Source organism: Somniosus microcephalus, chromosome 4, assembly GCF_052327205.1.
Source record: "Somniosus microcephalus isolate GS21.2 chromosome 4, FLI_Smic_1.0, whole genome shotgun sequence".
NCBI classification, from domain to species: Eukaryota; Metazoa; Chordata; class Chondrichthyes; order Squaliformes; family Somniosidae; genus Somniosus; species Somniosus microcephalus.
Genome location: NC_140990.1, coordinates 89,640,425 through 89,712,513, shown reverse-complemented (window position 1 = coordinate 89,712,513; position 72,089 = coordinate 89,640,425). Strand labels below are relative to the sequence as shown.

The 72,089-nt window shown below is 47.8% G+C and overlaps 2 protein-coding genes and 1 pseudogene across 2 annotated transcripts; all 3 read left to right on the top strand.

Moving 5' to 3' along the window:
• Positions 1 to 1,862: 1,862 nt before the first annotated feature.
• On the top strand, positions 1,863 to 2,988 carry LOC147119492 (uncharacterized; the record flags this gene model as incomplete). The annotated part of the gene is made up of 1 exon (XM_085984103.1): positions 1,863 to 2,988. A coding segment is annotated over one exon (939 nt), but the record flags the coding sequence as incomplete, so codon positions are not given.
• Positions 2,989 to 37,179: 34,191 nt separating this feature from the next.
• LOC147119491 (uncharacterized) lies at positions 37,180 to 53,538 on the top strand. Its single transcript, XM_085985079.1, has 2 exons — positions 37,180 to 38,400; positions 47,686 to 53,538. Exons 1-2 carry the CDS (start codon positions 37,258 to 37,260, stop codon positions 48,250 to 48,252), a joined length of 1,710 nt encoding a protein of 569 aa, XP_085841205.1. The 5' UTR covers positions 37,180 to 37,257; the 3' UTR covers positions 48,253 to 53,538.
• Positions 53,539 to 56,028: 2,490 nt separating this feature from the next.
• Positions 56,029 to 66,420, top strand: LOC147119490 (uncharacterized; annotated as a pseudogene).
• Positions 66,421 to 72,089: the final 5,669 nt, after the last annotated feature.

Below are 72,089 nucleotides of genomic sequence, written 5' to 3'. Positions count from 1 at the left end.
CCCCACCATCACACAGCATCTTCAGTATAGGCTCACAGCTCAGAATTACCACTTGGTGAGGTACTGGAATGGCAGACAGTGACTGGATCCGAACCCCACCATCACACAGCACCTTCAGTACAGGCTCACAGCTCAGAATTACCACTCGGTGTGGTACTGGAGGGCAGACAGTGACTGGGGCCGAACCCCACCATGACACAGCACCTTCAGTATAGGCTCACAGCTCAGAATTACCACTTGGTGAGGTACTGGAGGGCAGACAGTGACTGGGCCCGAACCCCACCATCACACAGCACCTTCAGTATAGGCTCACAGCTCAGAATTACCACTCGGCAAGGTACTACTGGAGGGCAGACAGTGACTGGAGCCGAACCCCACCATCACACAGCACCTTCAGTATATGCTCACAGCTCAGAATTACCACTCGGTGAGGTACTGGAGGGCAGACAGTGACTGGGGCCGAACCCCACCATCACACAGCACCTTCAGTATAGGCTCACAGCTCAGAATTACCACTTGGTGAGGTACTGGAGGGCAGACAGTGACTGGGGCCGAACCCCACCATCACACAGCACCTTCAGTATAGGCTCACAGCTCAGAATTACCACTCGGTGAGGTACTGGAGGGCAGACAGTGACTGGGGCTGAACCCCACCATCACACAGCACCTTCAGTATATGCTCACAGCTCAGAATTACCACTTGGTGAGGTACTGGAGGACAGACAGTGACTGGGGCCGAACCCCACCATCACACAGCACCTTCAGTATATGCTCACAGCTCAGAATTACCACTTGGTGAGGTACTGGAGGACAGACAGTGACTGGGGCCGAACCCCACCATCACACAGCACCTTCAGGAGTGAAATGGAGAAAAATCCGAGCCTGTGATAAATGGGGATTTCAAACAGCGAGGATGAAGTGATGAGAGAGTGTGTGTGTCGAGGGTTTTATAACTTAGGAGGGACAAGAGAGGAAAGAATGTTCCAGGGAAACGAGTACTGTCTGTTCAGAATTTCTACCCTGTCCGTAATTCGATGTAAAGTTATGAGGACAGGCTGCACAGACTGGGCTTGTATTCCCTTGAATATAGAAGATTACGGGGTGATCTAATTGAGGTGTTTAAGATGATTAAAGGAGTTGACAGGGTAGAGAGAGAGAAACGGTTTCCTCTGATGGGAGAGTCCACAACAAGGGGACACAACCTTCCAACTAGAGCTCGGCCATTCAGGGGTGATTTTCAGGAAGCACATCTTCACACAAAGGGTATTGGAAATCTGGAACTCTCACCCCCAAAAAACTGTCCAGGCTGAGGGTCAATTGAAAATGTCAAAACTGAGTGTGCTAGATCTTTGTTAGGCAAGAGTACTAAAGGTTACAGAACCGCGGCGGGTAAATGGAGTTAAGATACAGACCAGCCATGATCTAATTGGATTCTGGAACTGGCTTGAGGGGCTGAATGGCCTACTCCTGTTCCTAGGTTCCGACTTACAGCGATGACTTTTGTAAACAGCTTTTACAGGCTGTGAGAAGGGGAGGATTTACAGAAGGGAAACTCAAAACAAACATCACGTCATGATCTGACAGAGTCACTCGATTCATGAGGACCTGAATATCATCGGCGTTTGAATGTGGAAGGAGAAATGTTTGTTTGTTCTGTCTGTGGGAAAAGATTTCAAACATCAGTGTGACTGGAAAAGCACCGAGACACACACACCCGAGTGAGAGTGATCCAGTGCACTGACTGTGGAAAGAGCTTTAACCAGTTACACAGCCTGAAAAAAAACATCGCACCGTTCGCAGTGGGGAGAAACCGTACACGTGTTCTGTGTGTGGACGAGGCTTCAACCGATCGTCCAACCTGAAGAGACACAAGGACAGCCGCACCATGGAAAAACCGTGGAAATGTGAGGACTGTGGGACAGGGATCAATTACCCGTCCCAGCTGCAAACTCATCGGTGCAGTCACACTGTTCACCTGCTCCGTGTGTGGGGAGGGGCTCACTCAGTCACCCCACCTACTGGCACACCAGCGAGTTCACACTGTGGAGAGGCTGTTCACCTGCTCCGTGTGTGGGGGGGGACTCACTCAGTCACCCGACCTACTGGCACACCAGCGAGTTCACACTGTGGAGAGGCTGTTCACCTGCTCCGTGTGTGGGAAGGGATTCACTCAGTCATCCAACCTGCTGAGACACCAACTTGTACACTTTGATAAGAGACCTTTTAAATTTTCGAAGTGTGGGCCGGGCTTTAAAAGTGCAAGTGGTCTGCTGAGACACCAACGTACTCACAATGGGGAGAGGCCGGTCACCTGCTCAGTGTGTGGGAAGGGATTCACTCAGTCACCCAACCTCACTGATCATCCACTGGTTCACACTGATGAGAGACCTTTTGAATGTTCTGACTGTGAGAAGAGATTTAAAAGCAGAAGGAAATTGATGCAACATCAACGCACTCACACCGGGGAGAGGACGTTCACCTGCTCCGTGTGTGGGAAGGGATTCACTCTGTCATCCAACCTGCTGAGACACCAGCGAGTTCACACCGGGGAGAGGTCGTTCACCTGCTCCGTGTGTGGGAAGGGATTCACTCAGTCACCCAACCTGCTGAGACACCAGCGAGTTCACACTGGGGAGAGGTCGTTCACCTGCTCCGTGTGTGGGAAGGGATTCACTCAGTCACCCAACCTGCTGAGACACCCGTGTGTTCACACTGGGGAGAGGCATTTCACCTGCTCCGTGTGTGGGAAGGGATTCACTCAATTATCCAACCTGCTGAAGCACCAGCGACTTCACATGTAACTGCAGGGGTTGGATTCCGCTGTTAATCACATCCAGGACTGAACCATGTTCATTCCGACAGTTGGGGTTTGTTTCTGCTAATGTTAATAACCCCTAAAACTGGACTGAAGTTTAATATTCTGGATAAATGTCAAATAAATCAGCTTTGTTTTAACCGCATTGTTGTAGACTTTTTTATTACCCATCTGAGTGTTTAGCATCACCTGGCTGGAGCTCAGAAAGGACAATCTGGGGGAGGATCGTACGGCGGCAACAGAACTCCAGCCTGGACACAGTCCTTCAGGGCCACACTGAGAGGGGCAAACGACACTTTGGTCTTTCTCATCTCTCTTCACCGACAGCAAAGTTGTGCGGGTTAATCTTGAGGCCTGTAAGAAATGTGTCCCAGCCGCTCTCTTCCATGGTTCAGAGCTCCTAGGCACGGAACAGAAGGCTCCTTTGCAACTGTGTTTAGAGTCAGGAAGAACAACGGTGAATGCTGGAAATGTGCTGTCAAATCAGAGATTGGTGTCAAACTGCGATCTGTTCCTGACTGAAAGTGAAACAGCAGGTTTAAGTTTCTAGTCTAAAAACGACTGGTAATTATTCTATGAAGATTTAACATGTTTGTCTGACAGTCCCGAGTTTACCATTTTAACATAGAAACATAGAAGATAGGAGCAGGAGTAGGCCATTCAGCCCCTCGAGCCTGCTCCGCCATTCAATGCGATCATGGCTGATCATCCAAATTCAGTACCCTGTCCCTGCTTTCTCCCCATATCCCTTGATCCCTTTAGCCTTAAGAAATATATCCAACTCCTTCTTGAATATATTTAATGAATTGGCCTCTACTGCCTTCTGTGGTAGAGAATTCCACAGGTAAACCACTGTTGTTCACTGTTGTTCACTCCACTGTTGTTCACTGTTGTTCACTTCACTGTTGTTCACTCTTGCCCATTGTTGTACCTGTCTGTGCATGCCTCAGCTGGCTCCGCCCCTGGCTCCACCCATATGCCCTGGTATAAAGGCGGCTGCTCTGCAGTTCCCCAGGCATTCAGGACCGGTTGGCCACTAGAGGAATGCCTTCGTTCTTTAGCTAATAAAAGCCTGTTTGTTACTCTCTTAACTTCCAGTCTTTCTCAGTAATTGATAGCGCATCAATTTTATTAGCTAAACTTTTTTTTCGATGGAGCAAATCCTCAAACCAGCACGCCTGGAACTAGACCCTCAAGAGGTGGATTCATCTACCAAGTTCGCACACTGGCTGTGATGCTTCGAATTTTACATAGAAGCCTCCGTTGAAACTGTTCAAAACGATGGCGACAAACTAAAAATTCTGACCTCCAAGGTGAACCACCAAGCTTATTCGCTCATCCAAGATGCGACTACCTACAAGGGTGCTCTCGACCTCCTTAAAGAACAGTATGCACGCCCGGTAAATGAGGTTTATGCCAGACACCTCCTGGGGTCCCGCAAACAGCAACCCGGGGAATCGATGGAGGTATACCTATGGGCGCTGAAGGTGCTCGGCCGGGCCTGCAAATGTAAAGAGGTGTCGGCCGCGGTGTACACGGAGGAACTTGTCCGGGACGCCTTCGTCGCGGGCCTCAGGTCCAACTACACCCGGCAGAGACTGTTGGAGCAGGGCGAACTCGACCTGAAGAAGGCCACGGCCCTCGCACTCTCGCTAGACGTGGCCCACCGGAATATGGACGCCTACTCCCCTGACCGCGCGGCCGCATCGTGGATGGCGCGGGCGCTGCCATCCTGGGACACGGTAGGACCGCCACCCTGCGCCGCGCCACCCCCGTCACATCCTGCCAACGGCCCAACTTCTGCAGCGATGTCCCGGGGCCCGAAGTGTTACTTCTGTGGCCAAGCCAAACACCCCAGAGCGCGCTGCCCGGTGAAAAACGCTACTTGCTCTGGTTGTGGGAAGAAAGGGCACTACGCCAGCGTCTGCAAGGCTAAACCTACCCCAAACTCCAGCAGTGCCGCATGTGGGCCGAGCGGGCCGCCATCTTGGATGCCGCCATCTTGGACGGCATCTTGTATGCCTCCAGCCACGTGTGGATCATGGGCGCCGCCATCTTGGACGCCATCTTGGACGCCTTCGACCGTGGGTGATCCGTTCCGGCCGCCATTTTTGCAACGGGCCCCCAACTCACCCACCGCCTCACCTGATGACTGCAGCGACACGCCTGACCCTACGCTGGCCTCCGTTACACTGGACCAATCTAGACCTCACCAACTAGCCAGGTCCATGATGGACATTAAGGTAAACGGCCGCGCCATGACCTGCCTTTTCGACTGCGGGAGCACGGAGAGCTTTAGCCACCCCGACACGGTGCGGCGTTACTCTCTCCCGGTCCTGCCAGCGCGCCACCGGGTCTTTATGGCCTCCAAGTCCCATTCAGCGGACGTCGGCGGCTACTGCGTGGTGACCCTTTCGGTGAGGGGCACAGAGTACAGAAACTTTAAACTGCTTGTCCTGCCCCATCTCTGCGCTGCCGTTCTACTGGGGTTGGATTTTCAGTGCCACCTTAAGAGTGTCACGATGGCGTACGGTGGACCCCTTCCCCCACTCACAGTCTGCAACCAGCAGTTTTCAAATTGCCCGCCGCGCACCTTTTGCAGCCTCTCCACGCTTAAAGTCACCCCCCCCCCCGTTGTTCGCTAACCTCGCCCACGACTGTAAGCCCATCGCCACCAAAAGCAGGCGATACAGCGCTGGTGACAGAGTTTTTATTAAATCTGAGGTGGAGCGGCTCCTGAAGGAGGGGATTATTGAAGCTAGCACCAGCCCCTGGCGAGCCCAGGTTGTGGTCGCCAAGACCGGCGAGAAGCAGCGCCTGGTCATTGACTACAGCCAAACAATTAATCGATATACCCAACTGGACGCATACCCCCTCCCCCACATATCTGATATGGTCAATCAGATCGCACAATACCGCATATTCTCCACCATTGACCTTAAGTCAGCATATCACCAACTCCCTATCCGCTATGAGGACCGCCAGTATACTGCCTTCGAGGCAAACGGCCACCTCTACCACTTCCTTCGGGTTCCCTTCGGCGTCACCAACGGGATCTCCGTTTTCCAAAGGGAGATGGACCGGATGGTCGACCAGAATGCGTTGCAGGCCACTTTTCCCTACCTGGACAATGTGACCATCTGCGGCCATGACCTGCAGGACCATGACGCCAACCTCGACAAATTCCTCCGCACTGCCCAACTCCTAAACCTTACGAATAACAAGGAGAAGTGCATATTCCGCACAACCCGCCTCGCTATCCTTGGCTGTGTTGTGGAACACGGAGTCATCGGCCCCGACCCCGACCGGATGCGTCCCCTTATGGACCTTCCCCTGCCCCACTGCCTCAAGGCCCTGAAGAGATGCCTGGGGTTTTTCTCCTACTACGCCCAGTGGGTCCCTAATTATGCGGACAAAGCCCGTCCACTTATCAAGTCCACCTCTTTTCCCCTGGCGGCAGAGGCCTGCTTAGCCTTCCACCGTATCAAAGAGGACATTGCTAAAGCCACCATGCACGCGGTGGACGAGTCCATCCCCTTCCAGGTGGAGAGCGATGTGTCCGACTTTGCCCTGGCCGCTACCCTTAACCAGGCGGGAAGGCCCGTGGCCTTCTTTTCACGAACCCCCAAGGCTCCGAAATCAGACACTCCTCTGTCGAAAAGGAGGCCCAGGCCATTGTGGAAGCTGTGCGACATTGGAGGCATTACCTGGCCGGAAAACGATTCACCCTACTCACTGACCAGCATTCAGTTGCTTTCATGTTTAATAACAAGCAGAGGGGCAAAATCAAAAACGACAAGATTTTGAGGTGGAGAATTGAACTTTCCACTTACAATTACGATATCTTGTACCGGCCCGGGAAACTCAATGAGCCCCCGGACGCTCTATCGCGAGGTACATGTGCCAACGCACAGGTTGATAGACTGCGGGCCCTCCACAATGACCTCTGCCACCCGGGGGTCACCAGGTTCTTCCATTTCATCAAGGCCCGCAACCTGCCTTACTCCATCGAGGAGGTCAGGACCATGACCTGCCAAGTCTGTGCCGAGTGCAAACCGCACTTTTATAGGCCAGACAGAGCACACCTGATAAAAGCCACTCGCCCCTTTGAGCGCCTGAGCGTCGATTTTAAAGGGCCCCTCCCCTCCTCTGACCGCAACGCGTACTTCCTCACTATCATCGACGAGTACTCCCGTTTTCCGTTTGCCATCCCCTGCCCAGTGCTACGGTCATTAAATGCCTGAACGACCTCTTCGCCTTGTTCGGTTTCCCCAGCTATATCCATAGCGACCGGGGCTCATCGTTTATGAGCGACGAACTCCGCCAGTACCTGCTCGTGAGAGGTATTGCCACGAGCAGGACCACCAGCTACAACCCCCGGGGGAATGGACAGGTAGAAAGAGAGAACACGGCAGTTTGGAAGGCCGCCCTGCTAGCCTTAAAATCTAAGGGCCTTCCAACCTCCCGCTGGCAGGATGTCCTCCCCGATGCGCTCCACTCCATTCGGTCACTGCTCTGTACTACCACTAACGCCACCCCTCACGAAAAAATGTTCGTCTTCCCTAGGAAGTCCACATCGGGGACCTCGCTACCACCATGGCTGATGTCTCCAGGGCCCATCCTACTTCGGAAGCACGTGAGGACCCATAAAACGGCCCCCCTGGTTGAGAGGGTCAACCTCCTCCACGCCAACCCTCAGTATGCCCATGTTGCGTACCCGGACGGGCGGGAGGACACAGTCTCCATACGAGACCTCGCACCCTCGGGGGCCCCTGAAACCAACATCACCCACTACCCACTACCATTGCCCTTCACCGCTACCCACAATGCACCGGCAGCAATGGACCCATACCTAACCCCCGTAGACGGCACGCCGTGGCCCCGTGACCCGTCATTGATCACCAACCAACTCAACACCCATGAGGACGACACGCCAGTGCTCCGGCCCACGCGGGACTCGGCGTCGGAAGCTGCACCACCTCAGCCGTCGCCACGACGATCACGACGGCATACAAGACCCCCAGAAAGACTTAATTATACGAACTTTTAATACACTTCACCCCGTCGGACTCATTTTTTAAGCAAGGGGTGAATGTGGTAAACCACTGTTGTTCACTCCACTGTTGTTCACTCCACTGTTGTTCACTTCACTGTTGTTCACTCTTGCCCATTGTTGTACCTGTCTGTGCATGCCTCAGCTGGCTCCGCCCCTGGCTCCACCCATATGCCCTGGTATAAAGGCGGCTGCTCTGCAGTTCCCCAGGCATTCAGGACTGGTCGACCACTAGAGGCATGCCTTCGTTCTTTAGCTAATAAAAGCCTGTTTGTTACTCTCTTAACTTCCAGTCTTTCTCAGTAATTGATAGCGCATGACCCTGTCCCTGCTTTCTCCCCATATCCCTTGATCCCTTTAGCCTTAAGAAATATATCCAACTCCTTCTTGAATATATTTAATGAATTGGCCTCTACTGCCTTCTGTGGTCGAGAATTCCACAGGTTCACCACTCTCTGGGTGAAGAAATTCCTCCTCATTTCTGTCCTAAATGGCTTACCCCTTATCCTTAGACTGTAGCCCCTGGTTCTGGACTCCCCGACCATCGGGAACATCCTTCCTGCATCTAGTCTGTCCAGTCCTGTCAGAATTTTATAAGTTTCAATGAGATCCCCTCTCATTCTTCTAAACTCCAGCGAGTATAAGCCCAATCAACTGAATCTCTCCTCATACATCATTCCTGCCATCCCAGGTATCAGCCTGGTGAATCTTCGCTGAACTCCTTCCATGGCAAGAACATCCTTCCTCAGATAAGGCGACCAAAACTGCACACAATAAGAATACTGCAGCGGTTCAAGAAGGCGGCTCACCACCATCTTCTCAAGGGCAATTAGGGATGGGCACTAAATGCAGGCCTAGCCAGCGACGCCCACATCCCATCAATTAATTTTTAAAAAATTAAAAAAATACTCAAGATGTGGTCTCACCAAGGCCCTGTACAACTGCAGCAAGACATCCTTGTTCCTGTACTCAAACCCTCTCGCTACGAAGGCCAACATACCATTTGCCCTCTTAACGGCCTGCTGCACCTGCATGCTTACCTTCAGCAACTGGTGCACAAGGACACCCAGGTCTCGTTGCACTTCCCCTTCTCCCAATCTATTGCCATTCAGATAATAATCTGCCTTCCTGTTTTTGACACCAAAGTGGATGACCTCGCATTTATCCACGTTATATTGCATCTGCCATGCTTCTGCCCAATCACCCAACCTGTCCAAATCATCCTGGAGTTTCTCGGCATCCTCCTCACAGTACACACACACACACCCAGCTTTGTGTCGTCTGCAAACTTGGACATATAACATCTAGTTCCCTTGTCTAGATCATTAATATATATTGTGAATAGCTGGGGTCCAAGGACCGATCCCTGTGGTACCCCAATAGTCACTGCCTGCCACTCGGAAAAAGAGCCATTTATTCCAACTCTTTGCTTTCTGTCTATCCAAGTCAATACCTTGCCCCCAATCCCATGTGCCTTAACTTTACACGATAATCTCTTATGCGGGACCTTATTGAAAGCCTTTTGAAAGTCCAAATACACCACATCCACTGGTTCTCCCTTATCTATTTTACCAGTTACATCCTCAAAAAATTCCAGTAGATTAGTCAAGCACAATTTACCTTTTGTAAATCCATGTTGACTTTGTCCGATCCTGTCACTGTTTTCCAAGTGCTCTGCTATTACATCTTTTATAATAGACTCTAGCATTTTCCCCACTAGCGATGTCAGGCTTACCGGTCTGTAATTCCCCGTTTTCTCTCTACCACCTTTTTTGAATAGTGGGGTAACATTAGCTACCCTCTAATCCATGGGTACTGTTCCAGATTCCACTTCCTTAAGTACCCTAGGATGTAGATTATCAGGCCCTGGGGATTTATCGGCCTTCAATCCTGTCAATTTCCCTAACACCATTTCCCTACAAATACTGATTTCTTTCAGTTCCTCCCTTTCATCAGACCCTATGTTCCCTGACATCTCTGGGAGGTTATTTGTGTCCTCCTTTGTGAAGACAGAACCAAAATATGTATTTAATTGGTCTGCCATTTCTTTGTTCCCCATTATAAATTCCCCTGATTCTGACTGTGTTGTGTCCGTGTGTTAATAGAGACACTGAAGGCAGGAGTTGGTTTCACAGGTGTTTACTGAACAAAGTCTGGAGGGGAACTAACTGATACAACACAATATACAGGCTTATATAGCCCGAGTGGCCATTACCGGCATTACAGTACACAGGGGGCTCTTAAAGGCACATACACTACAATTCCTCCCCTTTTAGCCAACCAGTACATAATATTTTAAGTAATCATTAATTACATGTTACAAGAAAAATAATCTACACATTGCTGCAGTTAATTAATTATAAGTTAGTCTCTCAGGAGGCTTCCTGACTCGGTCCGGATAACGCCTCGGTAGTGTAGTAGTTTCTGGTGGTGTAGTAGGTTCTTTTGGCAAGGCTGATTCGGCTTGAATGCCAGTGTCGGGTTCATCGGGTTCCAGTATCACCGGATCAGAGGTAGATACTATGGGTATCTCTGCTTCATCATTAGGCGTATAGAGTTGTGGTGTAGGTTGTCCCTTTTCGGATGACTCTATTGTTAAGTCTGTGGGTTGTATTATAAATAATCACAGACTCCACTGTTAACAAAATAAAACACGTCTTTACTATTCAGAGGCTCGGGCGATTCTGCCCTAGTTAACGTATCACAACCCTTATATACTGGTGTGGTCACTATCGGTATTACAGTATACATGAGCCAATAGATAGTGCCACCCTAAAGTAGTGCTCTTAAAGGCGAACGGTTACATTCTATAGTTCCCTTAAAGGTAAACGGTTACATACACAACACTCCTCCCTTCCTAGCTTATTACTTACAGAATCCCGTTAAACATACAATCTTCAACTTTATATAAACAGTTTGCAGATATACTCTCGATGGAGTCAACGTCATATAACAATTTACAGATATACTCTCAATGGAGTCAACGTCATATAACAGTTTACAAACATACTCTCAGTGGAATCAGTTTACAGGTTCAGTCTCTGTGGGAACAGTTCATAAATTCAGTCTCTGGTATTAATTCGTTCCAGACAGCATCCTCCATAGCCTTTTTTTTTTTTTTTAACAGCTTGTACTTTCGTCCTGTTGAACCAGCAGTGCGGACTTATACAACCCACTGGCTGTCTTGATAATGTCCCTGGATTTTTTTTACAAATTTAGCACCTTTCGTAGTGTTCGGACTGAGGTAGTAGAAGTAATAATATTTTAAACAGTTATTATTTTCTGCTTCTTCTTTTTCTTTTCTGCCTTTTTGAAACTCTCCGAGCTCTTTTCCCGGCTGCCATCTGTAGCGCCACCAACTCTCTATGTTCCTTAGACCTTAAGTGCTTCCTCAGGATTTCAGCACTTTGGGAGTTCCCATCACAATTTGGGCAGACCACATCCTCATAACATTCGGTGTCACTCAACAGGTCAAAACCCTTCTTCAAGCAATCATATTCATCCTGCTCTTCCTCGGATGTCTGCCCTTCCTTCCCTCCTGGCCTCATTTGTGCGTTCAATCCTTTCCCTTCCTTCAGGGATTTCGTTATCAGGCTATTTAAGCCTTCTACTGAAGTAGCTGTTTCCCCATTCTCCTGTTCCCCTGGACGTAATTCAGCGTACTCCTCCATTTCATCCATCATTTTCTCCAATGCTTTCATCTTCTCTTCCTCTTGTACTTTGGCTTCCAGTGCTTGGAGAAGTTGCACCTCAATGCTCTCTAGCTCATGTTCAGGGCCCATTCCCAGTTGAAACTGTTCTTCAAGTCGGTCAACCTCGGTAATTGCCGCCTCATATTTGTCTTGGGCTTCCTTCCATATTTTTATGAGTTCTGCCATGTCTTTCACCTCTACATCCTCATCTATGTATGGAACTTCTACCGATGAGTCTGTCTTGGCCCTGAGCTCCTCAAGAATTTCCTGCAGCCTTTGGACTTCTTGCTCATGTTCAACCTTTAGTTGCTCATATACTTCCAACGAAACTAGCTTTTCGGAGGTTGCTGAGTTAACCCCCTCCAGAATTGTAGTCTGGGCCTGTTCATACTGTTTTTTCAACTTCTCGCACTCTGCTTGTAAGGAGTCGTAGAGAAGAACTGGAATAAAATCCTGGCTTCCTGAAGATTCCTCTTCATTTGTTTCTTTCGCAATTTCCTGTTGGAGTTCAGCCAAGGCTGCTATGCTATCTGCCTCTCGAAGTCTCACTGCCATCAACTCTTCTTTATTCTTGCAGTCCATCTCAGCCATTTCCCGTTTACTTTCATTTAACTGAGTGAGTAGTCCCTTATTTTGGGCTGAGAGATATTGCACCTTCTCATGTAGACCCTTGCACTCCTTCTCTGCTTGACATAGCTGATTACCGCTGATTTGGTTCTGCGTTTCAAGTTCCAACATCCTTTGCTTAGCTTCTTTCAGTTTCGCCCCTATAAGCTCCTCTTGCAACATGGCCACATTATTCTCATCAGGTAAAGAAGCGTTTCTCTTTTCCATGTCCAAGATTTGTTTCTGCATCTCCTTAAGAGCACCCTGTGATTCAACTTCTCTTAACTTTGCCTGCACTAGCTCCGTCTCTAATTGCAGAACAAAATCCTCAGTGCAGCGTGATTTGCCCTTCTGCTGTATCTCTAGATCATGCAAATATTCTAACCCCTGAACATCATCAGGGAGATGTGATCGGTAATTGGTCACGATGGCTCTATGGTCGCTCTCTGCTTGAGCCAGTAGGTTCTGTTGTCTTTCCAGACTCTCCCATTCGGTGTCATAGAACTTTTTCATTGTTTTCATCTCTTGTACAAGGCGGTAACTTAATTGTTCTAATTGTTGTTGTACTTTGAAATAGCGTTGAGTTCGAGCCCGGTGTTCCTCCGTAATGCATATGTCTGTAGCTTGAACAGACTCAGAATTCTCTGTCTTTATGCACGCCATCGATTTTCCAACCTTAGTCTGTGAGTTAATGTTAACCTTGTTTTTCATACATAAGCTGGACTTATCGTCTTCCGGCTCAGAGTCTGAGCTGCTTGTCTGCACCGAGTCCTCACTCGTCATTGCTTGTCGGTAGTGCCATTCCATGTCTATTTTCTTGATCCACTCCCGTCCTAGAAGTGGTGGTCCTCCCTCAGGTAGTACGTACAAATTCATTCTTGGGTGTACTTTACCCCGATCTCTCACCTTGACTCTTATTTTCCCCATGGGGTATACGCGATGCCCCGTGTATGTCTGTAATACGAACTTGGTATTTCTTAAGGGTATGTGAGAGAATAGTCGGTGGTAGTCCTTTTGGTTGATGACTGATACAGCTGATCCCGTGTCCAGCTCCATTCGTACTTGGACTCCAGCTATTTTTAGTGTGACCCAGATCGTCTGTAGATCAGTTACTTTACCCACATTGTGGATTCTCAGACTATCCAACTCCTGGCTGTTTGGGTCTGAGTCTGAATTTTGTTCGTCTGAACTCTTTTCAGCCACCTGATGCACCTTGTTGTACTTTTCTTGTGGTGGTGGCTTCCTTTGTTTGTTGGTCTTCTTTCTGGACCTGCATACCTTCGCGATGTGACCCAGTTTGCCACATTTCCTGCACTCTTGATTCTTAAACCAGCACTGATTCTGGTCGTGCGTTGTCTTTCCACAACGGTAGCATTTGGAAATGCTTGCAGTCATTTGGTCCACCCCGAGTGCCGCCGCCTTTAGCTGCATTTCCGCCGTTCCTTTCACTGCGGCTTCGTGCGATGAAGCTATGAGGACAGTGTGAGGTCGTTTTCCTCCAGGAGTCGCTTCTGCGTTCCTTCTTTGGCCAAGCCGCATACGAACTTGTCCCGCAGCGCCTCTGTCAAATTCCCTCCAAGCTGGCAGTATTTCGCTAGCTTACGCAGTTCGACTAAGTATTCCGCATTGCTTTCATCTTGCCTCTGGGTTCTGGCGTAAAATTTAAATCGTTCAGCCAGTATCAACGGTGTGGGGTTCAAGTGATCCTTCAGCACTGCTACGATCTCTTCGAAGGTCTGGTCCACTGGTTTAACTGGTGCTATTAGATGTTTCAAAAGCCCGTATGTTTTTGCTCCCATCGAATTTAACAAAGTTATTGCCTTGTCGTATATGGCTACGCAATATATTCCTATGCGTTCCCCATACGTGGCCCTGTCTTCTATTTCAGCATTAAAATCATTAATATTTCCTCGCTTAGGCATCTTCTTCTCTTTTTGAGTACAGTACAAGTATTACTTTACTTATTATTAATTTTCTTCTCTCTTCTTGAGAACACCACAAGTATTGCTGTACTTATACTTATTTTCCCTCTCTTCTTGAGAACACACCAGCCTTTCTGAAAAATCTTATTACTTTCCTGAAATTCTTAATAATTTCCAAGATGGCGGTTTCCCGCTTCTTCCTTCTTCTTCAGCGGTTTCCCCGCGAAAAATGGCGGCTTTCCCGCGCTTCTCGCTCTCCCCGCCCACTTCGATGGCGGTTTTCCCGCGCTTCTCGGCGCTCTCCGCCCACTTCAATGGCGGTTATCACCCGTTCCCCGACGCTGACTTTCAGCCCGAGTGCGGCCCTTATCAGCGGATGCGATCGATGGCCCGGCTGCGCCTCGCACTTGAAAGCGGCCCCCGGCCTCTGGCTCACCCGCTCGCGCGGCTCTTGCTCGCTCCCTCCCGGGCTCTGGCTTACCCGCTCGCGCGTTTCACCGCGGCTCTTATCAGGGATTGCGATCGCCCTGTCTTTGCAGCCAACGCTGCGGCTTACCCACGAGGTTATGGAGGCTTCAGGGTCCTAATGCCTGTCGCTTCCAGCCTGTCGGTTCCAGACTGGTGAGGATTGAAACCTCTCTTCAACGTCCTGTCTTCGGACGAAGCCGCCGTGGAACAACTGCCGCAGGGTTCGAATCCTGACTCGTCGCCAATGTTAAGTCTGTGGGTTGTATTATAAATAATCACAGACTCCCCTGTTAACAAAATAAAACACGTCTTTACTATTCAGAGGCTCGGGCGATTCTGCCCTAGTTAACGTATCACAACCCTTATATACTGGTGTGGTCACTATCGGTATTACAGTATACATGAGCCAATAGATAGTGCCACCCTAAAGTAGTGCTCTTAAAGGCGAACGGTTACATTCTATAGTTCCCTTAAAGGTAAACGGTTACATACACAACAGATATGGGTATCTCTACTTCATCATTAGGCGTATAGAGTTGTGGTGTAGGTTGTCCCTTTTCGGATGACTCTATGATTTGGTCAGCATGGCGCCTTATTATGCTTTCTCCGATGTCCACGGTATACATCAGCGGTCCTAGTCGTGTGCAGATAGTTCCAGGCTGCCATTTCTCGGTACGGTAGTCCCGGGCCAAAACTTGTTGACCTATCTGGAAGGTTCTAGTTGGCCTTTCATTCATGCCTTGAAATTGCCGGTTTTCCACGTCCCTTCTGATGTTTGGCTTGATCAAATCCAGCCGGCATCTTAGGTTTCTATTGAAGAACATCATGGCGGGAGTTTGGTTTGTAACCATATGCGTTGCATTCCTGTATGCGAACAAGAAGTTATCCACCTTGTGCTGAAGTTTTATGTCTTCATTACCCATGGCCTTTATGGCCTTCTTGAAGGTCTGGACAAACCTTTCAGCCAATCCATTGGTGGCGGGATGGTATGGGGCGGACGTGTAGTGCTTAACCCCATTGTTTTTTAAGAACTTCCTGAATTCTTCGGACACAAATTGCAGTCCATTATCAGAACAGATCTGTTCAGGCAGCCCATTCCTGGCAAGTATGGTCCTTAATACTGTGATGGTTTTTTCCGTGGTGGTGGAGGACATCTTTATTACCTCCGGCCACTTGGAGTGTGCATCAACCACGATTAAGAACATTGAGTCCATAAATGGACCAGCAAAGTCGATGCGTACCCTTTGCCAGGGAGATGAGGGCCACTCCCATGGATGTAGAGGGGCTTGTGGTGGGGCGTTTTGGACCTTCTGGCATCCTAGGCAGCTCTTGGTCATTTCTTCGATGTCTCCATTGATACCTGGCCACCATACAAACGCCCTGGCTAGGTTCTTCATTTTCACTCCACCCAGATGCCCCTCGTGAAGCTCCTTTAGAACTTTATCCTGGAGTTTGGGTGGAATCACCACTCTGGATCCACACATCAAGGTTCCTCGGCACACTGACAGCTGTTCTCTTCTTTGCGAGAATGCTGGCAACAGTGGTTCGCCATGTGCTGGCCATCCCTTCACTGTTAAATCGTAGACTCGTGAGAGAGTCGGGTCATTTCTAGTTTCCCTTTCAATGGCAGAATTTGTTACTGGTAGACATTCGACTATGGTAGAGTGGAAAATCTCCACTGGGTCTACGGTAGGTGCTTCTTCTACCGTTGGCAACGGTAGGCACGATAACCCGTCAGCATTCCCATGCTGTTTTGATCCTTTGTATTCTATGTTATATTGGTGTGCCCCTAGAAAAAGGGACCACCTCTGTAGCCTTTGCGCTGTCATAATGGAAACACCCTTTTTAGGGTTGAATATGGAGATGAGGGGTTGATGGTCAGTCAACAAGGTAAATTTTTGTCTGTGTAGGTAATGGTTGAATTTCTTCACTCCCCATACCAGGCTGAGTGCTTTCCTGTCGATTTGGGCATAGTTACGCTCAGCTGAGTTCAATGAGCGTGACGCAAAAGCTATCGGCCGTTCCGAGCCATCAGGGAATTTATGCGATAATACTGCTCCTACGCCGTAAGGGGATGCATCGCACACCAGTCTGGTTGGCAGTGATGGGTTGTAATGAGCCAAAACTTTTTTGGACGTGATTAAGTCTTTGCATTTATGGAAGGCACGTTTGCAGTCTTCGCTCCATTTCCAAATTACTCCTGTTTGTAGCAGTTCATTAAGAGGGTGCAGAAGAGTTGATAAGTTCGGTAAAAATTTATGATAGTAATTTATTAATCCCAGGAACGACCTTAATTGTGAAACATTTTCAGGTGCTGGGGCTTTTATGACTGCTTCAATTTTTTCAGGTGACTTATGTAACCATTCCTTATTAATTATGTGGCCACAATATGATATGTGATTCTGGAAAAATTCGCACTTGGGGCGATTTACTCGTAGGCCCCGTTCTCTCAGCCTAGTGAGCACCTGCTCCAAATTGGCAAGGTGCTCGTTGTCGTTTTCTCCTGTTACAAGGATGTCGTCTAGGTAGCATTGAGTCCCCGGAATCCCTTGGAGGACTTGCTCCATAGCTCTTTACCAGATAGCTGGAGCGGATGCTACTCCGAAAACCAGTCGATTGTACTGGTGCAGACCTTTGTGTGTATTTATCGTGAGATACTTTTTAGAGGCCTCTTCAACCTCCATCTGTAGATATGCCTGTGCCAAGTCAATTTTGGTGAAACATTTCCCTCCGGATAGTGTAGAAGTGCATCAGCATAGATATATATACCCACACATATTAGTATAAAATAAGCACACATACTCTCTTATATTAAAATGGAGTCTGGAACTGTTTCAACAGGCCAAAATGGCTTCACACAGTATAACATAAGGGGAAACGGGCAGGCCCATATTAGGAAACGGTTTAAGGAAGAGGATGTGACTCCTTTGTAGCTTGCAGGCTAGACAGTTCCATAAACAAGATAAGCTTAACAGAACAAAAGCATGATAAACCAAAGGACATGTGCTGTAAACATTCGTATGAATGTTCAGAACCAAAGTGAGAGACAAACCGTCTCCATTGTATAAAATTAATTAACTTTATCTAAAGGTATTCCTGCATCATGACTTTTGATTATCTATGGGCTAACCTTATCTTAAGACACCGAGGCTCTGCTGACCCTTTAGTCATCTTCTTGTTGACCTTAAACATTTCTTACTCATCTCTTCCTTAATGTTATTTAGTTGTGTCTCAATACCATACCATGTGATAAAAGGTTTTGATCTTTGTGTATAAAAAGAGGTGTTTTTGTCCATGTATTCGGAGAAGTCACGATAGCCTTTGCCTACGTGAAGCTCCCCTTGCTAGCAAGAAGTAAATAAAGTCTGCCTTTGACGATCACTTTGTTTCACAGAGTCTTATTGAACAGTCGAAACTTCGACAGTTTCTTGGAGGTTCCACCGAGATCGCTTGCTACCTTTCGGTAAGTCACGGACGAGGACACCATGCTTTGCTAACGACAAATCCTGAATGGCCATAAGTGAGGTTTTCTCACAGAAAAAGAAAAGGATTTCTCTTTAGATACATAGTTGGTGTAGTCTGTCACTTCCGACGGGAGCACTGCGATCGGTTAAGACTCATGTGTGTTTGGAACTTGAGTTAATTTGTTGTAACCTTTGGCTTCTTTTTGACATTAAAAGGAGGAGGATACTGCCGGTTCGGGTTTCAAAACTATCAGACAAAGGGAGACAACAGAAAGGTCGCGACCAGGTTGAGTTCCGGAATATATGTGAGTGTACTGTGAAGGGATTAGCCTGAAGGATAGACACAGAAAGAAAGAAATAAGGGTACCAGAGGGCCTGTGAAGAGACTAGCTCGAAGGATAGGCAGAGAGTGCACAGTGACGTAATCTGTGAAGGGACTACCTAGTAATCCCGAAGGATAGATAGGCAGTTAGAGTAAGGATAAGTATAGAATAAGGATTCAGAAATAAAACACAACTGTTTTGTAAAATAACGCTTATATGCATATGTAAAGTTTGTAAAGATTAAAAAAAAACTGTTGGTGACTGAGTTGATCGACTAGGACAAGGAAGTGCCTGTCTCAAACGCGCAGCCTTAGACCGGTTGTTAAGAGGGGAAATCCCCCACGCGAAGGTCAGGACCCTGAAGTGGGCGGAGAGGCATAAAGGCACTTAGGATCGTGATACTCAGTCATTAGTCGTTAAAAGCTTGTAAAATAAGGCCTCGATCTGTAGAGAGTACCATGCAGATCGAGAAAACTGTCAGATTGTAATTTAGCTTTTGTAGAAAGCCTGCATAACTGTACTTACGCTATTTTATGTCTGAGTTCTTTTGTGTATCTGTTTGGACCTTCAAGTTATTCCTTAGTATTTTCTTGATTGTTATTATTGTATGTTATTGTTCATCGCTATCAGCAGTTTGGTCAGCCTGTAGGGGTCGTAAGAGGGTTGAGGGTAAAACTTGTGACCCAGAACAAGTACAGCTAGTGGAAATTAAGAACTAACTAGGATGGGAGCTGCAGAAAGCAAGGTCCCCGAAAAGGGAACCCCAGCTTTCCATATTTTTCAAAATTGTGGCCGATCATCCACAATTGATTTACCTAAATGGTCTAAATGGACCAAGAATGACAAATACCCATTTCCTATAGACGGAACCTTTAATTTGGACAGAATAACATGTCTAGAGAATTGCCTCGTGGCTAGAGACCCGCAGAGAAAAGGAAAAAAAGCAGTAAATTGGTCAGCCTTTTCAGATTGGAAAAAGGAAGCATATTAATTGGTCAAAAATAATTGAAACAACACAAAAAAAGGACGAGGATGTTGAGGATTATATCGAAAGAATAGAATTAATCATGGGACAACATTCCGGAATGACTAAGGAAAATTATCAAATTCCCCTGATTAACGCCCTTGTAAACGGTCTCAGATCAGAACTTAGGGAACCATTGACTCTAGTCTGCTTAGACTGGAGACATAAAACAACCCCCGAATTAACACAAATTCTGAAAGGAATTCAGGAAAGAAATAGAGAACAAAAGAATAAGGCTTCTCTCTTTATGGAACAATCGGCTCTGGAAACCCCGACTGCTAAAACCACTATCTGTTATCAAGGTCAGCAAGGCGGACGGGGCAGAGGGGGTAACGGGGTGGATTTGGAGGACGCAATAGGAGAGGCTTTGGCAGAGGACAGTGGAATGGAAGAGTCACAAACTCTGCGTGCTATAACTGCGGTCAGAACGGACACTGGAAGTCTGACTGTCCGCTCCCAAAACAGTCGAACCAAGGCTGGGGAAGCGTACCTAATAATATAAATACCCAAGCCCAGGTTTACACTCATCCACAAACAAATTTTACAACAGGGAATCCTTGGGGAGGTCAAATTATTGGAGAACAATTCGGACCCCCAGGCCAAAACTATGCATGACGCAGGGACAAAGTCCCGACCGTTACCCACCCGACACAGTTACCTTCAGTTTCAATAAATTCTAGGGAAGAGCCAGTTTTATCCATAAAAGTACAAGGTAGGAAAGTCCCATTCTTAGTTGATACCGGAGCCATAACCTCGCTGCTAACAAAGCAACACGCAAGAGGAACCCCGTGCACTGACGCACAGGTCACGTGCGTGGGACTCTCCGGTGCCCTACAAAAAATGACATGGTCAGAGCCACTAGAAGTACAGACAGACAGTTTTTCTGGTCAACATGCCTTCCTCTTATCAGACGATACCCCTATGAACCTATTGGGAAGAGATTTACTGTGCAAAATGCAAGCAACAATAGTTTGTTCAAAAAAGGGACTGCAAGTATACATCCCTACCGAAAGATGCATTATGTGTCCTTTATATGAAGTTACACAAGAAAACCCACCTCTAAGTATCCCAAGGGAAACACAACAATTGCTTGATCAGGTTCCGCCGCAAGTCTGGTCTAACCATCCAAACGAGGTCGGCAAGATGTTAACTGCTAAGCCATATAAAGTTACACTAAAACCATCCATTCGACTGCCTCGGCGTTCCCAGTACCCACTGTCAGCGGCAGCTGAGCAAGGAATTCAGCCTGTCATTAACTCTTTGTTGCAACAGGGAATAATCGTCCCGACACAGAGTCCGTGCAACACACCGATTCTTCCTGTCGAAAAGAAAGAAAGTGGGAAATGGAGACTAGTGAAGGATTTAAGAGCAGTTAATGAATCAGTACTACCAGTTTATCCAGTTGTGCCAAATCCTGCCACAATCCTAACTAGTATTCCTTCTGGATCAAAATACTACACTGTTATTGATTTATGCTCAGCATTCTTCAGCATTCCTATCCACCAAGATTCGCAGTTCCTGTTCGCTTTTACGTTCAAGGGAACACAGTATACTTGGACAAGGCTTCCGCAAGGATAAACAAAGACCTTTAGCCTATTTTAGTACTCAGTTAGACCCCGTAGCATGTAGTCTGCCTGGATGCTTGCCAATTTTGGCAGCCGCTTATTATGCTGCAGAACAAGCTCAGAGTATTACGCTTAATCATCGAACTGTTTTGTTTGTGCCACATTCAGTTGAAGTACTATTGACGAAATGTGCAACCCAACATCTGACGTCAGCCCGCAGCAGTAAATATGAGGTTGAATTACTATCTAACCCCAACCTCGTAATTCAGAGATGTTCAGTTCTCAATCCTGCCACATTGTTGCCCACAGAAGAAGATGGAATCCCACATTGCTGCGAAACAGTCACCCAATTAGTGACCAAGCCTCGGGCAGACCTAACAGAGACTCCCATTCCTAACAGCGACCTGACATACTATGTAGACGGGTCGGCTCTTAGAGATGAGATGGGATCACCTAAAGCCGGGTACGCCATATCAGACGACCACACAACCATCGAAGCAGACTCACTACCTCAGTCCTTTTCAGCAGAACAAGCAGAACTATTTGCCCTTACAAGAGCGTGTATACTAGCAACAGGCCAATCAGTCAACATTTACACTGATTCCAGGTATGCCTTTGGAGTCGCTCATGACTACGGACAGATTTGGAAATTGAGGGGATTCTTAACCTCTTCAGGATCAACCATTAAGAATGCAGAACAAATTAATAATCTTCTGAAAGCTTTGATGTGTCCCGCTAAAATTTCAGTTATAAAATGTCAGGCTGACACAGGTAGTCAGGATCAGATATCATTGGGTAACGATCGGGCAGACAAAGCTGCTAAATCAGCAGCTCTGTCCAATACAGGGCTGCAATTATCAGTCTTTGCACTGCGTCAGCAAAAATCAGATAATGACCCACCTTCGATTAAAGATGTTTTAGCCTTCCAGTCACAGGCTGATTCGGACGAAGTGTTAGGTTGGGCAAGGGATTTCTGTTTTAAAACACCCGAAGGGGTATGGGTTCACCAGGATGGCCGTATGGTGGCTACTAAATCTTTAATTCCATGGATTGCCCGATGCGTTCACATGTTCACGCATGCGGGCAAAGGGGGGATGGCAGACTATATTAATCAAACATGGTATGCACCAGGAATTACGACAGTTGTAAAACAAATTAGTGAAAGGTGCACCACTTGCCAGGAAATGAATCCAGGCAAGACAGAGAAAGTACAGGCTGCCTCCCACCCAAATCCATCAGGCCCTTTTGAAAATTTGCAAATGGATTTTATTGAACTACCTGTATGTCTCGGATTCAAATATGTATTAGTAATCATAGATATGTTTTCAAGATGGGTGGAAGCTTTTACATGTAGGAAAAATGATGCCGTAACGGTTGCGAAATGTTTACTGAAAGAAGTCACACCAAGGTTTGGAATACCTACGCAACTTTCATGCGACAACGGATCACACTTTACTGGAACCGTTATAAAGGAATTATGTAAAGCTTTACAGGTCAACCAACATTTTCACTGCAGCTACCACCCGCAATCTGCAGAATCAGTAGAAAGGTACAACGGGGTACTGAAGAATAAACTTTCTAAACTTTGCAATGAAACTGGACTTAAATGGGTCGAACTATTACCCCTAGCATTGATGATAATGCGAGCAGCAACTAACAGGACAACCGGACTATCGCCACATGAGATTGTTATGGGACGACCCCTAAGACTGCCATTTTCAGCGCCACTTACGGTTAAGCAAATGGACATCCATAAAATGGATGAGAACATGTTAAATTATTGTATTGCATTAACGAGATGTATTTCCAGCTTTCACCAGCAGGTTAAAGAGGCGCAAACAAAACCAGCGGAAGGAAGGTGCCATAACTTGGAACCAGGAGATAACGTATACGTAAAGGTCTTCAAAAGAAAGAACGGACTACAGCCACGCTTTGAAGGGCCATACCAAGTACTCCTGACAACAAACACAGCTGTTAAAATCAAGGAAAGACCGACTTGGATACACGCATCCCATTGTAAGAAGGCACCAGACGGGGACATTTTAAAAAAAAGGGACTTGAAACGATGAAATTATTGTTTACGCTGTATGTAATCATCGAGATGGTATGCGTAAACTGTCAGAGAGATAACGAAGAACCCCGAAAGAAACGAGGACCAACAAAAGGGACTGAAAGAATTAATGTGGGCTATATTGTCCTAGGAAGGACAAAATGGGGGAATGTAGAAGTGCATCAGCATAGATATATATATATCCACACATATTAGTATAAAATAAGCACACATACTCTCTTATATTAAAATGGAGTCTGGAACTGTTTCAACAGGCCAAAATGGCTTCACACAGTATAACATAAGGGGAAACGGGCAGGCCCATATTAGGAAACGGTTTAAGGAAGAGGATGTGACTCCTTTGTAGCTTGCAGGCTAGACAGTTCCATAAACAAGATAAGCTTAACAGAACAAAAGCATGATAAACCAAAGGACATGTGCTGTAAACATTCGTATGAATGTCCAGAACCAAAGTGAGAGACAAACCGTCTCCATTGTATAAAATTAATTAACTTTATCTAAAGGTATTCCTGCATCATGACTTTTGATTATCTATGGGCTAACCTTATCTTAAGACACCGAGGCTCTGCTGACCCTTTAGTCATCTTCTTGTTGACCTTAAACATTTCTTACTCATCTCTTCCTTAATGTTATTTAGTTGTGTCTCAATACCATACCATGTGATAAAAGGTTTTGATCTTTGTGTATAAAAAGAGGTGTTTTTGTCCATGTATTCGGAGAAGTCACGATAGCCTTTGCCTACGTGAAGCTCCCCTTGCTAGCAAGAAGTAAATAAAGTCTGCCTTTGACGATCACTTTGTTTCACAGAATCTTATTGAACAGTCGAAACTTCGACAATAGTGAGGTGAAAATATCTTCTATCCTCGGAAGAGGATACTGTACCGTGTGAAGGACCGGGTTTACAGTCACCTTGAAGTCTCCACAGATGCGAATTTTTCTCTGTTCTTCAGATTTATCATTATTCAATGCTTTCTTCATGACTGGGACGATGGGTGTTGCCCACTCGCTCCAATCTATTTTGGATAATACGCCTGCCTTTTCCAAATTCTCCAGCTCTACCTCGACTGCTGGACGAATTGCGTATAGCACCGGTCTTGCCTTAAAAAACTTGGGAATTGCTGCATCTTCCACTTTTATTGAGGCGGTGATGCCTTTCAAGGTTCCTAGTTTCTCTTGAAACACTTCTTTGGCATTGGCCAAGATGTCTTTTAATCATTCAGGTATGACGTCATCATCATTTTTTTTCTTACTGGTCACCGTCAGTGCCTGAATGGAGTGCCAGTCTAAACGTATTTTCCTGATCCATTCACGTCCCAACAGTGGTGGACCACCATCTTGTAGAACGTATAAATACAACTTTTGTATTTCCTTGCCGTTGTATACAACAGGCACCCTTATTTTTCCTTTGGGGTATACTTTCTGCCCCGTATATGTTTTCAAGATAATGGATGTGTCTTTTAAAGGTATATGCGGAAATAGCCGCTCGTAATCCCGTCGATTTATGACGGTCAGAGCTGATCCTGTATCTAGCTCCATTTTAACTGGGGACCCTGCTATCGTGAGGGTAACCCAAATGGTCTGGTAATCTTCTTTGGCAATTACATTATGTAATTTGAGACAGCTTAGTCTCTTGTTTTCGGAGTCGCTATCGCTCTTCTGGTCTTCGGAGCTACTGTCCGTCATCATTTGTACCCTTCTGTACTTTTCTTTATTGATTTTCTTTTTCCTGTCCGTGGATTTTTTTTATCCAGATCGGCATACCCGTGCAATGTGTCCAATCTTTCCACATTGCCTGCATGCTTTGTCCTTGAACCAGCAGTCCCTCTGGTCATGGGTGGATCTGCCGCAGCGATAACATCTCTTGAAACCCTGTGTCATTTCATGGGTGCCGAAGTCCTGTGTCTTTTGTTGTATCTCTGCAGCTCCTCTTGCGGCTGCTTCGTATGATACAGCCATACTGAAAGCCTTGTCCAGTGTTAAATCGTTTTCAGAAAGCAGCCTTTTCTGTGTTCCTTCACTTAGGAGACCGCAGACGAATTTGTCTCGAAGATAATCTGCTAGTCCTGCCCCGAATTGGCAGTGCTTTGATAGCTTTCTTAATTCGGTGAGGTAATCAGCGTTACTTTCATTCTTGTGTTGATTCCTCTTGAAGAATTTGAATCGTTCCGCTATCAGCAGCAGTGTTGGGTTTAAGTGCTCCTGTAGGGTATCAACAATTTCTTTAAAATTCTTGTCCTTTGGTTTGGCTGGAGTGATTACGTTTCGTAACAGCCCATATGTCTTTGCGCCCATTAGATTTAGAAGTACTGATGCTTTTTTTTCATTTTCTATTCCATTTGCAGTGCAATATACCTCCACTCTTTCCACATATGTGGTCCAATCCTCTATATCGTTATCAAAAGCATCAATATTGCCAGACTTAGGCATCCTAGAAAAAAAATGGCGCTTCCCGTGCTTTTCTTTCTTCTCTGCAGAAAAGATATGGCGCTTCCCGCGCTTCCCCGCCGCTGCTGCCGATGACAACGCTGTTTCCCGCGGGTTTCCGTTCTTTTTATTTATTTATTTACAGTTGGAGACTCGTTCCCGCCGGACTCTCTCTCTAGGTCTGAACGCCGACCTGCTTGCAGCGCCGGCCGTCTCCCGAGTGCTCCCTCCCCGTCTGTTACTGCTTGCCTCCGCCTTCGCTGCTTGGCCTAGCTGCACAGCCAGCCGCTGGAGCCCCAGCCCGACGCCCAGGAAGGATTATTGCAGTACCTGCCACCAGCTTGGCTAGCTGGTGAAACCACAGCTTTTTCTTTTTCTTGATTTTCTTCAACTTTGGACGCCAGAGGAATTGATGTCCTTGAGGTGCTGCCGAATTGCAGGTAAGTCCGTTTCCAATTCGTCGCCACTGTTGTGTCCATGTGTTAATAGAGACACTGAAGACAGGAGTTGGTTTCACAGGTGTTTACTGAACAAAGTCTGGAGGGGAACTAACTGATACAACACAATATACAGGCTTATATAGCCCGAGTGGCCATTACCGGCATTACAGTACACAGGGGGCGCTTAAAGGCACATACACTACAGACTGCAAGGGACCTATGCTTGACTTCACCAATCTTTTTCTCTTCACATATCTATAAAAGCTTTTACAGTTAGTTTTTATGTTCCCTGAAAGCTTACTCTCATATTCTATTTTCCCCTTCTTAATTAATCCCTTTGTCCTCCTTTGTTGAATCCTAAACTGCTCCCAATCCTCAGGTTTACTGCTTTTTCTGGCCAATTTATATGTCCAATTTAAGGCAGGCATTCATTCGATTAAAATAAATTGGTTAAATTCTGCTTTAAAATAGCAGACGGAGGAGTTCACAGGAGCCTGTTAACTGCTGGTACAATTATACAACAGACATTTGATCTCCAGATAAAGAAGGACCTGCAGCGTGTTTCCAGGAATTCCCTGGTTTATTGATGTGTGCACGTTAGACACCAGGATAACTAAAAATGAATGATCATCCATTATGGTGTGATCCTGACAGTTACTCTGGGATCACTCCTGCTGCGGAACTCCACCACTGACCCTGCTGAAGGTTGTAGGCTCAGGGAGTGGGGCCTCCAGGAGTGGACGGTAAGAAAGCTGGGTTTCAGTATCCTGACAAATATATGGCGAGGAACAAGAGGAATCCTTACTGAGGAATTGACTGGGGTTTTACCTGCCAGTGTAGGTCTCGGGGTGAATGACTCCTGACTCCCCGAACTGTCTTAGATTGAATCCAGTTTGGAACAACATCAATTCAGTTTATAGGAGAATGGGGACAAATATCACCCACAATTGAGGGAGACAAAAGCAGCCATTAGAAAAACTAAGAGATTTTTGGAAAAGAAGATGGTGCACAATTGTAATAATAGCAAAACTTTTCCAGCTACGTCAGGAGGCAGAAGGCATAGTCACATAGAGTCATAACGGCAAAGAAGGAGGCCATTCGGCCCATCGACTCTATGCTGGAGTTACAACAACTTGTATTTATATAGCACATTTAACACAGTAAAACGCCCCAAGGCACTTCACAGGAGCATAATGAAACTAAATTTGACACTGAGACACATAAGGAGATATTAGGGCAGATGGCCAAAACTTGGTCAAAGAGGTAGGTTTTAAGGAACCTCTTGAGAGGTAGAGAGGCAGAGAAGTTTAGGGAGGGAATTCTAGATGTTCGGACCTTGGCAGCTGACGGCACGGCCACCAATGGTTAAGCGATTAAAATCGGATATGCTGAAAAGGCCTGAATTAGAGAAGTGCAGATAACTCAGATGGTTGTGGGGCTGGAGAAGATGACAGAGTTAGGGAGAGGCGAGGCCATTGCTGTTCAGCCTTTCCTGCTAAGTATATCCTTTCAGATCTACAATCATCCTTGCAAATCTTTACACCTTCTCCAGTGCCTCTACTTTTTATAATATGGAGAAGTGTGCTCTAACCAAGGTCCAAAACAAGTTTAATATAATTTCTCTGCTGTTCAATTCTATCCATTTAGAACTGAACCCCAGTGCTTGGTAATAACAACAGAAGATGCTGGAAAAACTCAGCAGGCCAGGCAACATCTCTCCTGGCCTGGCCTGGCCTGGCCTGCTGAGTTTTTCCAGCATTTTCTGTTGTTGTTTCGGATTTCCAGCATCTGCAGTATTTTGCTATCGTCCCAGTGCTTGGTTTGCTTCTTCTGTGGCCTTATTAACCTGCATTGTTACTTTTAGTGATTTGTGTGTCTGGACCCCTAGATCCCTTTGCTCCTCTACCCTATTTAGACTCTTACTTTCCAAGCAGTATGTGGCCTCCTTATTCTTCCTACTAAAATACACCGCCTCACACTTATCTACATTGATATTAATTTGCAAATTACTTGCCCATTCTGCAAATGTATTAATATCTTCTTGTATTTTGTCGCAGTGTTCCTTAGTATTAACTTTAACCCCCAACTTGATGCCAACAATAAATTGTTCTTCTGATTCCCGAGTACAAATCGTTTATGTAAACAGTGGGCCCAGCACCGATCCCTGTGGAACACCACTTCCCACCTTTTGCCAGTCTGAGTAGCTACTCCCAACCCCTACTCTCTGTTTTCTGTTTTGTAACCAGCTTGCTATCCATAAACAGTTTGTAAGATCGACAAGATGACCAAGGTCAGGCCAGACAGCAGAATGGATGGAGCGATGGTTACAAAACAGAAATCAGAGGGTTGGAGTTAAGGGAAGTTTGTAGCTATCTTGCCATTGTATTTGTGTGTGTCGCTGTACACTACATAGTTGTTATTGTTTGTTTCATATGTGTGGTGCACTAGGACTCTTGCCTAAACGGTTTTGGTCCTATCTGGTGACAGTGGGACTACTTAGTGTCGCCCCTACCGGTAGTCAAAAAAGGCCCACTCTCAATCGGATGACAAAAATAATTTTTGTTCACCAATTAGAGCTTTCAATGGCGTCCAGTTTGCACAAAACCCGCGCGCAGCAGAATGTGCCCAGTCAATGACTACAGGAGCCCAGTGCGCAGGCGCGAACAGGACGGCGCTCTGAGCATGCGTAGGGCGAGTGGCGGCGACGGAAGACATGCGCTCCAGGAAGGCGGTAGGAGATTGTGGGCTCGGGGAGGAATTGGACCCGCGGGTGGGCTGGGAAGCTTCAGGAACACCTGGTGTAGGCCCGGCCGCCCGAGTCAGTGGGGTCACTGGCTGCCATCTTGGACAGGGTCGGGATCACGGCGCATGCGCAGCCATCTTGGCCAGAAACAAAGAGTGGGCGAGGCTTCAGGGTCCCAGTGACCAGGAGAGTCATAGAGTCACAGAGTTAGACAGCACAGAAAGAGGCCCTTTGGCCCATCGTGTCCGCGCCAGCCATCAAGCCCTGTCTATTCTAATCCCATTTTCCAGCACTTGGTCCCTTGTATGCTATGACGTTTCAAGTGCTCATCTAAATGCTTCTTGAATGTTGTGAGGGTTCCTGCCTCTACCACCCTTTCAGGCAGTGAGTTCCAGATTCCAACCACCCTCTGGGTGAAAAAGTTTTTCCTCAAATCCCCTCTAAACCTCCTGCCCCTTACCTTGAAACTATGCCCCCTGGTTATTGAGCCCTCTACTAAGGGGAAAAGTTCCTTTCTATCTACCTTCCTCATAATTTTGCACACCTCAATCAGGTCCTCCCTCAGCCTTCTCTGCTCTAAGGAAAACAACCCCAGCCTGTCCAGTCTCTCTTCATAGCTGAAGCGCTCCAGCCCAGGTAACATCCTGGTGAATCTCCTCTGCACCCTCTCCAATGCAATCACATCCCTCCTATAGTGTGGCAACCAGAACTGCACACAGTATTCAGCTGTGGCCTAACCAGCGTTTTGTGCAGCTCCATCATAACCTCCCTGCTCTTATATTCTATGCCTCGGCTAATGAAGGCAAGTATCCCATATGCCTTCTTAACCACCTTATCTACCTGTCCTGCTGCCTTCAGGGATCTATGTACATGCACACCAAGGTTCCTCTGTCCTTCCTAGGGTCCTACCATTCATAGTGTATTCCCTTGCCTTGGTAGTCCTCCCAAAATGCATTGATGTAAGAAAAGGAGACTGACCATCAAGTAACTTTAAAGTAAGCTTTAAGTAACTTATAAACACACTATATACAAGAGAGGTCTTTACCATGCCTCTGGTAGAAGCCTCTTACAATACTGAACAGACCAGTATTTATACCAGTCCAACAGGAAGTGACATTTACAGGAAGTGAGGTATGTACACAGTTCATAGTTCATAGTTCACAGGAAGTGATGACATAACTTCCCGGAAGTTAGCATTTTTATCACATTCTTCCCTCCTGCAGGATTAGGAGGCTGTGGTCTACCTTTTGGTCCGCAGCCGCCGAACAAGGAAGAGTCGTACCCGTTTGGATTCCCGTCGTAGAGGGTCGCTGGTCCGCTTACATGCGGTTGGCCATTGGTCAGAGTCTGTGTGGCCTGGATTGCCCTGTGAAGGGTCGGGGAGATCATGGCTTCGAGTGCGAGCCCCAATAGGTTCAAAGTCGGACTGCCTCTGTTCAGAGGGAGGTGCAGAGCTGGTCTGTGGCGGATCAGTACTTTCATGCACGGTACTGGGAGGGTCGCAACCTTGAGCACGGGGTTCTGCCGGCACCAAGCTAGTTGGTGTCCGATCAGGATCCTGGAGAGGGGTACCCGATAGGTCCCAAGAGTTTCCTGGTGAAATGCCATCACCCGATGTCCCACTAGGTCCTGGTGGGCAGGGAGCCAGATCCCGTAATGATACGGTAGATTCTTGGCCGTCGGAATATCGTATGTTTGCATAGGTGGGGTTGGCATCGGTTAGTTCGACCTCGTCCACAAGAGGGTCATTTTTAGACGTCCGAACGTATCTTCGGAGTAATACAGGTCCAGGAGTAGTTAGCCATGACGGGAGTGATGTTCCATGAGATGAGCGACGCTGGAATCCAAAGAACCGCTCATGAGGTGTAGTATTTGTGGCTGTAGAAAGCAGGGACCGTATAGAGTGCAATGCATCCGGAAGCACTGTTTCCCATTGCTGGTCTGGTAGGCCCCGAGATCTTAAAGCGAGACGTACGGAATTCCAGATGATACCGTTATACCTCTCTACCTGCCCATTTCCGATGGGATGGTATGGTGTTGTTTTGCTTGCAGCAATTCCCCGTTCTGAGAGGTAGTCCTTGAGTTCCCTTGACATAAAGGATGGACCCCGGTCTGAGTGAATATAAGCCGGCATGCCACAGAGAGAAAATACCTGCTCAAGGCAGCAGATTACTGTGGACGCCAGCATATTGGAGCAGGGGAAGGCAAACGGAAAACGTGAATATTCGTCGATCATGGTGAGCAAATATGTGTTCCGAGTTGAAGAGGGCACTGGGCCCTTAAAATCGATGCTAAGTCGTTGCATCGGTTGGGTTGCATGTATGAGTATACCAGCTGAGGGGCGGAAGAACTGAGGTTTTAATTCCGCACAAAGCCGGCATTCTGAGCATATTTTCTTTACATCTCCAGTGGAAAAAGGGAGATTCCGTGATCGTACGAAATGTAGCATGCGCGTAACGCCAGGATGACACAAACCATTGTGGACATCCATGAGAGTGGAGGATGACATAGTGGAGCAGAATGCCCGTGTGAGGGTGTCCGGGGCCACATTCTCCTTGCCAGGCCGATAGAGAATGGTATAACCAAAAGAGGCCAGTTCCATCCTCCAAAGTTGTATTTTATTATTCTTAATTTTGGTTCGTTTTCGATTATCGAGCATGAAGGCGACTGATCGTTGGTCCGTGATCAATGTAAAGTGCTGGCGAGCTAGAAAATGGTTCCACTTCCGTACTGCCTCTATGATGGCTGTGGCTTCTTTCTCAACCGAAGGATAATGTAGCTCGGCACCTTGTAAGGTCCTGGACATAAATGCTACAGGACGACCTTCCTGATTCAGAGTAGCCGAGATCGCCACCTCCGAGGCATCACATTCAACCACGAAAGGGAGATTCTCATCGATGGAGTGAAGAGCCGCTTTCTCCAACTGTTTTTTGAGAAGGTTAAAGGCTGCAACAGCCGCTGTTCCCAGTGGAAATGATCTAGCATGCAGCAAGGGTTGGATTTTGTCCGAAAAATGAGGAATCCATTTAGCGTAGTATGCAAACAGACCGAGAGCCCGACGTAAAGAAGCCGGATTCTTAGGTGACGGGAGCTCTTGGAGCGGGCGAAGTCTTTCTGGGTCTGGCTTAATGATACTATTGCCTACGCAGTAGCCAAGGATGTTGATGGTCGGTTGCGACTCAACAGATTTGGATTCATTCAGGGTCAAATTACGGCGATGGAGGGCATCCCGAAATTTTTGGAGGTTGGAGTCGTGTTCCTGTTGATCGTGACCTGCAATGGTAATGTTATCAAGATAGGGAAAAGTGTCCCTTAGGTTTTCCTGCTTAACCAGTCCATCCATTGCCCGTTGAAAGACAGCCACTCCATTAGTAACCCCGAATGGGAGGCGACGAAATTGGTACAGCCGTCCATTAGCCTCAAAGGCTGTGTACTGCTTATCTGAGACCTTCAAGGGTAACTGATGATAGGCACTTTTTAAATCGTAAGTTGAGAACACTTTGTATTCGGCCAGTTTATTAACCATATCATCAATGCGTGGCAATGGGTAGGCGTCCAAGTCGGTATATTGATTGATGGTTTGCGAATAATCGATGCATAGTCGCTGTTTGTGAGGTTTTAGAGGGTTCTTGACAATGACGACTTGAGCCCGCCAGGGCGACGAACATGGTTCAATGATATCCTCTGCTAGAAGTCGAGAGATTTCAGCCGCAATAAAAGATTGGTCTCCCTGATTAAAGCGCCGCGATTTCGTTATTATCGGTTGGCATTGAGGCGGAATACTGGCAAATAATGAGGGTTCATCAAGTGAAGCTGCTGATAATGCACAAAATGGTAATTTAGATGGTATATTAGAAATAGTAAGTCCGGGTTTGGATCCACCAAACTCAATGGTGAGTTTCTTATGCTGTTTTTGGAAGTCCAGCCCTAAGAGGAGATCACTACATAAGTCTTTGAGCACTGAAAGTCGGGTGGAGGGATACATACGACCATGAAGTGTCATATCAACAACACAAAAGCCGGAGATTCTGGTATTAAGTGATGACTGGGCCATCGCAATTGCCTGGTCCGATGGGAAGACATGTAGTTTCAATTTCGCAACAATCTGTTCCTTAATGAAACTATCAGTACTTCCTGAGTCAATTAAGGCATCTAAGGTATGCCCTTTAATTGAAATTTTTGTGGCTGCCTGAGACAGGTTCTGTGGGCAAGCAGCTGTAATTGGTGTCGTTGCACAGAGAGTGGCTAAAACTCTCGGTGTGCTTCTTCGGGAGAGAGCTCGAGAGGAAGCTTGATAGGTCCTAGCTGGAGCATCTTGATAGGCCCTAATTGGGGCAGCTCGGTAGGCCTTAGCTGGATTGGCCCTCGTAGAGGCCCTTGATAGGCAAACTTTAGCAAAGTGTCCTTTTTTCCCGCAATAACTGCAGATTGCATTGCGAGCAGGGCAGGTTTTCCTAGGGTGAAAAGCATCTCCACAAAAGAAACATTCCTTCCTAGATTGCCAAGAGGCTGCTAAAGTGGGGTCGTCCTCCTCTTCTTCATCAGAATTATCAGAATTAGATTCCCCCATGATAGGGTTCACCTGAGACCGCTTGAATTGTCTGGTTGCAGCTACAGCAGCAGATCGAGATCTGGGCAGCTGATAGAGGTCTGCATTTCTCTTTGCCAAATCCAGTGAACAAGCTAGGTCAAAAGCTTTTTGTAGCTCAAGTGTTTTACTTTCTAGTAGACGCTGGCGTATAAATGGAGAGGCAATCCCGCAGATGAAAGCATCACGAATCATTTCTTGGCGGTACAGCTCAGCTGAGGCTGCCTGAAAGTTACAATCTACGCTGAGCCTGCGAAGTTCTTGCAGGAATTCGTCAATTGATTCCCCTGGCCCTTGTCGGGCTGTGGCCAGTAGATGTCTAGCATAGACCTCATTTGGGGTCTTCGCATACAGTTTCTTAAGTGCCCGAATCACCTCTTCGTAATTATCCCATTCATCAACATATTCGAACACTTTTGGGGTCACATAATTGACAAGTATCTTCAATTTAGCAGGAGCATCCACTTTACATTCATCCAGAAAATTCTCAAAAGTACGATACCAATGCTTCCATACCCTGCCAGCTGCTGGTGTATTCGGGTCCAAGTCCAGACGAATAGGTCTAAGGATTTTATCCATGATGGGTGGTTCCCTGGATCCTTAACTTCCGAGTTTGTCTGAAGGTCTAGTATTTGTCAGTGTAAATACTAAGTTACTTAAATTGATGTAAGAAAAGGAGACTGACCATCAAGTAACTTTAAAGTAAGCTTTAAGTAACTTATAAACACACTATATACAAGAGAGGTCTTTACCATGCCTCTGGTAGAAGCCTCTTACAATACTGAACAGACCAGTATTTATACCAGTCCAACAGGAAGTGACATTTACAGGAAGTGAGGTATGTACACAGTTCATAGTTCATAGTTCATAGTTCACAGGAAGTGATGACATAACTTCCCGGAAGTTAGCATTTTTATCACATGCATCACCTCACACTTTTCAGGGTTAAATTCCATTTGCCACTGTTCTGCCCATCTGATCAACCCATCTATATCGTCCTGTAGCCTGAGGCTTCCCTCCTTGCTATTTACCACTCCACCAATTTTCGTGTCATCTGCGAACTTACTGATCATACCCCCTACATTGATATCTAAATCATTAATGTACACTACAAACGGCAAGGGACCCAGCACCGATCCCTGCGGTACACCACTGGACACAGGATTCCAGTCACAAAAACAACCTTCGACCATCACCCTCTGCCTCCTGCCACTAAGCCAATTTTGGATCCAATTGCCAAATTGCCCTGGATCCCATGGACTCTTGCCTTCTTGACCAGTCTCCCATGCGGGACTTTGTCAAAAGCCTTACTGAAGTCCATGTGGACTACATCAACTGCACTACCCTCATCCACACACCTAGTCACCTCCTCGAAAAATTCAATCAAATTGGTTAGACATGATCTCCCCCTGACAAAGCCATGCTGACTATCCCTGATTAATCCTTGCCTCTCCAAGTGGAGACTAATTCTGTCCCTCAGAATTTTTTCCAATAATTTCCCTACCACTGATGTTAGGCTCACTGGCCTGTAATTCCCGGGTTTATCCCTACTACCCTTCTTGAATAATGGTACTACATTAGCTGTTCTCCAGTCCTCTGGCACCTCCCCTATGGCCAGAGAGGTTCTGAAAATTTGTGTCAGAGCCCCTGCAATCTCCTCCCTTGCCTCACACAGCAGCCTGGGATACATCTCGTCTGGGCCTGGTGATTTATCCACTTTTAAGCCCGCTAAAACCGCTAGTACCTCCTCCCTCTCAATACTAATTTGTTCAAGTATATCACAATCCCCCTGCCCAATTTCTATGCCTACATCGTCCTTCTCCATAGTGAACACAGATGCAAAATATTCATTTAAAAACTCACCTACATCTTCCGGCTCTACACACAGATTGCCAGTTTGGTCCCTAATGAAACATAGAAACATAGGAGCAGGAGTAGGCCATTCGGCCCCTCGAGCCTGCTCCGCCATTCAAAGCGATCATGGCTGATCATCCAAATTCAGTACCCTATCCCTGCTTTCTCCCCATATCCCTTGATCCCCTTAGCCTTAAAAAATATATCTAATTCCTTCTTGATTATATTTAATGAATTGGCCTCAACTGTCTTCTGTGATAGAGAATTCCACAGAGCCCTACTCTTTCCCTGGTTATCCTCATGCCCTTAATATACTTATAAAACACCTTGGGATTTTCCTTTATTTTGCCCGCCAGTGTTTTTTCATGCCCCCTCTTCGCTCTCCTAATTTCTTTTTTAAGTACCCCCCTGCACTTTCTATACTCCTCTAGGGCTTCCACTGTTTTTAGTCCTTTGTATCTGCCAAAAGCCTCTCTTTTTTTCCTAATCCATTCTTGTATATTCCTTGACATCCAGGGTTCCCTGGGCTTGTTGGTCCCACCCTTGACCTTTACGGGAACATGTTGGCGTTGTACTCTCTCTATTTCTTTTCTGAAAGACTCCCACTGCTCTGATATGGATTTTCCTACAAGTAGCTGATCCCAGTCCACTTTGTCCAGATCCTGCCTTATCATATTAAAATTAGCCTTCCCCCAATTTAGAACCTTTATTTCCGGTCCATCTTTGTCCTTTTCCATGACTACCTTAAATCTCACCGAATTATGGTCGCTGTCACCAAAATGCTCTCCTACTGACACTTCTACCATTTGCCCGGCTACATTCCCTAGAATTAGGTCCAGTACCGCCCCCTCTCTTGTAAGGCTTTCTACATGCTGGCTCAAAAAGCTCTCCTGGATGCACTTTAAGAATTCCGCACCCTCTAAGCCAGTTAACATTGGGGAAGTTGAAATCCCCTACTATTATTACCCTATTATTTCTACACTTCTCTGAGATTTGCCTACATATCTGTTCCTCTATCTCCCCCTGACTGTTTGGGGGCCTATACTACACTCCCAGCAAAGTGCTTGCCCCCTTTTTGTTTTTAAGTTCTACCCATATGGCCTCATTAGAAGAACCTGCTAAGATATCATCCCTCCTTACTGCAGTAATTGACTCCTTGATTAATATTGCGACACCCCCTCCTCTTTTACCACCCCGCCCCCCCCCTCTCTCGCCTGAAGATTCTATATCCCGGAATATTGAGCTGCCAGTCCTGCTCCTCCCTCAACCGTGTTTCTGTGCTAGCAACAATATCAAACTCCCATGTGTTCATCAACACCTTCAATTCATCTGCCTTACTCGCAAGACTCCTTGCATTAAAATAAATGCCATCCAGCCTTGCCATACTCCCTTGTGCCGTTACATATTTGCTCTGCCTTCCAGGCTGACTTATTTTTTCCTCTATATTTGGCTGTGCATCACCCCCTACTATAGCTCCATGCCGTATCCCATCCCCCTACCAAGATAGAGACAATCGTTGACTCATTGATTTTATTCTCACTGTGCACACAGCGGGTGTGGAACTGAACCCAACCAGAGTAGAGGGAGGGGGAAAACTGGGAGTGGAGGAAAGAAATGTTGGAGATGGTGCGATAGAGAGAAAGAATGTTCCATATAAACTAGAATTGTCTGTTCTGAATTTCTATCCTGGACTCACAGTGATGACTTTTGTAAACTCTCTTTACAGAGAATCAGATGGGGAGGATTTGCAAACGAGAAACTCAAACCAAACATCATGTCAAGATGTGATAGAGTCACTCGATTCATAAGGACTTGAATATCATCGGCCTTTGAATGCAGAAGAAATGTTTGCCTGTTCTGTCCGTGGGCAAAGATATCAAACATCAGTGTAACTGCAGAAGCACCGAGACACCCACACTGAGACTGTTCCAGTGCACTGACTGTGGAAAGAGCTTTAACCAGTTCCAAAGCCTGAAAAAACATCGCACCGTTCACAGCGGGGAGAAACCGTACACGTGTTGTGTGTGTGGATGAGGCTTCAACTGATTGTCCAACCTGGAGAGACACAAGGACACCCGCACCACGGAAAAACCGTGGAAATGTGGGGATTGTGGGAAGGGATTCAATTAACCGTCCTAGCTGGAATCTGGGAAGAGGCTGTTTACCAGCTCCTTTTATTGGAAGGGATTCACTCAATTGTCTGGCATGCTGACACGCCAGCGAGCTCGCAATAGGGAGAGGCCATTCATCTGCTCCGTGTGTGGGAAGGGATTCACTTGTTCATCCCACCTCACTACACACCAACTTGATCACGCTGATGAGAGACCTTTTAAATGCTCTGACTGTGGGAACAGCTTTAAAACCTCTGAGGAGCTGATTGAACACCAGCGAGTTCACACTGACGAGAAACCGTTCTGTTGCTCTCACTGCGGGAAGAGGTTCCGGCAGTCATTCCGTCTGGCTGAACACCAGCTCCTTCACACTCATGAGAGTCCATTCAGTTGCTCTCACTGTGGGGAGAGGTTCAGCCAGTCATTGCAACTCGCTGAACATCAGCAAGTTCACATCAAGGAGAGACCGTTCAACTGCTCCGAGTGTGGGAAGGGATTCACTCGTTTAGCCCACCTTTTGACACATGAGGGTATTCACACTGGGGATTTGCCGTTCCACTGCTCCGTGTGTGGGAAGGGATTCACTCATTTAGTTCACCTTTTGACACACAAGCGAGTTCACACAGGGGAGAGGCCGTTCCCATGTTCAGTGTGTGGGAAAGGATTCACTCGTTCAAGTGAACTTTTGACACACCAGCGAGTTCACACTGGGGAGAGGCCGTTCGCCTGCTCCGTGTGTGGGAAGAGATTCGTTCAGTCATCCCACTTCCATGAACACCAACGTGTTCACTCTGATAAGAGACCTTTTAAATGTTCTGAATGTGAGAAGACCTTTAAAAGAAGTAAGGGTCTGCTGACACACCAAAGCACTCACACCGGGGAGAGGCCATTCACCTGCTCCACGTGTGGGAAGAGTTTCCCTCGTTCATCCCACCTGCTGAGACACCAGCGAGTTCACACTGGTGAGAAGCCGTTCACCTGCTCAGTGTGTGGGAAGGCATTCACTGATTCATCCCACCTACTGAGGCACCGACGCACTCACACTGGTGAGAAGCCGTTCACCTGCTCTGAGTGTGGGAAGGGATTCACTCAATCATCCCACCTGCTGACACACCGGCTAGTTCACACTGGGGAGAGGCCGTTCACCTGCGCCGTGTGTGGGAAGGGATTCACTCTGTCATCCGGCCTGCTGGCACACCAGCGAGTTCACACTGGGGAGAGGCCGTTCACCTGCTCCGTGTGTGGGAAGGGATTCACTTGTTCATCCAACCTGTTGAGACACCAGCGAGTTCACAAGTGACTGCAGGGATTGGATTCTGCTGTTATTTCTGTTGTGAATCACATCCAAGAATGAACCATGTTCATTCTGACAGTTGGGGTTTGTTTCTGTTGATGTTACTGACCCTATAACTGGGCTGGAGTTTAATATTCTGGATCAATGCCAACTAAATCGGCTTTGTTTCAAACACACAGTGTGTCGAGTATTTGTTTCCTCCAAGATAAAGAGATTAATTGATGTCCTGTTACTGACTCTTCCATTTTGGGGCCTTTTCTCCTTTCTAATTCTAGATTATTTCAGTTCTCATACCTTTGGTTACTCTCATGGACAAGTCCCAGCTCCCCATACATTCCAGAGTGCCTCTCCCAGCCTTGGTATCCAGGGAAGGTATCGGTAACATGCCCGTGATCACTAAACACAAAACCCAGTCTGTTAATGACTTTCAGCTACTGGACTTAGTGTGTGACCCACAGCATCTCTCTCACCTTTGATGTGTGAATAGAGCATCACGCCTCAGAACCTGGTTTTAAATTTAAATGCACTCAACAAATGTATTGAACAAGAGATGAACAAGTAAACAGATCACGGCCCATCCTCCAGCTCTATATTGTAGGTCGATGAGACTCTGTTAAGGTGCCATGTGCTGCTGGACCGCTCTGCATTTTGCCTGTAATGGAAAATAACTGAAGATTTGTCCCAGTGTAACCTTTGCTGTCATGCAATGAGTGTGTCTTTTAATGAGCCTCACGTCCTTGCTCATGTCAGCTGCAATTGTGTAGAAAGGGGGTGTGTAAAGAGATGGTCTGTGTATGGAGATGTGGAACAAGGAAACGGTGTGTGTGTGTGATAGTGACACAGCCTTGTGGTCACAGTCAGAACAATCACAGATATCCTTGTGGTTATGGTTTGAGCAGGGCCAGGTCAATAATGTAGTAAACAAGTTAAATATAAATATCACCAGTGTAGTCGCAGCTTGTTAGAACAGACCTGGGGAGAAGAGAGCTCTGAATCCACAGTATTATCTCCATTCTCCGGATCGGGTAACTATACTCTGTCTGTATTTTTGCAGTGCTGTTAATAAAGTCAGTGAAAGACAATCTGTTGTTGTGAGCTTGATTATCTGGTGTCTGAAATCACAACACTCAATTTTTAGAGTCAACAAGATGAACAAGTAAACACATCACGGCCCAATACTCCAGCTCTATATTCACAGGAGAAAGTCTTATCACACTTCTCGAGTGGACAGAATAAAGAAAGATCCCAACTTGGAAGAACCTCCAGAATCATTTGTAAATATCTTTCAAATCCTGACACAGCAATTGTCAGTGTACGATCCACTGAAGTCAATGGAAGACAAGAGAGGAGGCTGGAGAGTAGGGGTGAAAGAGGAGTAGGAGTGAGGGGGGTTTGGAAAGTTGGGATGAAAACAGTTGGAGTGGGGGGGTTAGACAGGGGTGAGGGGGTTGGAGAGTAGGGAAGAAAGGAGTTGGGGTGGGGATTGGAGAGTAGGGGTGAAAGAGGAGTTGGGGTTTAGGGTTTGGAGAGTTGCTGTGAAGGAGGAGTTGGGGAGAGGGTTAGAGTGTAGGGGTGAAAGAAGTTGGGTGAGGGTATGGAAAGTCGGGGTGAAAGTGGAGTTGGGGTGCGGGTTTGCAGAGTTGGGGTGAAAGAGGAGTTGTGATGGGTATGGAGTCGGGGTGAAAGTGGAGTTGGGGTGAGGGGTTGCAGAGTAGGGGTGAAAAGTTGGGGTGAGGGGTTGCAGATTAGGGGTGAAAGAAGTTGGGGTGGGGATATGGAGAGTACTGGTGAAAGGAGTTGGGGTGTGTGGTAAACCACTGTTGTTAGTATTGTTGTTCACCACTGTTGTTAGTACTGTTGTTCACTGTTAGTACTGTTGTTCACTCTTGCATATTGTTGTACTTGTCTGTGCATGCCTCAGCTGACTCCGCCCCTGGCTCCACCCTCATGGCTGGGTATAAAGGTCGCTGCTCGGAAGCCTCTGGCCCTTTTGGATACCAGGCAACCACAAGAGGCATGCTCTGTTCTTTGGTAATAAAAGCCTGTTTATTACTTTCTCAATCTCCAGTCTTTTGTAGCAATTGATAGTGCATCAGGGTGAGGGTGTTCAAGAGTATGGGTGAAAGGAGTTGGGGTGAGGGGTTGGAGAGTAGGGGTGAAAGGAGTTGGGGTGAGGGGTTGGAGAGTAGGGGTGAAAGGAGTTGGGGTGAGGGGTTGGAGAGTAGGGGTGAAAGGAGTTGGGGTGAGGGGTTGGAGAGTAGGGGTGAAAGTTGGGGTGAGGGGGTTGGAGAGTAGGGGTGAAAGTTGGGGTGAGGGGGTTGGAGAGCAGGGGTGAAAGTTGGGGTGAGGGGGTTGGAGAGCAGGGGTGAAAGTTGGGGTGAGGGGGTTGGAGAGTAGGGGTGAAAGGAGTTGGGGTGAGGGGTTCGAGAGTAGGGGTGAAAGTTGGGGTGAGGGGGTTGGAGAGTAGGGGTGAAGAGTTGGGGTGAGGGGGTTGGAGAGTAGGGGTGAAAGAGGAGGGGGGTTGGAGAGTAGGGGTGAAAGGAGTTGGGGTGAAAGAGGAGTTGGGGTGAGGGGGCTTGGAGTGTAGGGGTGAAAGAGGAGTTGGGGTGAGGGGGCTTGGAGTGTAGGGGTGAAAGAGGAGTTGGGGTGAGCACTGAGTCCTGCCCCTCCCGCACCTGCTCGCTGGTCCTACTTATTCCCGCTCTCTTTCCCACGGGGTTTGAGCGCTCAGCCCACGCCCATCCTTCAGTCCCCTTCACTCACTCTGCAGCGGGACCTCAGCTCCTTTGCTCTGTAACACCCTTTTCAATGGGAAATATTCAAGCACAAAAGGTGCAGCAGGGAAATGGAGCAGCAGAGGGGGCTTGGCGGGGAGAGGTCCCGCTTTGCCCCACATTAAAAGGAGTAAAACAACAAGGCTGGGAAAAGAGAGCCCAGAAAAAGATCAAAAGCTGCTGAGAAATGGACTGGGATGGGTGGGTGAAGACAGAGACACCAAATCCAGGCACCACTTACATTGTGACACCAAATCCAGGGACCACTTACATTGTGACACCAAATCCAGGCACCACTTACATTGTGACACCAAATCCAGGGACCACTTACATTGTGACACCAAATCCAGGGACCACTTACATTGTGACACCAAATCCAGGGACCACTTACATTGTGACACCAAATCCAGGCACCACTTACATTGTGACACCAAATCCAGGCACCACTTACACTGACACCAAATCCAGGCACCACTTACATTGTGACACCAAATCCAGGCACCACTTACATTGTGACACCAAATCCCAGGGACCACTTACATTGTGACACCAAATCCAGGCACCACTTACACTGAGACTGTAAAATGGGAATCAGAGAGCCTCAGTATTTGGAATGGTCATAATGGTGATTCCATCTCTAGTGAGGGTGAAAGGCCGCTAATGGATGAAGATGTGACAGTGGAACAGATGGCAACTGGTGGTGGGTTATTGTCAGAAACCCTTTTCAGGCAGGCCGATGATTTAATGTAATCTGCGCAAAACCTGGATCCACCTGTTCTTGTCACTGATATCTTGTTCTGTGAGAAATGTAGAGATGTGAAAGAAGGGGTAAAATTGGGCTTGGGCCAGAAAGAAGATTCCTTGAATGAACAATTCATGAGACTGTTTCGTGACTCGTCTGCATGAGGTTAAAAAACAAAAAATGAAAAAGGACGCATCCAGTGACACTAGCGGCATCAATAGTGGTTTCTATCTCTAATCCCTAACTCCTAAGGCCAACATCCTACTGACTACCCCCAACCACTAACCCCAGTCCTAAACAAGAACCACTAGCCACAACAACTAACCCCAATCCTAAACAAGAACCACTAGCCACAACCACTAACCCCAATCCTAACCAATAACCACTAGCCCCAACCACTAACCCCAATCCTAAACAAGAACCACTAGCCCCAACCAGTAACCCCAATCCTAACCAATAACCACTAACCCCAACCAGTAACCCCAATCCTAACCAATAACCACTAACCCCAACCACTAACCCCAATCCTAACCAATAACCACTGGCCCCAGCCACTAACCCCAATCCTAACCAATAACCACTAGCTCCAACCACTAACCCCAATTCTAACCAATAACCACTGGCCCCAGCCACTAACCCCAATCCTAACCAATAACCACTAGCTCCAACCACTAACCCCAATCCTAAACAAGAACCACTAGCTCCAACCACTAACCCCAATCCTAACCAATAACCACTAGCCTCAACCAGTAACCCCAATCCTAACCAATAACCACTAGCTCCAACCACTAACCCCAATCCTAACCAATAACCACTAGCCTCAACCAGTAACCCCTAATCCTAACCAATAACCACTAGCTCCAACCACTAACCCCAATCCTAACCAATAACCACTAGCCCCAACCACTAACCCCAATCCTAACCAATAACCACTAGCTCCAACCACTAACCCCAATCCTAACCAATAACCACTAGCTCCAACCACTAACCCCAATCCTAACCAATAACCACTAGCTCCAACCACTAACCCCAATCCTAACCAATAACCACTAGCTCCAACCACTAACCCCAATCCTAACCAATAACCACTAGCCTCAACCAGTAACCCCAATCCTAACCAATAACCACGAGCCCCAACCACTGACCCCAATCCTAACCAATAACCACTAGCCCCAACCACTAACCCCGATCCTAACCAATAACCACTAGCCCCAACCACTAACCCCGATCCTAACCAATAACCACTAGCCCCAACCACTAACCCCAATCCTAACCAATAACCGCTAGCCCCAACCACTAACCCCGATCCTAACCAATAACCACTAGCCCCAACCACTAACCCCGATCCTAACCAATAACCACTAGCCCCAACCACTAACCCCAATCCTAACCAATAACCACGAGCCCCAACCACTAACTCCAATCCTAACCAATAACCACTAGCCCCAACCACTAACCCCAATCCTAACCAATAACCACGAGCCCCAACCACTAAACCCGATCCTAACCAATAACCACTAGCCCCAACCACTAACCCCAATCCTAAACAAGAACCACTAGCCACAACCACTAACCCCGATCCTAAGCAAGAACCACTAGCCCCAACCACTAACCCCAATCCTAAGCAAGAACCACGAGCCCCAACCACGAATCCCTAAACCTACACCCTAACCCCAGCCCCTAACCAAGGATTACTGCCAAAGATCAATGGAGGAGCTAAAGACCCGATAAAGGAAGTATTTGAAACAATTATCTTGATTAAAGAAATAGTGCAAGGCATGTTAGTAACAAGAGATTAAATCAACGAGACCATCAAAATCAGCAATGACAATGACAAAGGTCAGAACATTTCAAAGATTGTCATATGCAGTATGTGTGGAGGAGTTTTACTGAATCGGACCCAAAAAAGTGATGACACAGAAAATAACTGATTTCCAATGTTATGCAATGCAAGATAGTTCTATAAAGGGGTGGTTCAAAGGAACTTCAGATGAGTGTACAGTGAGACATTGCGTTCAGTCTATGACACCCACAAGACATGTACTCAAACGGAACAAGCTTGGGGGTTTGATGTGGTAGAAGGCGAACTAGATGAGAACTGAAATAATCCAGAGTACGAAAAGGCCGGGAACAGTTGGTAACAGAACATCAATTCGTCTCCTCTTATCATGGAGAAATCAAATATTCGACACACTGCGGTTGAAACAAAGATGATTTATGAAATATTTATTAAAAAATAAAAATATTTATTTTAAATATTTAGAAAGAATATTAATCTCCAGCCAATCATAGGAGTTATTAAGATCATCAGAAATGAACCATAACTGCTAGAATGAACATGGTTCAGTCCTCAATCGGATCACAATAAATCATGTTCCATTCACTAAACTGGTCTTCCAAGGGAGGCTTTTACCCAGCATTCCCCGCGGTGGGGACGGTGCCGCACCCAGACTACAGGAGCCCAGTACGCAGGCGCGGGCTGTGTTTGGAGCATGCGCAGTGCGGTGTATAAAGACAGAGGCTGGAGAAGGACCGATGTCGGGAGTGAGATTGTGCAGCGGGTACGAAACAGCGAGGCGCGGGGCAGTAATGGAGCTGGCGGGTGAAGGGGAGGCTTCATCAACAGCTGGGGTAGGCCGCAAGCCCCGAAGAATAACCTACAGCACCCGCGCTTGCAGCTACCGGGCTTTTTCCTGAAAACAGGCCCAGGGTAACGGCCGCCATCTTTGTAAGGGAAAGCGGGAAGGTTTGTGCGCCGCCATCATGATTCAGCAAATAGCACCGCGCATGCGCAGCCATCTTAGTAAAGAACCAGGCAGGGTTTCAGTGAACAGGAGAGAAAATATCATTGACTCATTGATTTTATTCTCACTCTGCGCACGGGGGGTTTCTCACTGTCTCCCCTGAAGGCGCTGGTAAGTGCCGTCGTTACGGTTTACATCCCACAGAATTGTAACAGAAGGCCCCAGATTTAGGTCCCATGTACTCAGAATTGTTCAAGTCCCACTCCAGAGACTTGAGCACAAAAGTCCAGGCTGGCACTCCAGTGCAGTGCTGAGGGAGTGCGGCACTGTCAGAGGTGCCATCTTTCGGATGAGATGTTAAACCGAGGCCACGTCTGCCCCCTCAGGTGGATGTAAAAGATCCCATGGCACTATTTCGAAGGAGAGCAGGGGCGTTACCTCGGTGTCCTGGCCAATATATATTCCCCAATCAACATCACTAAAATAGATTATCTGGTCATTATCACATTGCTGTTTGTGGGAGCTTGCTGTGCGCAAATTGGCTGCCGCATTTCCTACATTAGAACAGGAGATGCAACACCTGCCCTTTCACCTCCTCCCTTCCCACCGTCCAGGGTCCCAAACACTCCTTCCAGGTGAAACAGCGATTTACTTGTACTTCTTGCAATCTAGTATACTGTACTCACTACTCACGATGTGGTCTCCTCTACATTGGGGAGACCAAACGCAGATTGGGTGACCGCTTTGCGGAACATCTCCGTTCAGTCGCAAACGTGACCCTGAGTTTCCAGTCTCGTCATTTTAATTCTCCAGACCACTCCCACTCTGACCTGTCTGTCCTCTGCCTCCTACACTGTTCTAATGAAGCTCAGTGGAAGCTTGAGGACCAGCACCTCATCTTCCGATGAGGCACTTTCCAGTCTTCTGGACTCAACATTAAGTTCAACAATTTCAGACCATAACCACTGCTCCCATTGTTTAGTACGGCAGCTGTTGGTGATTCTGCTATTCCATTTCCACCTCCTTTAGACCAATCTTTTGTTTCTTTACTTGCACCATTACCATCTCCTTTTGCCTTGCAGCATCATCCTTTGTCATTTCATCACTCCTGCCATCTGTCCTATCACAGGCCTTCCCCTTTGTTCTTTCCTCCTCTCCCCCTTTCTCTGCCTCCGCACTTGCTTAAAACCTGTTACATCTCTAAATGATTCCAGTTCTGATGAAACATCATTGAACTAAAATGTTAACTCTTTCTCTCTCCGCAGATGCTGCCTGAGTATTTCCAGCATTTTCTGTTTTATTTCAAGTTTCCGGCAGCCGCAGTATTTTACTTTCGTACTAGTGTAGAACTGAACCCAGCCAGAGTCAGCACCTTCAGGGGAGGAGAGGGAGAGGAACCAGTGAGTGTAGAACTGAACCCAGCCAGAGTCAGTACCGTCAGGGGAGGAGCGGGAGGGGAACCAGTGAGTGTAGAACTGAACCCAGCCAGAGTCAGCGCCTTCAGGGGAGGAGCGGGAGGGGAACCAGTGAGTGTAGAACTGAACCCAGCCAGAGTCAGCGCCTTCAGGGGAGGAGCGGGAGGGGAACCAGCGAGTGTAGAACTGAACCCAGCCAGAGTCAGCACCTTCAGGGGAGGAGCGGGAGGGGAACCAGTGAGTGTAGAACTGAACCCAGCCAGAGTCAGCATCTTCAGGGGAGGAGAGGGAGGGGAACCAGTGAGTGTAGAACTGAACCCAGCCAGAGTCAGTGCCTTCAGGGGAGGAGCGGGAGGGGAACCAGTGAATGTAGAACTGAACCCAGCCAGAGTCAGCACCTTCAGGGGAGGAGAGAGGGGGTAACCAGTGAGTGTAGAACTGAACCCAGCCAGAGTCAGCACCTTCAGGCGAGGAGAGGGAGGGGAACCAGTGAGTGTAGAACTGAACCCAGCCAGAGTCAGCATCTTCAGGGGAGGAGAGGGAGGGGAACCAGTGAGTGTAGAACTGAACCCAGCCAGAGTCAGCACCTTCAGGGGAGGAGAGGGAGGGGAACCAGTGAGTGTAGAACTGAACCCAGCCAGAGTCAGCACCTTCAGGGGAGGAGAGGGAGGGCAACCAGTGAATGTAAAACTGAACCCAGCCAGAGTCAGCACCTTCAGAGGAGGGAGAGAGGGGAACCAGTGAATGTAGAACTGAACCCAGCCAGAGTCAGCACCTTCAGGGGAGGGGAGCGAGGGGAACCAGTGAGTGTAGAACTGAACCCAGCCAGAGTCAGCACCTTCAGGGGAGGAGAGGGAGGGGAAGCAGTGAGTGTAGAACTGAACCCAGCCAGAGTCAGCACCTTCAGGGGAGGAGAGGGAGGGGAACCAGCGAGTGTAGAACTGAACCCAGTCAGAGTCAGCACCTTCAGGGGAGGAGAGGGAGAGGAACCAGTGAGTGTAGAACTGAAACCCAGCCAGAGTCAGCACCTTCAGGGGAGGAGAGGGGAACCAGTGAGTGTAGAACTGAACCCAGCCAGAGTCAGCACCTTCAGGAAAGGAGAAAAATATTGGAGAAAGTGCGATGGGTTTGGATTTCAGCACAGGAAGGAGGGAGAGTGTGTGGGATGGGGATTTACAGCTTTTGGGAACAAGAGAGGAAAGAATGTTCCATAGAAACTAGAATTGTCTGTTCTGAATTTCTATCCTGTACTCACAGTGATCACTTTTGTAAACTCCTTTTACAGGGTATTGGAAGAGGAGGATTTGCAGACGGGAAACTCAAACCAAACATCACGTCAAGATCTGACAGAGTCATTCAATACAGCAGGACCTGTATATCATCTGCATTTGAATGTGGAGGAGAAATGTTTTAACTAGTTACACAGCCTGAAAAAACATCACAACGGGGAGAAACCATACACGTGTTCTGTGTGTGGACGAGGCTTCAACTGATCGTCCAACCTGGAGAGACACAAAGACACCCGCACCATGGAAAAACCGTGGAAATGTGAGGACTGTGGGAAGGGATTCAATTATCCATCCCGGCTGGAAACTCATCGACGCATTCACACCGGGGAGAGGCCGTTCACCTGCTCCGAGTGTGAGAAGGGATTCACTCAGTTATCTGGCCTGCTAGCACACCAGCGAGTTCACACTGCAGAGAGGCCGTTCACCTGCTCCGTGTGTGTTAAGGGATTCACACAGTTATCCAGCCTGCAAATACACCAGCGAGTTCACACTGGGGAGAGGCCGTTCACCTGCCCCGTGTGTGGGAAGGGATTCACTCAGTCATCTAACCTGCTGAGACACCAGCAAGGTCACACGGGGGAGAGGCCGTTCACCTGCTCCATATGTGGGAAGGGATTCACTCAGTTATCTGGCCTTCTGGCACACCAGCGAGTTCATACAGGGGAGAGGCCGTTCACCTGCTCCGTGTGTGGGAAGGGATTTACTGAGTCATCCATACTGCGGACACACCAGCGAGTTCACACTGGAGAGAGGCCGTTCACCTGTTCAGAATGTGGGAGGGGATTCGCTCAGTTATCCACATTGCTGAAACACCAGCGAGTTCACAAGTGAGTGCAGGGGTTGGATTCTGCTGTTAATCACATCCAGGACTGAACCATGTTCATTCTGATAGTTGGAGTTTGTTTCTGCTGATGTTAAACTCCAGCCCAGTTATAGGGGTTATTAGCATTCTGCATTTTTTGCTGATTGTATTCTCAGGGCTGCAGTGTTCCTTTAAGAACCGCTGTCTGTGATCATTCCCCCTTAATTCAGGGACTCTCACCAGAAATTAGTTTCCAATAAAATTAACTTTTACTTCAATCCTAAATTAATCTTTGGTACAAAATCTACAATTCAGTGTCTGAAAGGTTCCACTGATTAACATCTCCAATTAGAAAGTGCTGATTAATCCTTGCTGACAATTCTTACTGACTTGCACATTACACACACTGGCACCTCCATTATCCACCAGAAAGTAGGAGAATGGGAACTGGTGGAGAATCGAGAGTCCCCAAATGTTGCCCCTCCCGTCTGGTAAAGCAATCCCCTTGGCATGGGAATTGAGACAAGACCAGTCAAAGTAACGGGCTGAGTTTAATCTTTCTGTGGGGTTGGTTTATATCAGACAGGAGGAGATTGGTGTCAGTGACTGTGGGGCTGGTTTATATCAGACAGGAGGAGATTGGTGTCAGTGACTGTGGGGATGGTTTATATCAGACAGGAGGAGATTGGTGTCAGTGACTGTGGGGATGGTTTATATCAGACAGGAGGAGATTGGTGTCAGCGACTGTGGGGCTGGTTTATATCAGACAGGAGGAGATTGGTGTCAGTGACTGTGGGGTTGGTTTATATCAGACGGGAGGAGATTGGTGTCAGTGACTTTTTTTTTCTTAGATAGGCGCAGGAGTAGGCCATTTGGCCCCTCGAGCCTGTTCCGCCATTTAATGAGATCATGGCTGATCATCCAAATTCAGTACCCTGTACCTGCTTTCTCCCCATATCCCTTGATCTCTTTAGCCTTGTATCTAACTCCTTCTGGAATATATTTAATGAACTGGCCTCAACTGCCTTCTGTGGTAGAGAATTCCAGAGGTTCACCACTCTCTGGGTGAAGAAATTCCTCATCTCTGTCCTAAATGGCTTACCCCTTATCCTTAGATTGTGACCTCTGGTTCTGGACTCCCCCGCCATCGGGAACATCCTTCCTGCATCTAGTCTGTCTAGTCCTGTTAGAATTTTTAAGTTTCAATGAGATCCCCTCTCATTCTTCTAAACTCTAGCGAATATAAGCCTAATCGACCCAATCTCTCTTCATACGTCATTCCTGCCATCCCAGGTATCAGTCTGGTGAATCTTCGCTGCACTCCCTCCATGGCGAGTACATCCTTCCTCATAAGGTGATCAAAACTGCACACAATACTCAAGGTGTGGTCTCACCAAGGCCCTGTACAACTGCAGCAAGACATCCTTGTTCCTGTACTCGAATCCTCTCACTACGAAGGCCAACATACCATTTGCCTTCTTAACCGCCTGCTGCACCTGCATGCTTACCTTCAGCGACTGGTGCACAAGGACACCCAGGTCTCGTTGCACTTCCCCTTTTCCCAATCTATTGCCGTTCAGATAATAATCTGTCTTCCTGTTTTTGCTACCAAAGTGGATAACCATCCATTTATTCACATTATACTGCATCTGCCCAATCACCCAGCCTGTTCAAATCATACTGGAGCTTCTCTGCATCCACCTCATAGCACACACGCCCACCCAGCTTTGTGTCGTCTGCAAACTTGGAGATATTATATCTAGTTCCCTCGTCTAGATCATTAACATATATTGTGAACAGCTGGGGTCCTAGCACCGATCCCTGCGGTACCCCACTAGTCACTGCCTGCCACTCGGAAAAATACCCGTTTATTCCAACTCTTTGCTTCCTGTCTGCCAACCAGTTCTCTACCCAAGTCAGTACCTTACCCCCAATCCCATGTGCTTTAACTTTGCACGCCAATCTCTTATGCGGGACCTTATCGAAAGTCTTCCAAAACTCCAAATACACCACATCCACTGGTTCTCCCTTATCTATTCTACCAGTTACATCCTCAAAAAATTCCAGTAGATTAGTCAAGCATGATTTACCTTTTGTAAATCCATGTTGACTTTGTCCGATCCTGTCACTGTTTTCCAAGTGCTCTGCTATTACATCTTTCATCGTGGACTCTAGCATTTCCCCCACTACCGATGTCAGGCTTACCGGTCTATAATTCCCTGTTTTCCCTCTACCACCTTTTTTAAATAGTGGGGTTACATTAGCTACCCTCCAATCCATGGGAACTGTTCCAGAGTCTATATCATTTTGGAAGATGACCAGCAATGCATCTATTATTTCTAGGGCCACTTCCTTAAGTACCCTAGGATGTAGATTATCAGACCCTGGGGATTTATCGGCCTTCAATCCCTTCAATTTCCCTAACACCATTTCCCTACAAATACTGATTTCATTCAATTCCTCCCTTTCATTAGACCCTATGTTCCCTGACATCTCTGGGAGGTTATTTGTGTCCTCCTTTGTGAAGACAGAACCAAAGTATGTATTGAATTGGTCTGCCATTTCTTTGTTCCCCATTATAAATTCCCCTGATTCTGACTGCAAGGGACCTACGCATGACTTCACCAATCTTTTTCTCTTCACATATCTATAGAAACTTTTACAGTCAGTTTTTATGTTCCCTGCAAGCTTACTCTCATATTCTATTTCCCCCCTCTTAATTAATCCCTTTGTCCTCCTTTGCTGAATCCTAACCTGCTCCCAGTCCTCAGGTTTGCTACTTTTTCTGGCTAATTTGTATGTCCTCTCCTTGAATCTTATACTATCCCTAATTTCCCTTGTTAGCCACAGTTGAGTCACCTTTTTTGTTTTATTTTTATGCCAAACAGGGATGAACAAATTCTGTAGTTCATCCATGCGATCTTTAAATGTTTGCCATTGCCTATCCACCGTCAACCCTTTAAGTAACACTCCCCAATCCATCCTAGCCAACTCGCGCCTCATACCATCGTAGTTTCCTTTATTTAAATTCAGGGCCCTACTTCACTCTCCATCTTAATGAAGAATTCTATCATATTATGATCGCTCCTCCCCAAGGGGCCTCGCACAACAAGATTGCTAATTAATCCTTTCTCATTACATAATACCCAGTCTAAGATGGCCTGATCTGTAGTTGGTTCCTCGACATATTGGTCCAGGAAACCATCCCGTATACACTCTAGGAATTCCTCCTCTACAGTATTGTTACTAACTTCGTTAGCCCAATCTATATGTAGAATGAAGTCACCCATGATAACTGCACGCGACTCTAATTTCCCGTTTAATGCCATCCCCAACCTCAGCATTACTGTTTGGGGGTCTGCATACAACTCCAGTAATGTTTTCTGCCCCTTGGTATTTCTCAGTTCTACCCATACAGATTCCACATCATCAGAGCTAATATCCTTCCTTACTATTGTGTTAATCTCCTCTTTAACCAGCAATGCTACCCCACCTCCTTTTCCTTTTTGCCTTTCCTTCCTGAATATTGAATACCCCTGGATGTTGAATTCCCAGCCTTGGTCACCCTGGAGCCATGTCTCCGTAATCCCAATTATATCATATCCGTTTACATCCATTTGTGCAGTTAATTCATCCACCTTATTACGAATGCTCCTCGCATTAAGACACAAAGCCTTCAGGCTTGTTTTTTTAACACTCTTAGTCCTTTTAGAATTATTATTTACTGTGGCCCTGTTTGATTTACACCCTTGATTTCTCTGCCTTCCACTTTTGATTTTCTCTCCTGTCTTTTGCTTCTATCCTTGCTTCCCTTTCCTCTGTCTCCCTGCACAGGTTCCCAACCCCCTGCCATTTTAGTTTAAACCCTCCCCAAGAGCACTAGCAAACACTCCCCTTAGGACATCGGTCCCGGTCCTGCCCAGGTGCAAACCGTCCAGTTTGTACTGGTCCCACCTCCCCCTGAACCGGTTCCAATGTCCCAGGAATTTGAATCCCTCCCCCTTGCACCATTCCTCTAGCCACGTATTCATCTGAAATATCCTTCTATTTGTACTCTGACTAGCACGTGGCACTGGTAGCAATCCTGAGATTACTACCTTTGAGGTCCTATTTTTTAATTTACCTCCTAACTCCCTATATTCAGCTTTTAGGACCTCATCCTGTTTTTTTACCTATATCGTTGGTACCTATATGCACCACGACAACTGGCTGTTCACCCTCCCCTTCCAAGATGCTCTGCAGCCGCTCCGAGACATCCTTGACCCTTGCACCAGGGAGGCAACATACCATCCTGGAGTCTCGTTTGTGGCCGCAGAAACGCCTATCTATTCAGCTTACAATAGAATCCCCTATCACTATAGCTCTCCCGCTCTTTTTCCTCCCGTCCTGTGCAACAGAACCACCCATGGTGCCAGGAAGTTGGCTACTGCTGCCTTCCCCCGATATGCCATCTCCCCCAACAGTATCCAAAGTGGTATATCTGTTTGAGAGGGGGATGGCCACAGGGGACCCCTGCACTACCTGCCTGCGCCTACTACGCTGCCTGTTGGTCACCCATGTAAGAAACAGTTATTAGATTCATGGATGAAGTTTGACTTTTAGAACAGAAATTAAAACTGCAGTTAGGAATAAATGGGCGAAGTAGCAGCAAGGTCAAATAACAAACACTGAAAGGCCTGAAAGTGATAAGGGGATCGTAAAATGCAAGACAACACAGGGTGGTGGTACCATAGCTAGACAAAATGAAGCCGGAAAGTCATAAGATGTCCTTAAAGAAACATAACAAAACATTCCTCAGAAAGATAAGAGAAAGGCCTCGTCAGCCAGGCAGAAAGGGGCAGAGAGAGATGTCTTCCCGCACCACACTTGGATTGTAGATGATTGACACTAGATAGATCACAGCCCACCGAAATAACTATAAGAAAGAGGGCCGAGAGTGGGAATCAGACAGCGAGGGGCGAAGGCTTCTTCGAGGTGGAAATCAATGCTGGCTCAGGCCTAACACCTTGACTAGGTTCAGCCTCAGGTGGATCAATGCTGTCTTATGCCTAACACCTCCAACAGCCAGGGGGACGAATCGACTGAGGCTCCGACTGCTGTTGCTGACTGCAGAGACCCGCTGACCCAAGACCTCCACGCTGCCTCATCAGACGTCCAACCAACCGTCCGTCCGGTCATGGCATTCCGCTTCGGGAGTCGTAGATCGCTCCTACTGTCACGGGTTGTATGTCTCTTATACTCAGCTTTAACCATATGTAATATCTGATTATGCTTTAAAACTGTAGCTCTTTAATAAAATCCTTGCAACTTCTAAAGCCCTGTTGGGTAATCTGTGTGAGCCTGTGATCCTAATCTTACACCCATTCCCTTCCTGCCTGTGCAGCCTTTACCTGCGGTGTGACCAACTCCCTAAACGTGCTATCCACGATGTCTTCAGCATCGTGAATGCTCCAGTATGTATCCATTCGCAGCTCCAGCGCCGCAATGCGGTCTGCCAGTAGCTGCAGCTGGATACACTTCCCGCACACATGGTCGTCAGGGACACAGGAAGTGTCCGAGTTCCCACATAGTGCAGGAGGAGCATGCCACGGGGCAGAGTCGTGCTGCCATGACTTACCCTTTTAATTAACCTAAATCAAATGCATACCACTAATTACACTACAATTAAATGATATACTCAAGGGCCCTTGTTTACTAGCACACCCAGCTACACAACAGAGACCTGAGCAACTATAAACCACAAAATTAAGATCTTTTAAACCTTATAAACTATTAACCTTAACAGTCAAACTATAGAGTGGTATAAATACTCACCTGGCCGTACTCACCCAATCAGCTGCTTCCCCTGCGCCGGCGTCACTTTTTGTACTGTGACGTCACTCTTGAATTCTGCTGCCGCGCCCGCTGCTCGACTGGGCCTGTAAATCACCTACCTTTATTTTCACCCACAGCCGCTGCTCCCTCGCAGGTCTGCCGCTCCCACTGCTCGACTGGGCCTGAAAATCACCAACCTTTATTTTCACCCACAGCCACTACTCCCTTGCAGGTCCGCCACTCCCGCTGCTCGACTGGGCCTGAAAATCACCGACCTTTATTTTCATCCACAGCCGCTGCTCCCTCGCAGGTCTGCCGCTCCCTGGGTTTGGTTTATGTCAGACAGGAGGAGATTGGTGTCAGTGACTGTGGGGTTGGTTTATATCAGACAGGAGGAGATAGGTGTCAGTGACTGTGGGGTTGGTGTCAGTGACTGGGGTTGGTTTATATCAGACAGGAGAAGATTGGTGTCAGTGACTGTGGGGATGGTTTATGTCAGACAGGAGGAGATTGGTGTCATAGAATCACATAAGTTTATGGCACAGGAGACCATTCAGCCCATCGTATCTGTCAAGGCCGAAAAGAGCTATCCAGCCTAATGCCAGCTCTTGGTCCGTAGCCCTGTAGGTTACGGCACTTCAAGTGAATATCCAAGTACTTTTTAAATGCGATGAGGGTTTCTGCCTCTACTACCTTTTCAGGCAGTGAGTTGCAGAATTCCACCACCCTCTGGGTGAAAACATTTCTCAACTCCCCTCCAATCCTTCTATCAATCACTTTAAATCTTTGCCCCCTGGATATTGACCCTTCTGCTAAGGGAAATAGGTCCTTCCTATCCACTCAATCTAGGTCCCTCATTTTGATACACCTCAATTAAATCTCCCCTCAGCCTCCTCTCTTAGAGAAAGTAACCTCAGCCTATCCAATCTTTCCTCATAGCTAAAATTCTCTTGTCTTGGCAACATCCTCGTAAATCTCCTCTGTACCCTCTCTAGTGCAATCACATCCTTCCTGTAATGTGGTGACCAGAACTGTACGCAGTACTCCAGCTGTGGCCTAACTAGTGTTTTATACAGTTCAAGCATAACCTCCCTGCTCTTATATTCTATGCCTCGGCTAATAAAGGCAAGTATCCCGTATGCCTTCTTAACCACCTTATCTACCTGTCCTGCTACCTTCAGGGATCTGTGGACATGCACTCCAAGGTCCCTCTGATCCTCTACACTACTCAGTGTCCTACCATTTATAGTGTATTCCCTTTCCTTGTTAGCCCTCCCCAAATGCATTACCTCACAGTTCTCCAGATTGAATTCCATTTGCCACTCTTCTGCCCACCTGACCAGTCCATTGATATCTTCCTGCAGTCTGCAGCTTTCTTCCTCATTATCAACCACACGGCCAATTTTGTATCATCTGCAAACTTCTTAATCATGCCTCCTACATTGAAGTCTAAATCATTGATGTATACGACAATAAGCAAAGGACCCAGCACTGAACCCTGCGGAATCCCACTGCCCCACTGAAAACAGCCTTCCAGTCACAAAAATACCTGTTGACCTTTACCCTTTGCTTCCTGCCACTGAGCCAATTTTGGATACAACTTGCCACTTTCCCTTGGATCCCATGGGCTTTTACTTTTCTGACCAGTCTGCCATGTGGGAACTTGTCAAAAGTCTTGCTAAAATCTATGTAGACTACATCAAACGCGCTACCCTCATCGACCCTCCTTGTTACCTCCTCAAAAAATTCAATCAAGTTAGTCAGACACCACCTTCCCTCAACAAATCCATGCTGACTGTCCTTGATTAATCTGTGCCTTTCTAAATGACGATTAATACTGTCCCTCAGAATATTTTCCAACAATTTGCCCACCACCGAGGTTAGGCTGACTGACCTATAATTACTCGGTCTATCCCTTTCTCCCTTTTTAAACAAAGGTACAATGTTAGCAGTCCTCCAGCACCTCACCTGTAGACAGAGGGGTTTGGGAAATGATGGTGAGAGCCACTGCGATTCCCTCCCTTGCTTCTCTTAACAGCCTGGGGCACATTTCATCCGGGCCTGGCGATTTATCTACTTTCCAAGATGCTAAACTCCTTAATACTTTCTCTCTCACTATGTTTATCTCATCTAATTTTTCACATTCCTCCTCCTTATCTACAATGTCTGCATCGTCTCTCTTTTGTGAAGACAGACACAGAGTATTCATTAAGAACCATACCCACGTCTTCCGCCTTCACACACAAGCTTCCATTTTGGTCTCTAATAAGCCCTAATCTTTCTTTAGTTATCCGCTTGCTCTTTATGTATTTATAAAACATCTTTGGGTTTTCCTTGATTTTACTTGCCAATATTTTTTCATGCCCTCTCTTTACTTTCCTAATTTCCCTTTAATTTCACCCCACGCTTTCTGTACTCCTCTAGGCTTTCTGCAGTATTTAGCTCTCAGTATCTGACATAAGCTTCCCTTTTTTGCCTCATCAAACCCTGTATAGATTTGGGAGTCCCACCCTTTTTCTTTGTGGGAACATATTTGCTCTGAACCCTCACTATCTCCTCCTTGACTGCCTCCCACTGCCCTGACACTGATTTACCTTCAAGTAGCTGTTTCCAGTCCACTTTGGCTAAATCACATCTCAGCTTAGTAAAATTGGCCTTTCCCCAATCGAGAACTTTTACTCCTGATCTATCTTTGTCCTTTTCCATAACTACGCTAAATCTAACTGAATTATGATCATTACCACCAAAATGCACTCGCACTGATACCCATTCCACCTGCCCAGCTTCATTCCCTAAAACTAAGTCCAGACCCACCCCCTCCCTTGTTGGGCTTGCTACGTACTGGTTAAAAAAGTTCTCCTGAATGCATTTTAAGAATTCTGCACCTTCTGTACCTTTTATACTGATTCTATCCCAGTTAATGTTAGGATCGTTGAAATCTCCTACTATTACTGCCCGAATGTTTTTGCACTTCTCAGAAATTTGCCTAATTATTTTCTCTTCTATCTCCCTCTGTCTATTTGGAGGTCCCAGCAGTGTAACTGCCCCTTTACATGATGTTTGGTCTGAGCTTCCTGTCTGTAAATGTCCACTTCTAAAACCCTGTAAAATAAGTTTAGAAAGGGGTAAGAGGGAGAATGTTGTCTCATGTTCCCCTTTCCTAGCCCAGGGGCAGTGAAGCTGATTTTCAGGCTCCAGCAGCTGCACAGGTTGGTTGAAAGGATCAACAGTAATGGCGGCTGCAATACCCACAAGCCCCTGCGCTCCAGCCACCGCGCTAAGTTGACGCTGACAACGCGCATGCGCCACTATCGATGGAACTTTCTCGGCGCCGCCCATGCTCACCTTCACATGGTCCATCTCCAACTCTTCCCTTCATCAACTTCTCTGTCTCCATTTCTGGGGATAGGCTATCGACAAACATCCACTATAAGCCCACTGACTGCCACAGCTACCTGGACTACACGTCCTCCCACCCCGCTTCTGTGGTGTATGTGCCTTTAAGAGCCCCTGTATACTGTAATGCCGGTAATGGCCACTCGGGCTATATAAGCCTGTATAGTGTCTTGTATCTGTTAGTTCACCTCCAGACTTTGTTCAGTAAACACCTGTGAAACCAACTCCTGCCTTCCGTGTCTCTATTAACACACGGATACAACAGTGGCGACGAATTGGAAACGGACTTACCCGCAATTCGGCAGCACCTCAAGGAGATCGATTCCTCAGACAAAAGTCGAAGAAAAACAAGAAAGAAAAGGGAAAGGCTGTGGTTTCACCGGCTGGCCGAGCTGGTGGCAGGTACTGCAGTGGTCCTTCCTGGGCGGTGGCTCCATCGGCTGGCTCTGCAGCGGAGCCGAGCAGCGAAGGTGGAGGTAAACAGAGACAGCGGGGGGGAGCACTCGGGAGACGGCCGGCGCTGCAAAGCAGGTCGGCGTTCGGACCAAGCAGAGGGAGGGAAAAGTCCCAGAGAGTCCGGCGGGAACGAGTCTCCACCTATTGAAAAAAAAACCTATGTAAATAAAAACCGCGGAGAACAGCGTTGTCAGCAGCAGCAGTGGCGGGAAAGCGCGGGAAGCGCCATTTTTTTTTCTGCAGGGAAGAAAGGAAAGCGCGGGAGGCGCCATTTTTTTTCAGGATGCCTAAGGTTGGCAATGTTAATGCTTTCGATGGCGATATAGAGGATTGGACCACATATGTGGAATGAGTGGAGGTATATTGCACAGCAAATGAAATAGATGATAAAAAGGCATCAGTACTTCTAAATCTAATGGGCGCAAGGACATACGGGCTGTTACGAAACTTAATCACTCCAGCCAAACCAAAGGACAAGAATTTTAAGGAGATTGTTGATACCCTACAGGAGCACTTAAACCCAACACCGCTGCTGATAGCGGAACGATTCAAATTCTTCAAGAGGAATCAGCACAAGAATGAAAGTAACGCTGATTACCTCACCGAATTAAGAAAGCTATCAAAGCACTGCCAATTCGGGGCAGGACTGGCAGATTCTCTTCGAGACAAATTCGTCTGCGGTCTCCTAAGTGAAGGAACACAGAAAAGGCTGCTTTCTGAGAAAGATTTGACACTGGACAAGGCTTTCAGTATGGCTGTATCATATGAAGCAGCCGCAAGAGGAGCTGCAGAGATACAGCAAAAGCCACAGGACTTCGGCACCCATGAAATGACACAGGGCTTCGAGAGATGTTATCGCTGCGGCAGATCCACCCATGACCAGAGGGACTGCTGGTTCAAGGACAAAGCATGCAGGCAATGCGGAAAGATTGGACACATTGCACATGTATGCCGAGCTGGACACAAAAAATCCACGGACAGGAAAAAAATCAATAAGGAAAAGTACAGAAGGGTACAAATGATGACGGACAGTAGCTCCAAAGACCAGAAGAGCGATAGCGACTCCGGAAACAAGAGACTAAGCTGTCTCAAATTACATAATGTAATTGCCAAAGAAGATTACCAGACCATTTGGGTTACCCTCACGATAGCGGGGTCCCCAGTTAAAATGGAGCTAGATACAGGATCAGCTCTGACCGTCATAAATCGACGGGATTACGAGCGGCTATTTCCGCATATACCTTTGAAAGACACATCCATTATCTTGAAAACATATACAGGGCAGAAAGTATACCCCAAAGGGAAAATAAAGGTACCTGTTGCATACAACGGCAAGGAAATACAGAAGTTGTATTTATACGTTCTGCAAGATGGTGGTCCACCGCTGTTGGGACGTGAATGGATCAGGAAGATACGTTTAGACTGGCACCCCATTCAGGCACTGACGGTGACCAGTAAGGAAAAAAATGATGATGACGTCATACCTGAACGATTAAAAGACATCTTGGCCAACGCCAAGGAAGTGTTTCAACAGGAACCAGGAACCTTGAAAGGCGTCACCGCCTCAATAAAAGTGGAAGATGCAGCAATTCCCAAGTTTTTAAAGGCAAGGCCGGTGCCATACGCAATTCGTCCAGCAGTCGAGGCAGAGCTGGAGAATTTGGAAAAGGCAGGCGTATTATCCAAGATAGATTGGAGCGAGTGGGCAACACCCATCGTCCCGGTCATGAAGAAAACGTTGAATAACGATAAATCTGAAGAACAGAGAAAAATTTGCATCTGTGGGAACTTCAAGGTGACTGTAAACCCGGTCCTTCACATGGTACAGTAACCTCTTCCGAGGATAGAAGATATTTTCGCCTCACTATCCGGAGGAAAACGTTTCACCAAAATTGACTTGGCTCAGGCATATCTACAGCTGGAGGTTGAAGAGGCCTCTAAAAAGTATCTCACGATAAATACACACAAAGGCCTGTACCAGTACAATCGACTGGTTTTCGGAGTAGCATCAGCTCCAGCTATCTGGCAAAGAGCTATGGAGCAAGTCCTCCAAGGGATTCCGGGGACTCAATGCTACCTAGACGACATCCTTGTAACAGGAGAAAACGACAACGAGCACCTTGCCAATTTGGAGCAGGTGCTCACTAGGCTGAGAGAACGGGGCCTACGAGCAAATCGCCCCAAGTGCGAATTTTTCCAGAAACAAATATCATATTGTGGCCACATAATTAACGAGGAAGGGTTGCATAAGTCACCTGAAAAAATTGAAGCGGTCATAAAAGCCCCAGTGCCTGAAAATGTCTCACAATTAAGGTCGTTCCTGGGATTGATAAATTACTATCATAAATTTTTCCCGAACTTGTCAACTCTTCTGCACCCTCTTAACGAACTGCTACAAACGGGAGTAATTTGGAAATGGAGCGAAGACTGTAAACGTGCCTTCCATAAATGCAAAGGCTTGATCACGTCCAAGGAAGTCTTGGCTCATTACAAGCCATCACTGCCAATCAGACTGACGTGCGATGCATCCCCTTACGGCGTAGGAGCGGTATTATCGCATAGATTCCCTGATGGCTCGGAGCGGCCGATAGCTTTTGCGTCACGCTCATTGAACTCAACTGAGCGTAACTATGCCCAGATCGACAGGGAAGCACTTAGCCTGGTATGGGGAGTGAAGAAATTCAACCATTACCTACACGGACAAAAATTTACCTTGTTGACTGACCATCAACCCCTCATCTCCATATTCAACCCTAAAAAGGGTGTTCCCATTATGACAGCGCAAAGGCTACAGAGGTGGTCCCTTTTCCTAGGGGCACACCAATATGACATAGAATACAAAGGATCAAAACAGCATGGAAATGCTGACGGTTTATCGTGCCTACCATTGCCAACGGTAGAAGAGGCACCTACAGTGGACCCAGTGGAGATGTTCCACTCAACCATAGTGGAATGTCTACCAGTAACAAATTCTGCCATTGAAAAAGAAACGAGAAATGACCCGACTCTCTCACGAGTCTACGATTTAATGGTGAAGGGATGGCCAGCACATGGCGAACCACTGTTGCCAGCATTCTCGCAAAGAAGAGAACAGCTGTCAGTGTGCCGAGGAACCTTGATGTGTGGATCCAGAGTGGTGATTCCACCCAAACTCCAGGATAAAGTGTTAAAGGAGCTTCACGAGGGGCATCTGGGTGGAGTGAAAATGAAGAACCTAGGCAGAGCGTTTGTATGGTGGCCAGGTATCGATGGAGACATCGAAGAAATGACCAAGAGCTGCCTAGGATGCCAGAAGGTCCAAAACGCCCCACCACAAGCCCCTCTACATCCATGGGAGTGGCCCTCATCTCCATGGCAAAGGGTACACATCGACTTTGCTGGTCCATTTATGGACTCAATGTTCTTAATCGCGGTTGATGCACACTCCAAGTGGCCGGAGGTAATAAAGATGTCCTCCACCAGCACGGAAAAAACCATCACAGTATTAAGGACCATATTTGCCAGGAATGGGCTGCCTGAACAGATCTGTTCTGATAATGGACCGCAATTTGTGTCCGAAGAATTCAGGAAGTTCTTAAAAAAACAATGGGGTTAAGCACTACACGTCCGCCCCATACCATCCCGCCACCAATGGATTGGCTGAATGGTTTGTCCAGACCTTCAAGAAGGCCATAAAGGCCATGGGTAATGAAGATATAAAATTTCAGCATAAGGTAGATAACTTCTTGTTCGCATACAGGAATGCAACACATATGGTTACAAACCAAACTCCCGCCATGATGTTCTTCAATAGAAGCCTAAGATGCCGGCTGGATTTGATCAAGCCAAAGATCAGAAGGGACGTGGAGAACCGGCAATTTCAAGGCATGAATGAAAGGCCAACTAGAACCTTCCAGATAGGTCAACAAGTTTTGGCCCGGGACTACCGTACCGAGAAATGGCAGCCTGGAACTATTTGCACACGACTAGGACCGCTGATGTATACCGTGGACATCGGAGAAAGCATAATAAGGCGCCATGCTGACCAAATCATAAAGTCATCCGAAAAGGGACAACCTACACCACAACTCTATACGCCTAATGATGAAGCAGAGATACCCATAGTACCTACCTCCGATCCGGTGATACTGGAACCAGATGAACCCGACACTGGCATTCAAGCCGAATCAGCCTTGCCAAAAGAACCTACTACACCACCAAAAACTACTACACCACCGAGGCGTTATCCGGACCGAGTCAGGAAGCCTCCAGAGAGACTGACTTATAATTGATTAACTGCAGCAAATGTGTAATTATTGTTCTTGTAACATGTTAATTAATGATTACTTAAAATATTATGTACTGGTTGTCTAAAAGGGGAGGAATTGTGGTGTATGTGCCTTTAAGAGCCCCTGTATACTGTAATGCCGGTAATGGCTACTCGGGCTATATAAGCCTGTATAGTGTCTTGTATCTGTTAGTTCACCTCCAGACTTTGTTCAGTAAACACCTGTGAAACCTACTCCTGCATTCCGTGTCTCCATTAACACACAGATACAACAGCTTCCTGTACTCTGTTCCATTCTCCCAGTTTCTCTGTCACTGCAACATCTTTTCTGACGATGCCATCTTCCATACTAGTGCTACCGACATGTCTTCCTTTTTCCTCAACCAAGGATTCCCCTCTACCGTGGTTGACATTTCATGCACTTCTGCTCTCACCCCTTCCCCTCCCTCCCAGAACCACAAAAGGGTTCCCCTTGTCCTCACCTTTCACTCCACCAGTCTCCACAGTCAATGGATCATCCTCCGCCATTTCCGCCACCTCCAGCGTGATCCCACTACCAAACACATCTTCCCTTCCCCTTTCCGCATTCCAAAGGGACCGCTCCCTCCGCAACACCCTGGTCCACTCCTCAATCACCCCCAACACTCCCTCCCTTTTCCATGGCATCTTCCCATGCAAGCGCAAGAAATGCAACACCTACCCTTTTATCTCCTCCATTCCCACCGTCCAGGGCCCCAAACACTCCTCCAGGTGAAACAGCAATTTGCATGTACTTCTTACAATTTAGTATACTGCATTCGCTGCTCATGATGTGATCTCCTCTACATTGGGGAGATCAAATGCAGATTGGGTGACCTCCGTTCAGTCCGCAAGCGTGACCCCGAGTTTCCGGTCGCCTGTCACTTTAATTCTCCGCTCCACTCCCACTCTGACCTCTCCGTCCTCGGCCTCCTACACTGTTCCAATGAAGCTCAACGGAAGCTCGAGGAACAGCACCTCATCTTTCCATTAGACACTTTACAGCCTTCTGGACTCAACATCGAGTTCAACAATTTCAGGCCATAACCGCAGCCCCTATTTTTTCAGATGGCAGCGGCTGGTGATTCTGCCATTCCCATTCACACCTCTTCTAGGCCCATCTGTTGTTTCTTTACCTGTCCCATTACCATCCTCCCTTTTGTCATTTAATCTCTCCTGCCTTCCACCCTATCACAGACCTTCCCTTTTGTCCTTTCCTCCCCCCTTTCTCTGCCCCACACTTGTTTAAAACCTGTTACATCTGTAGCTTTCTCCAGTTCTGATGAAAGCGCATTGCCCTGACCCGTTGACTCTGCTCCTCTCTCCACAGAGGCTGCCTGACCTGCTGAGTCTTTCTACCATTTTCTCTCTTTTTCTCAGGAGGTAAAAAACCTGTCCCACAATCCGGCCTCTGCTGCGCCTGCGCGCTGGGCTCGGGTCGCCGTGGAAACGGCGCGGGGCCGCCTGGGTAGGGAGCGCGTGACCCCGGGGCACCGCCTGACTGACGGGAGCTCGGACCAATAGGAAGAGCGCGGGCGGAGGTGGGCGGAGCGAGCTGGCGGCGGTTCCTCCAATCAATGGCGGCGCTGCAAGGGGGCGGGACCTGGTGTGCAGCTCAGGTGCGCTGGGGCCGATTGTGACGGGCTGTCCCCAGGTGAGAGCAGCTCAGTCAGCACAGAGTTGGAGCTGGAATCTGGGAGAGGGGCCGCAGTCAGCACAGAGCTGGGGTTGGAATCTGGGAGAGGGGCCGCAGTCAGCACAGAGCTGGGGCTGGAATCTGGGAGAGGGGCTACAGTCAGCACAGCTGGGGCTGGAATCTGGGAGAGGGGCCACAGTCACCACAGAGCTGGGGCTGGAATCTGGGAGCGGGGCCTCAGTCAGCACAGAGCTGGGGCTGGAATCTGGGAGCGGGGCCTCAGTCAGCACAGAGCTGGGGCTGGAATCTGGGAGAGGGGCCTCAGTCAGCACAGAGCTGGGGCTGGAATCTGGGAGAGGGGCCGCAGTCAGCACAGAGCTGGGGCTGGAATCTGGGAGAGGGGCCACAGTCAGCACAGAGCTGGGGCTGGAATCTGGGAGAGGGGCTACAGTCAGCACAGCTGGGGCTGGAATCTGGGAGAGGGGCCACAGTCACCACAGAGCTGGGGCTGGAATCTGGGAGAGGGGTCACAGTCAGCACAGAGCTGGGGCTGGAATCTGGGAGAGGGGCCACAGTCAGCACAGAGCTGGGGCTGGAATCTGGGAGAGGGGCCACAGTCAGCACAGAGCTGGGGCTGGAATCTGGGAGAGGGGCCACAGCACAGAGCTGGGGCTGGAATCTGGGAGAGGGGCCACAGTCAGCACAGAGCTGGGGCTGGAATCTGGGAGAGGGGCCACAGTCAGCGGGCCTGACAGAGGGCCAGAGCGACAGCAGCTTCACTAAAGAAGCTTATTTAAAGACAAATTTCCTGCAGTTTCACAGACTTGGTCACTGCAAAAATCTGAAATGTTTTGTGGCCCCTCTCCCAGATTCCAGCCCCAGCTGTGCTGACTGAAATAAGGGAGTCAAAAACATCAGGTGAGGCAGTTTAAAAAGACATCAAGGCTTTTTAAAGTTCTGAGTGTGGGAAGAGCTTCAAAATCTACAAGTAACCAAAGAGACACCAGCGCCTACACACTGAGGAAAGCCCGTTCACCTGCCCCATGTGAGGGAAGGGCTTCACTAAGTTATCCGCTCCAATGACACACCAGCAAATTCACACCGATGAGAGACCGTCGACCTGCTCTGTGTTTTTGAAGCGATTCACTCATTCTTCCACCCTACTGAGGCACCAGCTTGTTCATTGTGATGAGAGAACAATTAAATGTTCTAACTGCGGGCAGAGATTTAAAAGGTCCCAGGATTTGAAGAGACATCAGCTGGAGAGAGCAGGAGAGATTCTGTTCACCTGCTCCGTGCGTGGGAAGGCATTCATTCAGTTATCCCACCTGCTGACACACCAGCGAGTTCACACTGGGGACAGGCCGGTGGAACAATCCGTCTGTGGGTAAAGCTTTAAAAGGTCCCAGGAGCTGAAGAGACACCAGCTGGAGGGAGCTGGAAAGAGACCGTTCATCTGCTCTGTGTGTGGGAAGAGATTCAATTGGTCTTCACGTCTTCTGTCACACCAGCAAGTTCACACTGGAGAGAGGAAATTCACCTGCTCCATTTGTGGGAAGGGATTCACTCAGTTATTCCACCTGCTAACACACCAGCATTATCACACTGATGAGAGACCATTTAAATGTTCTGACTGTGGGAAGAGCTTTAAAAGCTCTGGGAATCTGAATGGGCACCAGCGAGTTCACACCGATGAGAGACCGTTTACATGTTCTGACTGTGGGATGAGCTTTGTAAGAGCCTGGGATCTGATGGGACACCAGCGAGTTCACACTGGTGAGAGGCCATTCACCTGCTCCGTGTGTGGGATGAGATTCAATCGGTCCTCGACTTTGCTGACACACCAGCGAGTTCACTGTGGGGAGAGACCGTTCACCTGCTCAGTGTGTGGGAAGGGATTCACTCGGCCGTCCCACCTACTGATACACTAGCGAATTCACACTGGGGAGAGGCCGTTCACCTGCTCTGTGTGTGGGAAGGGATTCACTGTGTCATCCCACTTGCTGGCAAACCAGCGAGTTCACAGTGGGGACAGGCCAGTTAAATATTCAGACTGTGGGAAAAGCTTTGAAAGGTCCCAGGAGTTGAAGAGATACCAGCTGGAGGGAGCTGGAAAGAGACCGTTTACCTGCTCCATATGTGGGAAGAAATTCAATTGGTCTTCGCTCTTGAAACACCAGCGAGTTCACACTGGGGAGAGGCCGTACACCTGCTCTGTTTGTGGGAATGGATTCGCTCTTTCAGCCACCTTGCTGAGACACCAGCGATATCACACTGATGAGAGGCCATTTAAATGCTCTGACTGTGGGAAGAGATTTAAAAGCTCCGGGGATCTGAAGGGACACCAGCGAGTTCACACCGATGAGAGACCGTTTACATGTTCTGTCTGTGGGAAGAGCTTTAAAAGCTCCGGGGATCTGAAGGGACACCAGCAGGTTCACACTAGGGAGAAGCCGCTCACCTGCTCCGTGTGTGGAAAGGAATTCACTCGGTCCTGGACTCTGCTGAGACACCAGCAAGTTCACAATGTTCTGTGAAGCCCTGCAGGAAGCTGGGGCAACATGAACGTTGAATGGATGAATGTTTTATAAATTCTTGTTTAATCTTTAAGACTGTTGTGCTGATGATTTCCTTTATTTGAATGTTCATGGTGTTACAAATAATGTACAGCACAGAAACAGACCATTTGGGACAACTGGTCAATGCCAGTGTTAATGCTTCACACCCACCCTACTTCAGTTAACTCTATTAACATATCCTCCTATTCCTTTCTCACTCATGTTTATCTGGCTATTTGCCTGCATTACTCCTTGTGGTAGCTTCTTCTTCTTAGGCAGTCCCTCGTAACCGAGGATGATTTGCTTCCACATTAAAAATGAGTTCTCAGGTGACTGATGAGTCCAATGTGGGACCTACAGTCTCTGTCACAGGTGGGACAGATGGTGGTTGAAGGGGCGGGTGGGTGGGGTTCCTGGGTTGACGTGCGCTCCTTGTGCTGCTTGTGCTTGGCTTCCGCTTGCTCCCGGCTAAGAGACTCGAGATGTTCGGCGCCTTCCCGGATGCTTCTCTTCCACTTTGTGCGGTCTTGGGCCAGGGATTCCCAGGTGTCAGTGGGGATGTTGCACTTTTTCAAGGAGGCTTTGAGAGTGTCCTTGAAGCATTTCCTCTGCTCACCTGGAGCTGACTTGCCGTGTCAGAGCGCCGAGTAGAGCGCTTGTTTTGGGAGTCTCGTATCGGGCATGCGGACGATGTGACCCGTCCATTGGAGCTGATCGAGCACGGTCAAAGCTTCGATGCTGGGGATGTTGGCCTGAGCAAGAACACTGATGTTGGTGCGCCTATCCTGCCAATGGATTTGCAGGATCTTGCAGAGGCAGCGTTGGTGGTACCTCTCCAGTGCTTTGAGGTGCCTGCTGTGCATGGTCCATGTCTCTGAGGCATACAGCAGGGCGGGTATCACTGCTGCTCTGTAGACCATGAGCTTAGTGCTGGGTTTGAGGTCCTGGTCTTCAAATGCTTTCTTCCTCAGGTGACTGAGGGCTGCACTGGCACACTGAAGGCGGTGCTGGACTTCGTCGTCGACGTCTGCCCTTGTTGACAGTAGGCTCCCGAGGTATGGAAAGTGGTCCACGTTGTCCAAGGCCTTGTCGTGGATTTTGATAATCGGGGGGCAGTACTGTGTGGCGGGGGCAGGTTGGTAGAGGACCTTTGTCTTACGGATGTTTAGTGTAAGGCCTATGCTCTCGTACGCTTTGGTGAAGGTGTTGATGATGGTTTGGAGTTCGACCTCTGAGTGAGCGCAGACGCAAGCGTCGTCTGCATACTGTAACTTGAAGACAGAGGATGGGACGACCTTGGAATCTGGACTGGAGGCGATGGAGGTTGAACAGTTTCCCGTTTGTTCTGTAAATTAGCTCCACTCCAGTGGGGAGCTTACTGAGGGTGATATGGAGCATTGCAGCAAGGAAGATCGAGAAGAGCATTGGTGCGATGACACAGCCTTGTTTGACCCCGGGCCGTACGTGAATTAGGTCTGTGGTGGAACCATTGGTCAGGATCACGGCTTGCATGTCATCGTGAAGCAGACAGAGGATGGTGACAAACTTTTGAGGGCACCTCCACATTCTCACCACTCTCTGGGTAAAGAAACTTCTCCTGAATTCCCTACTGGATTTATTAATGACTAGATTATATTCATGCTCCCATAAATATGATGAGATTCTGATAAGCTGACCAGTATGTTGTTGTACTTTGTCTTTTTCTGCTGAATGAAACATTACTGAGCCCTTGTACCCGTGTTATGGGATGAAGTGCCAGACAAGAAAAGGTACAATGTCTGGGTGTGAATCTAATAATAACCTCAAAGATGTGGCTGCAGAGATAGTGGATGTGTTGGTTGCAATCTACGAAAATTCCCTGGATTCTGGAGAGGTCCCAGCGGATTGGAAAACCGCAAATGTAACTCCCCTATTCAAGAAAGGGGGGAGACAGAAAGCAGGAAACTATAGGCCAGTTAGCCTAACATCTGTCATTGGGAAAATGCTGGAATCCATTAATAGCAGGAATTTTAGAGAGACTACAGAATGCGGCAGTACAGAAGGATCTGGGGGTCCTCGTATATGAAACACAAAAAGTTAGCATGCAGGTACAGCAAGTAATTAGGAAGGCAAATGGAGTGTTGGCCTTTATTGCAAGGGTGATGGAGTATAAAAGTAGGGAAGTCTTGCTACAACTGTACAGGGCATTGGTGAGACCGCACCTGGAGTACTGCGTACAGTTTTGTTCTCCTTATTTAAGGAGGGATATACTTGCATTGGAGGCAGTTCAGAGAAGGTTCACGAGGTTGATTCCGGAGATGAGGGGGTTGACGTATGAGGAAAGGTTGAGCAGGTTGGGCCTTTACTCATTGGAGTTTAGAAGAATGAGAGGTGATCTTATTGAAACACAAGATTCTATGGGCGCTCGACAAGGTAGATGAAGAGAGGATGTTTCCCCTCACGGGGGAATCTAGAACTAGGGGGCATAGGTTCAGTATAGGGGTCGCCCATTTAAAACGGAGATGAGGAGGAATTTCTCCTCTCAGAGGGTCGGGAATCATTGGAATTCTCTACCCCAGAGAGCTGTGGAGGCGGAGTCATTGAATATATTTAAGGCGGAGATAGACAGATTTTTGAAAAACGGGAGTCAAGGGTTATGGGGAGCGGGCGGGGAAGTGGAGTTGAGGCCAAGATCAGATCAGCCATGATCTTATTGAATGGCGGAGCAGGCTCGAGGGGCCGAATGGCCGACTCCTGCTCCTATTTCTTATGTTCTTACGACCATATAGGTGTAATAACCAGATGGGCTTGTGGTTATAGTCTGGTCACTGATGAACTAAATTCCCCCAATTAGCAGGAGCTCAGGAGGTGGTCAACAGACAGCTCCAAACAATCCCATTTCCGGAGCGGTAACCCAGCTTGTGTATAAGAACAGGCCACTTGAGCCGTTGTCAGTTGGAACAGACTGGAGAAGCTTGCGTGTGAATCCACTGTACTTCTGTTCTCCAGACTGAGGGAATTATCACCCGATCTGTGTTTTGTAGTGCTCTTAATAAAGAGACAATTTGTGTTCTTGTGAGCTTGATTATCTGGTATCCGAAACCCTAGGCCTCCCGATCATTAGAGTCAACCTCAGTGTGTGGAAAGGGATTCCCTGCTAATCCCACCCACTAACACAACAGAATGTCCACATTCTGACTGTGGTGGTTCGATTCCACTGTTTCCGATGCCTTTAATCACATCCAGGACTGAACCATGTTCATTCAGGCAACTGGGGCTTGTTAATGTTAAGAGCCCCCAATAACTGGGCTGGATTTTAATATTCTTCGCTGTTCTCTCAGTACTAGTGAGCAGAGAAAAGCTGATGTTATAGAATCATAGAGCACAGGAGGATGGCTTTCGGCCCATCGTGCTGGTGCTGGCTCTCTGAAAGAGCGATGCAATTAGTCCCACTGCCCTGCTCTTTCCCCACAGCCCTGCAAAATTCTGCTTTCAAGTATCTATCCAATTCCCTTTTGAAAGTTACTATTGAATCTGCTTCCACCACCCATTCAGGCAGAGCAATCCAGATCATAACAACTCGCTGCATAAAGGAATGTCTCCTCATTACCCCCCTGGATTCTTTTGCCAATTATCTGAAATCCGTGTCCTCTCGTTTCCGACCCTCCTGCCGGTGTGATTGTTCTATCCAAATCCATCATAATTGACATCTCCACTTAACCTTCTCTGCTCCAAGTTATATTGCCATTGTTTTGTGAATTTTTGCTGTCATCGAGGTGCTGGATTTCAGTGCCTGGGGAATGGGACATTCTATCCTTGTGAGCACCGAGTGTCAGCATCCAGCAATCTCCGGTCATGGACTGTCTTTTTAAACTGCCTCACCTGATGGTTTTCACTCCCTTATTTCATTAATAAACATTTCTGTTTTTGCAGTGACCAAGGCTGTCTCTAAAACTGCAGGAAATGTGTTTTTAAATAATCTCCTTTAGTGAAGCTGCTGTCGCTCTGGCCCTTTGCCAGGGCCGCTGACTGTGGCCCCTCTCCCAGATTCCAGCCCCAGCTCTGTGCTGACTGTGGCCCCTCTCCCAGATTCCAGCCCCAGCTCTGTGCTGACTGTGGCCCCTCTCCCAGATTCCAGCCCCAGCTCTGTGCTGACTGTGGCCCCTCTCCCAGATTCCTGCCCCAGCTCTGTGCTGACTGCGGCCCCTCTCCCAGATTCCTGCCCCAGCTCTGTGCTGACTGTGGCCCCTCTCCCAGATTCCAGCCCCAGCTCTGTGCTGACTGTGGCCCCTCTCCCAGATTCCAGCCCCAGCTCTGTGCTGACTGTGGCCCCTCTCCCAGATTCCAGCCCCAGCTCTGTGCTGACTGTGGCCCCTCTCCCAGATTCCAGCCCCAGCCCTGTACTGACTGTGGCCCCACTCCCAGATTCCAGCCCCAGCTGTGTGCTGACTGTGGCCCCTCTCCCAGCCCCAGCTCTGTGCTGACTATGGCCCCTCTCCCAGATTCCAGCCCCAGCTCTGTGCTGACTGTGGCCCCTCTCCCAGATTCCAGCCCCAGCTCTGTGCTGACTGTGGCCCCCTCTCCCAGATTCCAGCCCCAGCTCTGTGCTGACTGTGGCCCCTCTCCCAGATTCCAGCCCCAGCTCTGTGCTGACTGCGGCCCCTCTCCCAGATTCCAGCCCCAGCTCTGTGCTGACTGTGGCCCCTCTCCCAAATTCCAGCCCCAGCTCTGTGCTGACTGCGGCCCCTCTCCCAGATTCCAGCCCCAGCTCTGTGCTGGCTGTGGCCCCTCTCCCAGATTCCAGCCCCAGCTCTGTGCTGACTGAGCTAGCGGAAGCTGAACGCCAACTCTCCGACACCTCCTCCGACCTCCACCTGGACCATAATCCCACTACCGAACATCAAACCACCATTTCCAAGACTGTCACTGACCTCATCTCCTCTGGAGATCTTCCCCCCGTGGCCACCAACCTCATAGTTCCCCAACCCCGCACAGCTCGCTTCTACCTCCTTCCCAAGATCCACAAACAGGACTGCCCTGGTAGACCCATCGTTTCAGCCTGTTCTTGCCCCACGGAACTTATCTCTTCCTATCTCGACTCTATCTTTTCTCCCCTTGTCCAGTCTCTTCCCACCTACATCCGCGACTCTTCGGATGCCCTCCGCCACTTTAAGTTTCCAGTTTCCTGGCCCCAACCGCTTCCTTTTCACCATGGACGTACAATCCCTCTACACCTCCATCCCCCACCAGGATGGCCTGAGGGCGCTCTGCTTCTTCCTTGAACAGAGGCCCGTCCAGTCCCCATCCACCACCACCCTCCTCCGCCTGGCTGAACTTGTTCTCACATTGAACAACTTCTCCTTTAACTCCACTCATTTCCTCCAAATCAAAGGTGTTGTATGGGTACCCGCATGGGTCCTAGCTATGCCTGCCTTTTCGTGGGATATGTGGAACACTCTTTGTTCCCGTCCTATTCAGGTTCCCTCCCTCACCTCTTTTTCCGATACATTGATGACTGTATCGGTGCCGTTTCCTGCTCTCGCCCCAAACTAGACAATTTCATTCACTTTGCCTCCAATTTCCACCCTTCCCTCACCTTCACATGGTCCATCTCTGACTCTTCCCTTCCCTTTCTCGACTTCTCCGTCTCCATCTCTGGGGATAGATTATCGACCAATATTCACTACAAGCCCACTGACTCCCACAGCTACCTGGACTACACTTCCTCCCACCCCGCCTCCT

Coding starts and splice junctions, on each gene's coding strand:
- LOC147119491 (XM_085985079.1), top strand. CDS start 37,258: ATGCTGACACGCCAGCGAGCTCGCAATAGGGAGAGGCCATTCATCTGC. Junction 38,401..47,685: donor AGAGGCCGTTCACCTGCTCC/GTGTGTGGGAAG, acceptor TGGAAATGTGAG/GACTGTGGGAAGGGATTCAA.